We start from the raw sequence: 72,089 nt of genomic DNA, 5'->3' as shown, positions 1-72,089 counted from the left end.
GTCAAGCAGGGTTGTACTGCTGACTCAACCATGGAAGCAGAATACATTGCAGCCTCTGAGGCAGCAAAAGAAGCTGTTTGGTTGAGAAACTTTCTAATTGAACTGGAGGTTGTGGAGCATATAGATCGGCCTATGACGCTTCATTGTGATAATAGTGCAGCTATAGCCCAAACCAAGGACCCAAAATTTCATAAAGGAACAAGACACATTCAGAGGAAACATCATGTGGTCCGTGATATAGTAAAGCGAGGAGATATACTTATGGCCAAGATTGCATCGGAACATAACCTTGCTGATCCATTCACAAAGGCTTTACCGATCAAGATGTTTGATCGTCATATGGAAAACATGGGAGTTAGATGTGATTTGAATTGGCTATAAGTGCAAGTGGGAGCTGTTAGGATATGTGTGCCCTAGCATAGCAAATTCTAATTTTGGATTGTAGAAGTCATGGTTTCTTGTCTGGATATTATTATTAAAGCATTATACAATTGGTGAATGGAATGTATTATTTTTCGATTCTTTATGGAATTGATGGTGTCCGCTTGATTACAAAATATATTTATATATGTATGTAATGGCAATTAATACTATGATATAAATTAGTAATCATAAATGGTTTAAAGTCGGTAATTATGGATGGACATTTAATTAGTTAAGACTTAAACCGAGTCCACGATAGATTGAGATATATTGCGAGAGCTGTCGTATGCAATTGCTCTCTATCACAGTCATGGCTTTTGACTCTCAAGCATGAGAGAAGTATAGACTCTTTTATTAATTAATAATTACTTTGATTTGCTCGGCGGATACCTCGGGATCCTTAGATCGACACTTTGGGTAGTTATGTAATTAATAATTAGAGGTCTATATTCTCAATATTTGCATCAGTGCTATTTGTATTTATTTTGTTTTGATTATGGTTGATCACAAATTAAATTCGAAGGCCTTCGTATGTTTTAGACAAATGTTTTATATATATATTTATTTAATAAATTATTATTATTTTTTGTCAAATAAATATTTTATTGTGATCGAGCCGGAAATAATCAAAGGTAACAAAATAATTATATTAATTATGTTGTCGGATTGATGGCTTTAATTATCCGATAAATAATTAAGCATAGAGGGGTCAAAGTGCAACATTGACTTAGAGGTTATTTACTATTTAATTGGAGTGCAATTAATTTCTTTTAGTGGAGTAGAAATTAATTTATGAATTAATTGAATTGGGTCCATGGTTTAATGGACCGGACCAATTATTAATTTATAAGAGCCAAGAAAATAGTAAGCCCAAAAGGATTCTCACCAATAGCCCAAGTTGATATTGGAGTCATGTTAGGATTGAGAAAGTTGAATTAGAGATGGAGAATGATTTATTGTTTCCTTATTCTTATTTTATTTTGCCTATATATACATGAGTTCATGTATATTTTAGGTGTGACTTGGAGAACAAGAAAAAGGAATACACTTTCTCTCTCTAGATTTTAGGGTTTTGTTTCTCTTCTAAAGGAGGCTACCACCAGCCTAGATTCCAAGGTCATTCATCAAGGCATATTGGTGATTCCCAAAGGGAAGATAATAATCAAAAAGAAGGAGAAAGGATCTTGCTAAAGGGATCTACAATAAGTGAGAACATTCACTTTAGAGGAAAGTTCAAAAGGTTTACTCAGACCTTTGATGTGAGTATTCAATCTGTTTATTGAATTATGCATCATCTTTTATCTATCTTTGCATAAAACTTGTCTCCATGTAATGAATCAAGATCTATGATTGCAAATCCCTCAAAAAGTTTTAAAAATTTGCACGTTTCCCAACACTAGTGACATAATAAGTTCCTTGATTGAGGTATTTTCCATTCAATGATTCAATCTTTAATCATTAAAACACTATTCGGGACGTCGAAGGGAACTCGAAAAAGTTTAACTCAGAACTTTTGTTTTCTTCAAAGATTCAATCTTTATACATTAAAAAGGTTTAGTGACATGATAGGAACCTTTATTCAGTAATTTTCATTCAAAGATTCAATCTTTCATCTTTAAAACACGCTTCGTGACGTCAAAGGGATCTCGAATAAGTTTAGCTCAAAACTCTGATTTTCTTTCAAAGATTCAATCTTTATACACAAAAAAGGTCTACTGACATATTAGGTACATTATTGAGGTATTTTCATTCAAAGACTCAACCCTTACTCATTAAAACACTCTTTCATACGTTAAAATGGTCTAGTGACATGATAGGTACCTTGATTGAGGTAATTTCATTCAAATATTTAATCTTTACTTATTAAAATACTCTTCGTGACGTGAAAGGGATCTCGAATAAGTTTAACTCAAAACTCTCATTTTTTTTCAAAGATTTATCTTTATATATTAAAATGGTCTAGTGACATAATAGGTACCTAGATTGATGTATTTCTATTGAAAGATTCAATCTTTACTCATTAAAACACTCTTTGGGACGTCGAAGGGAACTCGAATAAGTTTAACTCGGAACTCTCATTTTCTTTCAAAGATTCAATCTTTACATATTAAAAAGGTTTAATGACATGATAGGTACCTTTATTGAGTTAGTTTCATTCAAAGATTCATTCTTTACTCTTCAAAACATTCTCCGTGACGTCAAAGGGATCTCGAATAAGTTTAACTCAAAACTTTTATTTCCTTTCAAAGATTTAATCCTTATACATTAAAGTGGTCTAGTGCCATAATAAGTACTTGATTCAGGTATTTCCATTCAATGATTCAATCTTTACTCTTTAAAACACTCTTCGAGGCGTCGAAGGGAGCTCGCATAAGTTTAACTCAGAACTTTCATATTCTTTTAAAGATTCAATCTTTACACATTAAAAAGGTTAAGTGACACGATAGGTACCTTTATTCAGTTATTTTCATTCAAAGATTCAATCTTTACACTTTAAAACACACTTCGTAACGTCAAAGAGATCTCGAATAAGTTTAACTCAAAACTCTCATTTTCTTTCAAAGATTTAATCTTTATACTTTAAAATGGTCTAGTGACATAATAAGTACCTTGATTGAGGTATTTTCCATTCAATGATTCAATCTTTAATCATTAAAACACCCTTCGGGACGTCGAAGGGAACTCGAATAAGTTTAATTCAGAACTTCCATTTTCTTCCAAAGATTCAATCTTTATGCATTAAAAAGGTTTAGTGACATGATAGGAACCTTTATTCAGTAATTTTCATTCAAAGATTCAATCTTTACTCTTTAAAACACGCTTCGTGACGTCAAAGGGATCTCGAATAAGTTTAGCTCAAAACTCTAATTTTCTTTCAAAGATTCAATCTTTATACATCAAAATGGTCTTGTTACATAATTGGTACCTTGATTGCTGTATTTCCATTCAAAGATTTCATACTTACTCATTAAAACACTCTTCGGGATGTCGAAGGGAACTCGAATAAGTTTAACTCAAAACACTCATTGTCTTTCAAAGATTCAATCTCTATAAATTAAAAAGGTTTAGTGACACGATAGGTACCTTTATTGAGTTATTTTCATTCAACGATTCAATCTTTACCCATTAAAACACTATGTGTGACGTAAAAGTGATCTCGAACAAATTTAACTCAAAACTCTCATTTTCTTTCAAAGATTCAATCTTTATACATTAAAATTGTTTAGTGACATAATCGGTACCTTTATTGAGTTATTTTCATTCGAAGATTCAATCTTTACTCATTAAAAGACTCTTCGTGACTTCATGGGTGACTCAAAACCGTTTAGCTCAAAACTCTAATTTTCTTTCAATGATTCAATCTTTATACTCTAAAAAGGTCTAGTGACATAATAGGTTTATTATTGAGGTATTCTCATTTAAAGATTAAATCTTTACTCAATAAAACACTCTTCGGGACGTAAAATGGAACTTGAATAAGTTTAACTCAGAACACTCAATTTCTTTCAGAGATTCAATCTTTATACGTTAAAATGGTCTAGTGACATAATAGATACCTTGATTGAGGTAATTTCATTCAAAGATTCGATCTTTACTCATTAAAGCACTCTTCGTGACGCCAAAGGGATCTCGAATAAGTTTAACTCAAAACTCTCATTTTCTTTCAAAGATTTAATCTTTATACATTAAAATGGTCTTGTGACAAAATAGGTACCTTGATTAAGGTATTTCCATTCAAAGCTTCAATCTTTACTCATTAAAACACTCTTTGGGAGGTCGATGGAATCCTGAATATGTTTAACTCAAAACTCTCATTTTCTTTCAAAGATTTTATCTTTATACATTAAAATGGTCTTGTGACATAATAGGTACCCTGATTGAGGCATTTCTGTTCGAAGATTTAATTTTTACTCATCAAAACACTCTTCGGGACATCGAAGGGAACTCGAATAAGTTTAACTCAAAACTCTCATTTTCTTTCAAAGATTCAATCTCTATACATTAAAATGGTTTAGTGACATAATAGGTACCTTTATTGAGTTATTTTCATGTGAAGATTCAATCTTTACTCATTAAAAGACTCTTCGTGACTTCATGGGTAACTCGAATAAGTTTAGCTCAAAACTCTGATTTTCTTTCAAAGATTCAATCTTTATACACTAAAAAGGTCTAATGACATATTAGGTACACTATTGAGGTATTTTCATTCAAAGATTCAACCCTTACTCATTAAAACACTCTTTTGTACGTTAAAATTGTCTAGTGACATGATAGGTACCTTGATTGAGGTAATTTCATTCAAAGATTTAATCTTTACTTATTAAAACACTCTTCGTGACGTGAAAGGGAACTCGAATAAGTTTAACTCAAAACTCTCATTTTTTTTCAAAGATTTAATCTTAACATATTAAAATGGTCTAGTGACATAATAGGTACCTAGATTGATGTATTTCTATTCAAAGATTCAATCTTTACTCATTAAAACACTCTTTGGGACGTCGAAGGGAACTCGAATAAGTTTAACTCGGAACTCTCATTTTCTTTCAAAGATTCAATCTTTATATGTTAAAAAGGTTTAATGACATAATAGGTAAATTTATTGAGCTAGTTTCATTCAAAGATTCAATCTTTACTCTTCAAAACACTCTCCGTGACGTCAAAGGGATCTCGAATAAGTTTAACCAAAAACTTTTATTTCCTTTCAAAGATTTCATCCTTATACATTAAAGTGGTCAAGTGACATAATAAGTACCTTGATTGAGGTATTTCCATTCAATGATTCAATCTTTACCCTTTAAAACACTCTTCGAGATGTCGAAGGAACTCGAATAAGTTTAACTCAGAACTTTCATATTCTTTTAAAGATTCAATCTTTACATATTAAAAAGGTTAAGTGATACGATAGGTACATTTTTTCAGTTATTTTCATTCAAAGATTCAATATTTACACTTTAAAACATACTTCGTGACGTCAAAGAGATCTCGAATAAGTTTAACTCAAAACTCCCATTTTCTTTCAAAGATTTAATCTTTATACATTCAAATGGTCTAGTGACATAATAAGTTCCTTGATTGAGGTATTTTCCATTCAATGATTCAATCTTTAATCATTAAAACACTATTCGGGACGTCGAAGGGAACTCGAAAAAGTTTAACTCAGAACTTTTGTTTTCTTCAAAGATTCAATCTTTATACATTAAAAAGGTTTAGTGACATGATAGGAACCTTTATTCAGTAATTTTCATTCAAAGATTCAATCTTTCATCTTTAAAACACGCTTCGTGACGTCAAAGGGATCTCGAATAAGTTTAGCTCAAAACTTTTATTTTCTTTCAAAGATTCAATCTTTATACATCAAAATGGTCTTGTTACATAATAGGTACCGTGATTGCGGTATTTCCATTCAAAGATTTCATACTTACTCATTAAAACACTCTTCGGGATGTCAAAGGGAACTCGAATAAGTTTAACTCAAAAGACTCATTTTCTTTCAAAGATTCAATCTCTATACATTAAAAAGGTTTAGTGACACGAAAGGTACCTTTATTGATTTCTTTTCATTCACAGATTCAATCTTTACTCATTAAAACACTCTGTGTGTCGTAAAAGTGATCTCGAATAAATTTAACTCAAAACTCTCATTTTCTTTCAAAGATTCAATCTTTATACATTAAAATTCTTTAGTGACATAATTGGTACCTTTATTGAGTTATTTTCATTCGAAGATTCAATCTTTACTCGTTAAAAGACTTTTCGTGACTTCATGGGTAATTCAAAACTGTTTAGCTCAAAACTCTGATTTTCTTTCAATAATTCAATCTTTATACTCTAAAAAGGTCTAGTGACATAATAGTTTATTATTGAGGTATTCTCATTCAACGATTAAATCTTTACTCATTAAAACACTATTCGGGACGTAAAAGGGAACTTGAATAAGTTTAACTCAGAACTCTCATTTTCTTTCAGAGATTCAATCTTTATACGTTAAAATGGTCTAGTGACATAATAGATACCTTGATTGAGGTAATTTCATTCAAAGATTCGATCTTTACTCACTAAAGCACTCTTCGTGACGCCAAAGGGATCTCGAATAAGTTTAACTCAAAACTCTCATTTTCTTTCAAAGATTTAATCTTTATACATTAAAATGGTCTTGTGACATAATAGGTACCTTGATTGAGGTATTTCTGTTCAAAGATTCAATCTTTACTCATTAAAACACTCTTCGGGACGTCGATGGGATCCTGAATATGTTTAACTCAAAACTCTCATTTTCTTTCAAAGATTTAATCTTTATACATTAAAATGGTCTTGTGACATAATAGGTACCTTGATTGAGGCATTTCTATTCAAAGATTCAATTTTTACACATTTAAACACTCTTCGGGACATCGAAGGGAACTCGAATAAGTTTAACTCAAAACTGTCAATTTCTTTCAAAGATTCAATCTTTATACATTAAAATGGTTTAGTGACATAATAGGTACCTTTATTGAGTTATTTTCATGTGAAGATTCAATCTTTACTCATTAAAAGACTCTTCGTGACTTCATGGGTAACTCGAATAAGTTTAGCTAAAAACTCTAATTTTCTTTCAAAGTTTCAATCTTTATACACTAAAAAGGTCTACTGACATATTAGGTACATTATTGAGGTATTTTCATTGAAAGGCACAACCCTTAATCATTAAAACACTCTTTTATACGTTAAAATGGTCTAGTGACATTATAGGCACCTTGAGGTAATTTCAATCAAAGATTTAATCTTTACATATTAAAACACTTTTCGTGACGTGAAAGGGATCTCGAATAAGTTTAACTCAAAACTCTCATTTTTTTTCAAAGATTTAATCTTTATATATTAAAATGGTCTAGTGACATAATAAGTACCTAGATTGATGTATTTCTATTCAAAGATTCAATCTTTACTCATTAAAACACTCTTTGGGACGTCGAAGGGAACTTGAATCAGTTTAACTCGGAACTCTTATTTTCTTTCAAAGATTCAATCTTTATGTATTAAAAAGGTTTTATGACGTGATAGGTACCTTTATTGAGTTTGTTTCATTCAAAGATTTAATCTTGACTCTTCAAAACACTCTTCGTGACGTCAAAGGGATCTCGAATAAGTTTAACTCAAAACTTTTATTTCCTTTCAAAGATTTAATCCTTATACATTAAAATGGTCTAGTGACATCATAAGTTCCCTGATTGAGGTATTTCCATTCAATGATTCAATCTTTACTCTTTAAAACACTCTTCGAGACGTCGAAGGGAACTCGAATAAGTTTAACTCAGAACTTTCATATTCTTTTAAAGATTCAATCTTTACACATTAAAAAGGTTAAGAGACATGATAGATATCTTTATTCTGTTATTTTCATTCAAAGATTCAATCTTTGCACTTTAAAACACTCTTCGTGACGTCAAAGAGATCTCGAATAAGTTTAACTCAAAACTCTCATTTTCTTTCAAAGATTTAATCTTTATACATTAAAATGGTCTAGTGACATAATAAGTACCTTAATTGAGGTATTTTCATTTCAATGATTCAATCTTTATACATTAAAAAGGTTTAGTGCCACGATAGATACCTTTATTGAGTTATTTTCATTCAGAGATTCAATCTTTACTAATAAAAACACTCGCTGTGACGTAAAAGTGATCTCAAATAAATTTAACTCAAAACTCTCATTTTCTTTCAAAGATTCAATCTTTATACATTAAAATTGTTTAGTGACATAATTGGTACCTTTATTGTGCTATTTTCATTCGAAGATTCAATCTTTACTCGTTAAAAGACTCTTCGTGACTTCATGGGTAACTCAAAACTGTTTAGCTCAAAACTCTGATTTTCTTTCAATGATTCAATCTTTATACACTAAAAAGGTCTAGTGACATAATAGGTTTATTATTGAGATATTCTCATTCAAAGATTAAATCTTTACTCATTAAAACACTCTTCGGGACGTAAAAGGGAACTTGAATAAGTTTAACTCAGAACTCTCATTTTCTTTCAGAGATTCAATCTTTGTACGTTAAAATGGTCTAGTGACATAATAGATACCTTGATCGAGGTAATTTCATTCAAAGATTCAATCTTTACTCATTAAAGCACTCTTCGTGACGCCAAAAGGATCTCGAATAAGTTTAACTCAAAACTCTGATTTTCTTTCAAAGATTTAATCTTTATACATTAAAATGGTCTTGTGACATAATAGGTACCTTGATTGAGGTATTTCCATTCAAAGATTCAATCTTTACTCATTAAAACACTCTTCGGGACGTCGATGGGATCCTGAATATGTTTAACTCAAAACTCTCATTTTCTTTCAAAGATTTAATCTTTATATATTAAAATGGTCTTGTAACATAATAGGTACCCTGATTGAGGCATTTCTGTTCAATGATTCAATTTTTAGTCATCAAAACACTCAACGGGACATCGAAGGGAACTCGAATAAAACACTCTTTTATACGTTAGGTACATTATTGAAATATTTTAATTCAAAGACACAACCCTTACTCATTAAAACACTCTTTTATACGTTAAAATGGTCTAATGACATGATAGGTACCTTGATTGAGGTAATTTCATTCAATGATTTAATCTTTACATATTAAAACACTCTTCGTGACGTGAAAGGGATCTCGAATAAGTTTCAGTCAAAACTCCCATTTTTTTTCAAAGATTTAATCTTTATATATTAAAATGGTCTAGTGACATAATAGGTACCCAGATTGATGTATTTCTATTCAAAGATTCAATCTTTACTCATTAAAACACTCTTTAGGACGTCGAAAGGAACTCGAATAAGTTTAACTCGGAACTCTCATTTTCTTTCAAAGATTCAATCTTTATATATTAAAAAGGTTTAATGACATGATATATTGAGTTAGTTTGATTCAAAGATTCAATCTTTACTCTTCAAAACACTCTCCGTGACGTCAAAGGGATCTCTAATAAATTTAACTATAAACTTTTACTTCCTTTCAAAGATTTAATCCTTATGCATTAAAATGGTCTTGTGACATAATAAGTACCTTGATTGAGGTATTTCCACTCAAATATTCAGTCTTTACTCTTTAAAACACTCTTCGAGATGTCGAAGGGAACTCGAATAAGTTTAACTCAGAACTTTCATATTCTTTTAAAGATTCAATCTTTACACATTAAAAAGGTTAACTGACATGATAGGTACCTTTATTCAGTTATTTTCGTTCAAAGATTCAATCTTTGCACTTTAAAACACTCTTCGTGACGTCAAAGAGATCTCGAATAAGTTTAACTCAAAACTCTCATTTTCTTTCAAAGATTTAATCTTTATACATTAAAATGGTCTAGTGACATAATTAGTACCTTGATTGAGGTATTTTCCATTCAATGATTAATTTTTAATCATTAAAACACTCTTCGGGACTTCGAAGGGAACTCGAATAAGTTTAACTCAGAACTTTTGTTTTCTTCAAAGATTCAATCTTTATACATTAAAAAGGTTTAGTGACATGATAGGAACCTTTATTCAGTAATTTTCATTCAAAGATTCAATCTTTACACTTTAAAACACGCTTCGTGATGTCAAAGGGATCTCGAATAAATTTAACTCAAAACTCTCATTTTCTTTCAAAGATTCAATCTTTATACATCAAAATTGTCTTGTTGCATAATAGGTACCTTAATTGCGGTATTTCCATTCAAAGATTTCATACTTACTCATTAAAACACTCTTCGGGATGTCGAAGGGAACTCGAATAAGTTTAACTCAAAACACTCATTTTCTTTCAAAGATTCAATCCATATACATTAAAAAGGTTTAGTGACACGATAGGTACCTTTATTGAGTTATTTTCATTCACAGATTCAATCTTTACTCATTAAAACACTCTGTGTGACGTAAAAGTGATCTCGAATAAATTTAGCTCAAAACTCTCATTTTCTTTCAAAGATTCAATCTTTATACATTAAAATTGTTTAGTGACATAATTAGTACCTTTATTGAGTTATTTTCATTCGAAGATACAATCTTTACTCGTTAAAAGACTCTTCGTGACTTCGTGGGTAACTCAAAACTGTTTAGCTCAAAACTCTGATTTTCTTTCAATGATTCAATCTTTATACTCTAAAAAGGTCTAGTGACATAATAGGTTTATTATTGTGGTATTCTCATTTAAAGATAAAATCTTTACTCATTAAAACATTCTTCGGGACGTGAAAGGGAACTTGAATAAGTTTAACTCAGAACTCTCATTTTCTTTCGGAGATTCAATCTTTATACGTTAAAATGGTCTAGTAACATAATAGATACCTTGATTGAGGTAATTTCATTCAAAGATTCGATCTTTACTCATTAAAGCACTCTTCGTGACGCCAAAGGGATCTCGAATAAGTTTAACTCAAAACTCTCATTTTCTTTCAAAGATTTAATCTTTATACATTAAAATGGTCTTGTGACAAAATAGATACCTTGATTAAGGTATTTCCATTCAAAGATTCAATCTTTACTCATTAAAACACTCTTCGGGACGTCGATGGGATCCTGAATATGTTTAACTCAAAACTCTCATTTTCTTTCAAAGATTTAATCTTTATACATTAAAATGGTCTTGTGACATAATCGGTACCTTGATTGAGGCATTTCTATTCAAAGATTCAATTTTTACTCATTAAAACACTCTTCGGGACAACGAAGGGAACTCGAATAAGTTTAACTCAAAACTCTCATTTTCTTTCAAAGATTCAATCTTTATACATTAAAATGGTTTAGTGACATAATAGGTACCTTTATTGAGTTATTTTCATGTGAAGATTCAATCTTTACTCATTAACAGACTCTTCGTGACTTCATGGGTAACTCGAATAAGTTTAGCTCAAAACTCTGATTTTCTTTCAAAGATTCAATCTTTATACACTAAAAAGATCTACTGAAATATTAAGTACATTATTGAGGTATTTTCATTCAAAGACACAACCCTTACTCATTAAAACACTATTTTATACTTTAAAATGGTCTAGTGACATGATAGGTACCTTGATTGAGGTAATTTCATTTAACGATTTAATCTTTACATATGAAAACATTCTTCATGATGTGAAAGAGATCTCGAATAAGTTTAACTCAAAACTCTCATTTTTTTTCAAAGATTTAATCTCTATATATTAAAATGGTCTAGTGACATAATAGGTACCTAGATTGATGTATTTCTATTCAACTATTCAATCTTTACTCATTAAAACACTTTTTGGGACGTCGAAAGGAACTCGAATAAGTTTAACTCGGAACTCTCATTTTTTTTCAAAGATTCAATCTTTATATATTAAAAAGGTTTAATGACATGATAGGTACCTTTATTGAGTTAGTTTCATTCAAAGATTCAATCTTCACTCTTCAAAACACTCTCCGTGACGTCAAAGGGATCTCGAATAAGTTTAACTCAAAACTTTTATTTCCCTTCAAAGATTTAATCCTTATACATTAAAATGGTCTAGTGACATAATAAGTACCTTGATTGAGGTATTTCCATTCAATGATTCAATCTTTACTCTTTAAAACACTCTTCGAGACGTCGAAGGGAACTCGAATAAGTTTAACTCAGAACTTTCATATTCTTTTAAAAATTCAATCTTTACACATTAAAAAGGTTAAGTGACACGATAGGTACCTTTTTTCAGTTATTTTCATTCAATGATTTGATCTTTACTCATTAAAGCACTCTTCGTGACGCCAAAGGGATCTCGAATAAGTTTAACTCAAAACTCTCATTTTCTTTCAAAGATTTAATCTTTATACATTAAAATGGTCTTCTGACAAAATTGGTACCTTGATTGTGGTATTTCTATTCAAAGATTCAATCTTTACTCATTAAAACACTTTTCGGGACGTCGATGGGATCCTGAATATGTTTAACTCAAAACTCTCATTTTCTTTCAAAGATTTTTTCTTTATACATTAAAATGGTCTTATGACATAATAGGTACCTTGATTGAGGCATTTCTATTCACAGATTCAATTTATACTCATTAAAACACACTTCGGGACATCGAAGGAATCTCGAATAAGTTTAACTCAAAACTCTCATTTTCTTTCAAAGATTCAATCTTTATACATTAAAATGGTTTAGTGACATAATAGGTACCTTTATTGAGTTATTTTCATGTGAAGATTCAATCTTTACTCATTAAAAGACTCTTTGTGACTTCATTGGTAACTTGAATAAGTTTAGCTCAAAACTCTAATTTTCTTTCAAAGATTCAATCTTTATACACTAAAAAAGTCTACTGACATATTAGGTACATTATTGAGGTATTTTCATTCAAAGGCACAACCCTTACTCATTAAAACACTCTTTTATACGTTAAAATGGTCTAGTGATATTATAGGTACCTTTAATTAGGTAATTTCATTCAAAGATTTAATCTTTACATATTAAAACACTCTTCGTGACGTGAAAGGGATCTCGAATAAGTTTAACTCAAAACTCTCTTTTTTTTTCAAATATTAAATCTTTATGTATGAAAATGGTCTAGTGACATAGTAGGTACCTAGATTGATGTATTTCTATTCAAAGATTCAATCTTTACTCATTAAAACACTCTTTGGGACGTCGAAGGGAACTCGAATAAGTTTAACCTGGAACTCTCATTTTTTTTCAAAGATTCAATCTTTATATATTAAAAAGGTTTAATGACATGATATATTGAGTTAGTTTCATTCAAAGATTCAATCTTTACTCTTCAAAACACTCTCCGTGACGTCAAGGGGATCTCGAATAAGTTTAACTCAAAACTTTTATTTCCTTTCAAAGATTTAATCCTTATACATTAAAATGGTCTAGTGACATAATAAGTACCTTGATTGAGGTATTTCCATTCAATGATTCAATCTTTACTCTTTAAAACATTCTTCGAGACGTCGAAGGGAACTCGAATAAGTTTAACTCAGAACTTTCATATTCTTTTAAAGATTCAATCTTTACACATTAAACAGGTTAAGTGACCTGATAGGTACCTTTATTCCGTTATTTTCATTCAAAGATTCAATCTTTGCACTTTAAAACACTCTTCATGACGTCAAAGAGATCGCGAATAAGTTTAACTCAAAACTCCCATTTTCTTTCAAAGATTTAACCTTTACACATTAAAATGGTCTAGTGACATAATAAGTTCCTGGATTGAGGTATTTTCCATTCAATGATTCAATCTTTAATCATTGAAACACTCTTCGGGACGTCGAAGGGAACTCGAATAAGTTTAACTCAGAACTTTCATTTTCTTCAAAGATTCAATCTTTATACAATAAAAAGGTTTAGTGACATAATAGGTACCTTTATTCAGTAATTTTCTTTCAAAGATTCAATCTTTACTCTTTAAAACACGCTTCGTGACGTCAAAGGGATCTCTAATAAGTTTAGCTCAAAACTCTCATTTTCTTTCAAAGATTCAATCCTTATACATCGAAATGGTCTTGTTACATAATAGGTACCTTGAATACGGTATTTCCATTCAAAGATTTCATACTTACTCATTAAAACACTCCTCGGGATGTCGAAGGGAACTCGAATAAGTCTAACTCAAAACACTCATTTTCTTTCAAAGATTTAACCTCTATACATTAACAAGGTTTAGTGACACGAAAGGTACCTTTATTGAGTTATTTTCATTCACAGATTCAATCTTTACTCATTAAAACACTCTATGTGACGTAAAAGTGAACTCGAATAAATTTAACTCAAAACTCTCATTTTCTTTCAAATATTCAATCTTTATACATTAAAATTGTTTAGTGACATAATTGGTACCTTTATTGAGTTATTTTCATTCGAAGATACAAACTTTACTCGTTAAAAGACTCTTCGTGACTTCATGGGTAACTCAAAACTGTTTAGCTCAAAACTCTGATTTTCTTTCAATGATTCAATCTTTATACTCTAAAAAGGTCTAGTGACATAATAGATTTATTCTTGAGGTATTCTCATTCAAAGATTAAATCTTCACTCATTAAAACACTCTTCGGGACGTAAAAGGGAACTTGAATAAGTTTAACTCAGAACTCTAATTTTCTTTCAGAGATTCAATCTTTATACGTTAAAATGGTCTAGTGACATAATAGATACCTTGATTGAGATAATTTCTCTTTACTCATTAAAACACTCTTCGTGACGCCAAAGGGATCTCGAATAAGTTTAACTCAAAACTCTCATTTCTTGCAAAGATTTAATCTTTATACATTCAAATGGTCTTGTGACATAATAGGTACCTTGATTGAAGTATTTCCATTCAAAGATTCAATCTTTACTCATTAAAACACTCTTCGGGACGTCGATGGGATCTTGAATATGTTTAACTCAAAACTCTCATTTTGTTTCAAAGATTTAATCTTTATACATTAAATGGTCTTGTGACATAATAGGTACCTTGATTGAGGCATTTCTATTCAAAGATTCAATTTTTACTCATTTAAACACTCTTCGGGACATCGAAGGGAACTCGAATAAGTTTAACTCAAAACTCCCAATTTTTTTCAAAGATTCAATCTTTATACATTAAAATGGTTTAGTGACATAATAGGTACCTTTATTGAGTTATTTTCATTTGAAGATTCAATCTTTACTCATTAAAAGACTCTTCGTGACTCCATGGGTAACTCGAATAAGTTTAGCTCAAAACTCTGATTTTCTTTCAAAGATTCAATCTTTATACACTAAAAGGTCTACTGAAATATTAGGTACATTATTGAGGTATTTTCATTCAAAGACTCAACCCTTACTCATTAAAACACTCTTTTATACGTTAAAATGGTCTAGTGACATGATTGGTACCTTGATTGAGGTAATTTCATTCAAAGATTTAATCTTTACTTATTAAAACACTCTTCGTGACGTGAATGGGATCTCGAATAAGTTTAACTCAAAACTCTCATTTTTTTACAAAGATTTAATCTTTATATATTAAAATGGTCTAGTGACATAATAGGTACCTAGATTGATGTATTTCTATTCAAAGATTCAATCTTTACTCATTAAAACACTCTCTGGGACGTCGAAGGGAACTTGAATAAGTTTAACTCGGAACTCTTATTTTCTTTCAAAGATTCAATCTTTATATATTAAAAAGGTTTAATGACATAATATATTGACTTCGTTTCATTCAAAGATTCAATCTTTACTCTTCAAAACACTCTCCGTGACGTCGAAGGGATCTCGAATAAGTTTAACTCAAAACTTTTATTTCCTTTCAAAGATTTAATCCTTATACATTAAAATGGTCTAGTGACATAATAAGTACCTTGATTGAGGTATTTCCATTCAATGATTCAATCTTTACTCTTTAAAACATTCTTCGAGACGTCGAAGGGAACTCGAATAAGTTTAACTCAGAACTTTCATATTCTTTTAAAGATTCAATCTTTACACATTAAACAGGTTAAGTGACCTGATAGGTACCTTTATTCAGTTATTTTCATTCAAAGATTCAATCTTTGCACTTTAAAACACTCTTCATGACGTCAAAGAGATCGCGAATAAGTTTAACTCAAAACTCTCATTTTCTTTCAAAGATTTAACCTTTACACATTAAAATGGTCTAGTGACATAATAAGTTCCTGGATTGAGGTATTTTCCATTCAATGATTCAATCTTTAATCATTGAAACACTCTTCGGGACGTCGAAGGGAACTCGAATAAGTTTAACTCAGAACTTTCATTTTCTTCAAAGATTCAATCTTTATACATTAAAAAGGTTTAGTGCCATAATAGGTACCTTTATTCAGTAATTTTCTTTCAAAGATTCAATCTTTACTCTTTAAAACACGCTTCGTGACGTCAAAGGGATCTCTAATAAGTTTAGCTCAAAACTCTCATTTTCTTTCAAAGATTCAATCTTTATACATCGAAATGGTCCTGTTACATAATAGGTACCTTGATTACGGTATTTCCATTCAAAGATTTCATACTTACTCATTAAAACACTCTTCGGGATGTCGAAGGGAACTCGAATAAGTTTAACTCAAAACACTCATTTTCTTTCAAAGATTTAACCTCTATACATTAAAAAGGTTTAGTGACACGAAAGGTACCTTTATTGAGTTATTTTCATTCACAGATTCAATCTTTACTCATTAAAACACTCTATGTGACGTAAAAGTGAACTCGAATAAATTTAACTCAAAACTCTCATTTTCTTTCAAATATTCAATCTTTATACATTAAAATTGTTTAGTGACATAATTGGTACCTTTATTGAGTTATTTTCATTCGAAGATACAAACTTTACTCGTTAAAAGACTCTTCGTGACTTCATGGGTAACTCAAAACTGTTTAGCTCAAAACTCTGATTTTCTTTCAATGATTCAATCTTTATACTCTAAAAAGGTCTAGTGACATAATAGATTTATTCTTGAGGTATTCTCATTCAAAGATTAAATCTTCACTCATTAAAACACTCTTCGGGACGTAAAAGGGAACTTGAATAAGTTTAACTCAGAACTCTAATTTTCTTTCAGAGATTCAATCTTTATACGTTAAAATGGTCTAGTGACATAATAGATACCTTGATTGAGATAATTTCTCTTTACTCATTAAAGCACTCTTCGTGACGCCCAAGGGATCTCGAATAAGTTTAACTCAAAACTCTCATTTCTTTGAAAGATTTAATCTTTATACATTAAAATGGTCTTGTGACATAATAGGTACCTTGATTGAAGTATTTCCATTCAAAGATTCAATCTTTACTCATTAAAACACTCTTCGGGACGTCGATGGGATCTTGAATATGTTTAACTCAAAACTCTCATTTTGTTTCAAAGATTTAATCTTTATACATTAAATGGTCTCGTGACATAATAGGTACCTTGATTGAGGCATTTCTATTCAAAGATTCAATTTTTACTCATTTAAACACTCTTCGGGACATCGAAGGGAACTCGAATAAGTTTAACTCAAAACTCCCAATTTTTTTCAAAGATTCAATCTTTATACATTAAAATGGTTTAGTGACATAATAGGTACCTTTATTGAGTTATTTTCATGTGAAGATTCAATCTTTACTCATTAAAAGACTCTTCGTGACTCCATGGGTAACTCGAATAAGTTTAGCTCAAAACTCTGATTTTCTTTCAAAGATTCAATCTTTATACACTAAAAGGTCTACTGAAATATTAGGTACATTATTGAGGTATTTTCATTCAAAGACTCAACCCTTACTCATTAAAACACTCTTTTATACGTTAAAATAGTCTAGTGACATGATTGGTACCTTGATTGAGGTAATTTCATTCAAAGATTTAATCTTTACTTATTAAAACACTCTTCGTGACGTGAATGGAATCTCGAATAAGTTTAACTCAAAACTCTCATTTTTTTACAAAGATTTAATCTTTATATATTAAAATGGTCTAGTGACATAATAGGTACCTAGATTGATGTATTTCTATTCAAAGATTCAATCTTTACTCATTAAAACACTCTCTGGGACGTCGAAGGGAACTTGAATAAGTTTAACTCGGAACTCTTATTTTCTTTCAAAGATTCAATCTTTATATATTAAAAAGGTTTAATGACATAATATATTGACTTCGTTTCATTCAAAGATTCAATCTTTACTCTTCAAAACACTCTCCGTGACGTCGAAGGGATCTCGAATAAGTTTAACTCAAAACTTTTATTTCCTTTCAAAGATTTAATCCTTATACATTAAAATGGTCTAGTGACATAATAAGTACCTTGATTGAGGTATTTCCATTCAATGATTCAATCTTTACTCTTTAAAACATTCTTCGAGACGTCGAAGGGAACTCGAATAAGTTTAACTCAGAACTTTCATATTCTTTTAAAGATTCAATCTTTACACATTAAACAGGTTAAGTGACCTGATAGGTACCTTTATTCAGTTATTTTCATTCAAAGATTCAATCTTTGCACTTTAAAACACTCTTCATGACGTCAAAGAGATCGCGAATAAGTTTAACTCAAAACTCCCATTTTTTTTCAAAGATTTAACCTTTACACATTAAAATGGTCTAGTGACATAATAAGTTCCTGGATTGAGGTACTTTCCATTCAATGATTCAATCTTTAATCATTGAAACACTCTTCGGGACGTCGAAGGGAACTCGAATAAGTTTAACTCAGAACTTTCATTTTCTTCAAAGATTCAATCTTTATACATTAAAAAAGTTTAGTGACATAATAGGTACCTTTATTCAATAATTTTCTTTCAAAGATTCAATCTTTACTCTATAAAACACGCTTCGTGACGTCAAAGGGATCTCTAATAAGTTTAGCTCAAAACTCTCATTTTCTTTCAAAGATTCAATCTTTATACATCGAAATGGTATTGTTACATAATAGGTACCTTGATTACGGTATTTCCATTCAAAGATTTCATACTTACTCATTAAAACACTCTTCGGGATGTCGAAGGGAACTCGAATAAGTTTAACTCAAAACACTCATTTTCTTTCAAAGATTTAACCTCTATACATTAAAAAGGTTTAGTGACACGAAAGGTACCTTTATTGAGTTATTTTCATTCACAGATTCAATCTTTACTCATTAAAACACTCTGTGTGACGTAAAAGTGAACTCGAATAAATTTAACTCAAAACTCTCATTTTCTTTCAAATATTCAATCTTTATACATTAAAATTGTTTAGTGACATAATTGGTACCTTTATTGAGTTATTTTCATTCGAAGATACAAACTTTACTCGTTAAAAGACTCTTCGTGACTTCATGGGTAACTCAAAACTGTTTAGCTCAAAACTCTGATTTTCTTTCAATGATTCAATCTTTATACTCTAAAAAGGTCTAGTGACATAATAGATTTATTCTTGAGGTATTCTCATTCAAAGATTAAATCTTCACTCATTAAAACACTCTTCGGGACGTAAAAGGGAACTTGAATAAGTTTAACTCAGAACTCTAATTTTCTTTCAGAGATTCAATCTTTATACGTTAAAATGGTCTAGTAACATAATAGATACCTTGATTGAGATAATTTCTCTTTACTCATTAAAGCACTCTTCGTGACGCCAAAGGGATCTCGAATAAGTTTAACTCAAAACTCTCATTTCTTTGAAAGATTTAATCTTTATACATTAAAATGGTCTTGTGACATAATAGGTACCTTGATTGAAGTATTTCCATTCAAAGATTCAATCTTTACTCATTAAAACACTCTTCGGGACGTCGATGGGATCTTGAATATGTTTAACTCAAAACTCTCATTTTGTTTCAAAGATTTAATCTTTATACATTAAATGGTCTTTTGACATAATAGGTACCTTGATTGAGGCATTTCTATTCAAAGATTCAATTTTTACTCATTTAAACACTCTTCGGGACATCGAAGGGAACTCGAATAAGTTTAACTCAAAACTCCCAATTTTTTTCAAAGATTCAATCTTTATACATTAAAATGGTTTAGTGACATAATAGGTACCTTTATTGAGTTATTTTCATGTGAAGATTCAATCTTTACTCATTAAAAGACTCTTCGTGACTCGATGGGTAACTCGAATAAGTTTAGCTCAAAACTCTGATTTTCTTTCAAAGATTCAATCTTTATACACTAAAAGGTCTACTGAAATATTAGGTACATTATTGAGGTATTTTCATTCAAAGACTCAACCCTTACTCATTAAAACACTCTTTTATACGTTAAAATGGTCTAGTGACATGATTGGTACCTTGATTGAGGTAATTTCATTCAAAGATTTAATCTTTACTTATTAAAACACTCTTCGTGACGTGAATGGGATCTCGAATAAGTTTAACTCAAAACTCTCATTTTTTTACAAAGATTTAATCTTTATATATTAAAATGGTCTAGTGACATAATAGGTACCTAGATTGATGTATTTCTATTCAAAGATTCAATCTTTACTCATTAAAACACTCTCTGGGACGTCGAAGGGAACTTGAATAAGTTTAACTCGAAACTCTTATTTTCTTTCAAAGATTCAATCTTTATATATTAAAAAGGTTTAATGACATAATATATTGACTTCGTTTCATTCAAAGATTCAATCTTTACTCTTCAAAACACTCTCCGTGACGTCGAAGGGATCTCGAATAAGTTTAACTCAAAACTTTTATTTCCTTTCAAAGATTTAATCCTTATACATTAAAATGGTCTAGTGACATAATAAGTACCTTGATTGAGGTATTTCCATTCAATGATTCAATCTTTACTCTTTAAAACATTCTTCGAGACGTCGAAGGGAACTCGAATAAGCTTAACTCAGAACTTTCATATTCTTTTAAAGATTCAATCTTTACACATTAAAAAGGTTAAGTGACATGAGAGGTACCTTTATCCAGTTATTTTCATTCAAAGATTCAATCTTTGCACTTTAAAACACTCTTCATGACGTCAAAGAGATCGCGAATAAGTTTAACTCAAAATTCTCATTTTCTTTCAAAGATTTAACCTTTATACATTAAAATGGTCTAGTGACATAATAAGTACCTTGATTGAGGTATTTTCCATTCAATGATTCAATCTTTAATCATTGAAACACTCTTCGGGACGTCAAAGGGAACTCGAATATGTTTAACTCAGAACTTTCATTTTCTTCAAAGATTCAATCTTTATACATTAAAAAGGTTTAGTGACACGATTGGTACCTTTATTGAGTTATTTTCATTCAAAGATTCAATCTTTACTCATTAAAACACTCTGTGTGACATAAAAGAGATCTCGAATAAATTTAACTCAAAACTCTCATTTGCTTTCAAATATTCAATCTTTATACATTAAAATTGTTTAGTGACATAATTGGTACCTTTATTGAGTTATTTTCATTCGAAGATATAATCTTTACTCGTTAAAAGACTCTACGTGACTTCATGGGTAACTAAAAACTGTTTAGCTCAAAACTCTGATTTTCTTTCAATGATTCAATCTTTATACTCTAAAAAGGTCTAGTGACATAATAGGTTTATTATTGAGGTATTCTCATTCAAAGATTAAATCTTTACTCATTAAAACACTCTTCGGGACGTCACAGGGAACTTGAATAAGTTTAACTCAGACCTCTCATTTTCTTTCAGAGATTCAATCTTTGTACGTTAAAATGGTCTAGTGACATAAAAGATACCTTGATTGAGGTAATTTCATTCAAAGATTCGATCCTTACTCAGTAAAGCACTATTCGAGACGCCAAAGCGATCTCGAATAAGTTTAACTCAAAACTCTCATTTTCTTTCAAAGATTTAATCTTTATACATTAAAATGGTCTTGTGACAAAATAGGTACCTTGATTGAGGTATTTCCATTCAAAGATTCAATCTTTACTCATTAAAACACTCTTCGGGACGTCGATGGGATCCTGAATATGTTTAACTCAAAACTCTCATTTTCTTTCAAAGATTTAATCTTTTTAAATTAAAATGGTCTTGTGACATAATAGGTACCCTGATTGAGGCATTTCTATTCAAAGATTCAATTTGTACTCTTTAAAACATTCTTCGGGACATCGAAGGAAACTCGAATAAATTTAACTCAAAACTCTCATTTTCTTTCAAAGATTCAATCGTTATACATTAAAATGGTTTAGTGACATAATAGGTACCTTTATTGAGTTATTTTCATGTGAAGATTCAATCTTTACTCATTAAAAGACTCTTCGTGACTTCATGGGTAACTTGAATAAGTTTAGCTCAAAACTCTGATTTTCTTTCAAAGATTCAATCTTTATACACTAAAAAGGTCTACTGACATTTGAGGTACATTATTGAGGTATTTTCATTCAAAGACTCAACCCTTACTCATTAAAATACTCTTTTATACGTTAAAATGGTCTAGTGACATGGTAGGTACCTTGATTGAGGTAATTTCTTTCAAACATTTAATCTTTACTTGTTAAAACACTCTTCGTGACGTGAATGGGATCTCGAATAAGTTTAACTCAAAACTCTCATTTTTTTTCAAAGATTTAATCTTTATATGTTAAAATGATCTAGTGACATAATAGGTACCAAGATTGATGTATTTCTATTCAAAGATTCAATCTTTACTCATTAAAACACTCTTTGGGACGTCGAAGGGAACTCGAATAAGTTTAACTCGGAACTCTCATTTTCTTCCAAAGATTCAATCTTTATATATTAAAAAGGTTTAATGACATGATAGGTACCTTTATTGAGTTAGTTTCATTCAAAGATTAAATCTTTACTCTTCAAAACACTCTCCGTGACGTCAAAGGGATCTCGAATAAGTTTAACTCAAAACTTTTATTTCCTTTCAAAGATTTAATCCTTATACATTAAAATGGTCTAGTGACATAATAAGTACCTTGATTGAGGTATTTCCATTCAATGATTCAATCTTTACTCTTTAAAACACTCTTCGAGACGTCGAAGGGAACTCGAATAAGTTTAACTCAGAAGTTTCATATTCTTTTAAAAATTCAATCTTTACACATTAAAAAGGTTAAGTGGCACGATAGTTACCTTTATTCAGTTATTTTCATTCAAAGATTCAATCTTTACACTTTAAAACACTCTTCGCGACGTCAAAGAAATCTCGAATAAGTTTAACTCAAAACTCTCATTTTCTTTCAAAGATTTAATCTTTATACATTAAAATGGTCTAGTGACATAATAAGTACCTTGATCGAGGTATTTTCCATTCAATGATTCAATCTTTAATCATTAAAACTTTGGGACGTCGAAGGGAACTCGAATAAGTTTAGCTTAAAACATTCATTTTCTTCCAAAGATTCAATCTTTATACATTAAAAAGGTTTAGTGACATGATAGGAACCTTTATTCAGTAATTTTCATTCAAAGATTCAATATTTACTCTTTAAAACACGCTTCGTGACGTCAAAGGGATCTCGAATTAGTTTAGCTCAGAACTCTCATTTTCTTTTAAAGTTTCTATCTTTATACATCAAAATGGTCTTGTTAAATAATAGGTACCTTGATTGCGGTATTTCCATTCCAAGATTTCATACTTACTTATTAAAACACTCTTCGGGATGTTGAAGGAAACTCGAATAAGTTTAACTCAAAACACTCATTTTCTTTCAAAGATTCAGTCTCTATACATTAAAAAGGTTTAGTGACACGAGAGGTACCTTGATTGAGTTATTTTCATTCACAGATTCAATCTGTACTCATTAAAACACTATGTGTGACGTAAAAGTGATCTCGAATAAATTTAACTCAAAACCCTCATTTTCTTTCAAAGATTCAATCTTTATACATTAAAATTGTTTAGTGACATAATTGGTAACTTTATTGAGTTATTTTCATTCGAAGATTCAATCTTTACTCGTTAAAAGACTTTTCGTGACTTCATAGGTAACTCAAAACTGTTTAGCTCAGAACTCTGATTTTCTTTTAATGATTCAATCTTTATACTCTAAAAAGGTCTAGTGACATAATAGGTTTATTATTGAGGTATTCTCATTCAAAGATTAAATCTTTACTCATTAAAACATTCTTCGGGACGTAAAAGGGAACTTGAATAAGTTTAACTCAGAACTCTCATTTTCTTTCAGAGATTCAATCTTTATCCGTTAAAATGGTCTAGTAACATAATAGATACCATGATTGAGGTAATTTCATTCAAAGATTCGATCTTTACTCATTAAAGCACTCTTCGTGACGCCAAAGGGATCTCGAATAAGTTTAACTCAAAACTCTCATTTTCTTTCAAAGATTTAATCTTTATACATTAAAATGGTCTTCTGACAAAATTGGTACCTTAATTGAGGTATTTCTATTCAAAGATTCAATCTTTACTCATTAAAACACTCTTCGGGACGTCGATGGGATCCTGAATATGTTTAACTTAAAACTCTCATTTTCTTTCAAAGATTTAATCTTTACTCATTAAAACACTCTTCGGGACGTCGATGGGATCCTGAATATGTTTAACTCAAAACTTTCATTTTCTTTCAAAGATTTTATCTTTATAAATTAAAATGTTCTTGTGACATAATAGGTACCCTGATTGAGGCATTTCTTTTCAAAGATTCAATTTTTACTCATCAAAACACTCTTCGGGACATCGAAGGGAACTCGAATAAGTTTAACTCAAAACCCTCATTTTCTTTCAAAGATTCAATCTCTATACATTAAAAAGGTTTAGTGACATAATAGGTACCTTTATTGAGTTATTTTCATGTGAAGATTCAATCTTTACTCATTAAAAGACTCTTCGTGACTTCATGGGTAACTCGAATAAGTTTAGCTCAAAACTCTAATTTTCTTTCAAAGATTCAATCTTTATACACTAAAAAGGTCTACTGACATATTAGGTACATTATTGAGGTATTTTCATTCAAAGACTCAACCCTTACTCATTAAAACACTCTTTCATACGTTAAAATGGTCTAGTGACATGATAGGTACCTTGATTGAGGTAATTTCATTCAAATATTTAATCTTTACTTATTAAAATACTCTTCGTGACGTGAAAGGGATCTCGAATAAGTTTAACTCAAAACTCTCATTTTTTTTCAAAGATTTATCTTTATATATTAAAATGGTCTGGTGACATAATAGGTACCTAGATTTATGTATTTCTATTCAAAGATTCAATCTTTACTCATTAAAACACTCTTTGGGACGTCGAAGGGAACTCGAATAAGTTTAACTCAGAACTCTCATTTTCTTTCAAAGATTCAATCTTTATATATTAAAAAGGTTTAATGACATGATAGGTACCTTTATTGAGTTAGTTTCATTCAAAGATTCATTCTTTACTCTTCAAAACATTCTCCGTGACGTCAAAGGGATCTCGAATAAGTTTAACTCAAAACTTTTATTTCCTTTCAAAGATTTAATCCTTATACATTAAAGTGGTCTAGTGACATAATAAGTACTTGATTCAGGTATTTCCATTCAATGATTCAATCTTTACTCTTTAAAACACTCTTCGAGACGTCGAAGGGAGCTCGCATAAGTTTAAATCAGAACTTTCATATTCTTTTAAAGATTCAATCTTTACACATTAAAAAGGTTCAGTGACACGATAGGTACCTTTATTCAGTTATTTTCATTCAAAGATTCAATCTTTACACTTTAAAACACACTTCGTGACGTCAAAGAGATCTCGAATAAGTTTAACTCAAAACTCTCATTTTCTTTCAAAGATTTAGTCTTTATAATTTAAAATGGTCTAGTGACATAATAAGTACCTTGATTGAGGTATTTTCCATTCAATGATTCAATCTTTAATCATTAAAACACCCTTCGGGATGTCGAAGGGAACTCAAATAAGTTTAACTCAGAACTTCCATTTTCTTCCAAAGATTCAATCATTATACATTAAAAAGGTTTAGTGACATGATAGGAACCTTTATTCAGTAATTTTCATTCAAAGATTCAATCTTTACTCTTTAAAACATGCTTCGTGACGTAAAAGGGATCACGAATAAGTTTAGCTCAAAACTCTAATTTTCTTTCAAAGATTCAATCTTTATGCATCAAAATGGTCTTGTTACATAATTGGTACCTTGATTGCTGTAGTTCCATTCAAAGATTTCATACTTACCCATTAAAACACTCTTCGGGATGTCGAAGGGAACTCGAATAAGTTTAACTCAAAACACTCATTGTCTTTCAAAGATTCAATCTCTATAAATTAAAAACGTTTAGTGACACGATAGGTACCTTTATTGAGTTATTTTCATTCAAAGATTCAATCTTTACTCATTAAAACACTCTGTGTGACGTAAAAGTGATCTCGAATAAATTTAACTCAAAACTCTCATTTTCTTTCAAAGATTCAATCTTTATACATTAAAATTGTTTAGTGACATAATTGGTACCTTTATTGAGTTATTTTCATTCGAAGATTCAATCTTTACTCGTTAAAAGACTCTTCGTGACTTCATGGGTGAGTCAAAACTGTTTAGCTCAAAACTCTAATTTTCTTTCAATGATTCAATCTTTATACTCTAAAAAGGTCTAGTGACATAATAGGTTTATTATTGAGGTATTCTCATTCAAAGATTAAATCTTTACTCAATAAAACACTCTTCGGGACGTAAAATGGAACTTGAATAAGTTTAACTCAGAACTCTCAATTTCTTTCAGAGATTCAATCTTTATACGTTAAAATGGTCTAGTGACATAATAGATACCTTGATTGAGGTAATTTTATTCAAAGATTCGATCTTTACTCATTAAAGCACTCTTCGTGACGCCAAAGGGATCTCGAATAAGTTTAACTCAAAACTCTCATTTTCTTTCAAAGATTTAATCTTTATACATTAAAATGGTCTTGTGACAAAATAGGTACCTTGATTAAGGTATTTCCATTCAAAGATTCAATCTTTACTCATTAAAACACTCTTCGGGACGTCGTTGGGATCCTGAATATGTTTAACTCAAAACTCTCATTTTCTTTCAAAGATTTTATCTTTATACATTAAAATGGTCTTGTGACATAATAGGTACCCTGATTGAGGCATTTCTGTTCAAAGATTTAATTTTTACTCATCAAAACACTCTTCGGGATATCGAAGGGAACTCGAATAAGTTTAACTCAAAACTCTCATTTTCTTTCAAAGATTCAATCTCTATACATTAAAATGGTTTAGTGATAGAATAGGTACCTTTATTGAGTAATTTTCATGTGAAGATTCAATCTTTACTCATTAAAAGACTCTTCGTGACTTCATGGGTAACTCGAATAAGTTTAGCTCAAAACTCGGATTTTCTTTCAAAGATTCAATCTTTATACACTAAAAAGGTCTAATGACATATTAGGTACACTATTGAGGTATTTTCATTCAAAGATTCAACCCTTACTCATTAAAACACTCTTTTATACGTTAAAATGGTCTAGTGACATGATAGGCACCTTGATTGAGGTAATTTCATTCAAAGATTTAATCTTTACTTATTAAAACACTCTTCGTGATGTGAAAGGGATCTCGAATAATTTTAATTCAAAACTCTCCTTTTTTTTCAAAGATTTAATCTTAACATATTAAAATGGTCTAGTGACATAATAGGTACCTAGATTGATGTATTTCTATTCAAAGATTCAATCTTTACTCATTAAAACACTCTTTGGGACATCGAAGGGAACTCGAATAAGTTTAACTCGGAACTCTCATTTTCTTTCAAAGATTCAATCTTTATATGTTAAAAAGGTTTAATGACATAATAGGTAAATTTATTGAGCTAGTTTCATTCAAAGATTCAATCTTTACTCTTCAAAACACTCTCGGTGACGTCAAAGGGATCTCGAATAAGTTTAACCTAAAACTTTTATTTCCTTTCAAAGATTTCATCCTTATACATTAAAGTGGTCAAGTGACATAATAAGTACCTTGATTGAGGTATTTCCATTCAATGATTCAATCTTTACCCTTTAAAACACTCATCGAGATGTCGAAGGAACTCGAATAAGTTTAACTCAGAACTTTCATATTCTTTTAAAGATTCAATCTTTACACATTAAAAAGGTTAAGTGACACGATAGGTACATTTTTTCAGTTATTTTCATTCAAAGATTCAATCTTTACACTTTAAAACACACTTCGTGACGTCAAAGAGATCTCGAATAAGTTTAACTCAAAACTCCCATTTTCTTTCAAAGATTTAATCTTTATACATTCAAATGGTCTAGTGACATAATAAGTTCCTTGATTGAGATATTTTCCATTCAATAATTCAATCTTTAATCATTAAAACACTCTTCGGGACGTCGAAGGGAACTCGAAAAAGTTTAACTCAGAACTTTCATTTTCTTCCAAAGATTCAATCTTTATACAATAAAAAGGTTTAGTGACATGATAGGAACCTTTATTCAGTAATTTTCATTCAAAGATTCAATCTTTCATCTTTAAAACACGCTTCATGACGTCAAAGGGATCTCGAATAAGTTTAGCTCAAAACTCTTATTTTCTTTCAAAGATTCAATCTTTATACATCAAAATGGTCTTGTTACATAATAGGTACCGTGATTGCGGTATTTCCATTCAAAGATTTCATACTTACTCATTAAAACACTCTTCGGGATGTCAAAGGGAACTCGAATAAGTTTAACTCAAAAGACTCATTTTCTTTCAAAGATTCAATCTCTATACATTAAAAAGGTTTAGTGACATGAAAGGTACCTTTATTGATTTATTTTCATTCACAGATTCAATCTTTACTCATTAAAACACTCTGTGTGTCGTAAAAGTGATCTCGAATAAATTTAACTCAAAACTCTCATTTTCTTTCAAAGATTCAATCTTTATACATTAAAATTCTTTAGTGACATAATTGGTACCTTTATTGAGTTATTTTCATTCGAAGATTCAATCTTTACTCGTTAAAAGACTTTTCGTGACTTCATGGGTAACTCAAAACTGTTTAGCTCAAAACTCTGATTTTCTTTCAATAATTCAATCTTTATACTCTAAAAAGGTCTAGTGACATAATAGGTTTATTATTGAGGTATTCTCATTCAACGATTAAATCTTTACTCATTAAAACACTCTTCGGGACGTAAAAGGGAACTTGAATAAGTTTAACTCAGAACTCTCATTTTCTTTCAGAGATTCAATCTTTATACGTTAAAATGGTCTAGTGACATAATAGATACCTTGATTGAGGTAATTTCATTCAAAGATTCGATCTTTACTCATTAAAGCACTCTTCGTGACGCCAAAGGGATCTCGAATAAGTTTAACTCAAAACTCTCATTTTCTTTCAAAGATTTAATCTTTATACATTAAAATGGTCTTGTGACATAATAGGTACCTTGATTAAGGTATTTCTGTTCAAAGATTCAATCTTTACTCATTAAAACACTCTTCGGGACGTCGATGGGATCCTGAATATGTTTAACTCAAAACTCTCATTTTCTTTCAAAGATTTAATCTTTATACATTAAAATGGTCTTGTGACATAATAGGTACCTTGATTTAGGCATTTCTATTCAAAGATTCAATTTTTACTCATTTAAACACTCTTCGGGACATCGAAGGGAACTCGAATAAGTTTAACTCAAAACTCTCAATTTCTTTCAAAGATTCAATCTTTATACATTAAAATGGTTTAGTGACATAATAGGTACCTTTATTGAGTTATTTTCATGTGAAGATTCAATCTTTACTCATTAAAAGACTCTTCGTGACTTCATGGGTAACTCGAATAAGTTTTGCTAAAAACTCTAATTTTCTTTCAAAGATTCAATCTTTATACACTAAAAAGGTCTACTGACATATTAGGTACATTATTGAGGTATTTTCATTGAAAGGCACAACCCTTAATCATTAAAACACTCTTTTATACGTTAAAATGGTCTAGTGACATTATAGGCACCTTGATTGAGGTAATTTTAATCAAAGATTTAATCTTTACATATTAAAACACTTTTCGTGACGTGAAAGGGATCTCGAATAAGTTTAACTCAAAACTCTCATTTTTTTTCAAAGATTTAATCTTTATATATTAAAATGGTCTAGTGACATAATAAGTACCGAGATTGATGTATTTCTATTCAAAGATTCATTCTTTACTCATTAAAACACTCTTTGGGACGTCGAAGGGAACTTGAATCAGTTTAACTCGGAACTCTTATTTTCTTTCAAAGATTCAATCTTTATATATTAAAAAGGTTTTATGACATGATAGGTACCTTTATTGAGTTTGTTTCATTCAAAGATTCAATCTTGACTCTTCAAAACACTCTTCGTGACGTCAAAGGGATCTCGAATAAGTTTAACTCAAAACTTTTATTTCCTTTCAAAGTTTAATCCTTATACATTAAAATGGTCTAGTAACATAATAAGTTCCCTGATTGAGGTATTTCCATTCAATGATTCAATCTTTACTCTTTAAAACACTCTTCGAGACGTCGAAGGGAACTCGAATAAGTTTAACTCAAAACTTTCATATTCTTTTAAAGATTCAATCTTTACACATTAAAAAGGTTAAGAGACATGATAGATATCTTTATTCTGTTATTTTCATTCAAAGATTCAATCTTTGCACTTTAAAACACTCTTCGTGACGTCAAAGAGATCTCGAATAAGTTTAACTCAAAACTCTCATTTTCTTTCAAAGATTTAATCTTTATACATTAAAATGGTCTAGTGACATAATAAGTACCTTGATTGAGGTATTTTCCATTCAATGATTCAATCTTTAATCATTAAAACACTCTTCGGTATGTCGAAGGAATCTAGAATAAGTTTAACTCAAAACACTCATTTTCTTTCAAAGATTCAATCTTTATAAATTAAAAAGGTTTAGTGCCACGATAGATACCTTTATTGAGTTATTTTCATTCACAGATTCAATCTTTACTAATGAAAACACTCGCTGTGACGTAAAAGTGATCTCAAATAAATTTAACTCAAAACTCTCATTTTCTTTCAAAGATTCAATCTTTATACATTAAAATTGTTTAGTGACATAATTGGTACCTTATTGTGCTATTTTCATTCGAAGATTCAATCTTTACTCGTTAAAAGACTCTTTGTGACTTCATGGGTAACTCAAAACTATTTAGCTCAAAACTCTGATTTTCTTTCAATGATTCAATCTTTATACACTAAAAAGGTCTAGTGATATAATAGGTTTATTATTGAGATATTCTCATTCAAAGATTAAATCTTTACTCATTAAAACACTCTTCGGGATGTAAAAGAGAACTTGAATAAGTTTAACTCAGAATTCTCATTTTCTTTCAGAGATTCAATCTTTGTACGATAAAATGGTCTAGTGACATAATAGATACCTTGATCGAGGTAATTTCATTCAAAGATTCAATCTTTACTCATTAAAGCACTCTTCGTGACGCCAAAAGGATCTCGAATAAGTTTAACTCAAAACTCTGATTTTCTTTCAAAGATTTAATCTTTATACATTAAAATGGTCTTGTGAGATAATAGGTACCTTGATTGAGGTATTTCCATTCAAAGATTCAATCTTTACTCATTAAAAGACTCTTCGGGACGTCGATGGGATCCTGAATATGTTTAACTCAAAACTCTCATTTTCTTTCAAAGATTTTATCTTTATACATTAAAATGGTCTTGTGACATAATAGGTACCCTGATTGAGGCATTTCTGTTCAAAGATTCAATTTTTACTCATCAAAACACTCTTCGGGACATCGAAGGGAACTCGAATAAGTTTAACTCAAAACTCTCATTTTCTTTCAAAGATTCAATCTATATACATTAAAATGGTTTAGTGACATAATAGGTACCTTTATTGAGTTATTTTCATGTGAAGATTCAATCTTTACTCATTAAAAGACTCTTCGTGACTTCATGGGTAACTCGAATAAGTTTAGCTCAAAACTTTGATTTTCTTTCAAAGATTCAATCTTTATACACTAAAAAGGTTTACTGACATATGAGGTACATTATTGAGGTATTTTCATTCAAAGACTCAACCCTTACTCATTAAAACACTCTTTTATAAGTTAAAATGGTCTAGTGACATGATAGGTACCTTGATTGAGGTAATTTCATTCAAAAATTTAATCTTTACTTATTAAAACACTCTTCGTGACGTGAAAGGGATCTCGAATAAGTTTAACTCAAAACTCTCATTTTTTTTCAAAGATTTAATCTTTATATATTAAAATGGTCTAGTGACATAATAGGTACCTAGATTGATCTATTTCTAATCAAAGATTCAATCTTTACTCATTAAAACACTCTTTGGGACGTCGAAGGGAACTCGAATAAGTTTAACTCGGAACTCTCATTTTCTTTCAAAGATTCAATCTTTATATATTAAAAAGGTTTAATGACATGATATATTGAGTTAGTTTCATTCAAAGATTCAATCTTTACTCTTCAAAACACTCTCCGTGATGACAAAGGGATCTCGAATAAGTTTAACTCAAAACTTTTATTTCTTTTCAAAGATTTAATCCTTATACATTAAGGTGGTCTAGTGACATAATAAGTACCTTGATTGAGGTATTTCCATTCAATGATTCAATCTTTACTCTTTAAAACACTCTTCGAGACGTCGAAAGGAGCTCGAATAAGTTTAACTCAGAACTTTCATATTCTTTTAAAGATTCAATCTTTACACATTAAAAAGGTTAAGTGACACGATAGGTACCTTTATTCAGTTATTTTCATTCAAAGATTCAATCTTTACACTTTAAAACACTCTTCGTGACGTTAAAGAGATCTCGAATAAGTTTAACTCAAAACTCTCATTTTCTTTCAAAGATTTAATCTTTATACATTAAAATGGTCTACTGACATAATAAGTACCTTGATTGAGGTATTTTCCATTCAATGATTCAATCTTTAATCATTAAAACACTCTTCGGGACGTCGAAGGGAACTCGAATAAGTTTAACTCAGAACTTTCATTTTCTTCCAAAGATTCAATCTTTATACATTAAAAGGGTTTAGTGACATGGTAGGAACCTTTATTCAGTAATTTTCATTCAAAGATTTAATCTTTACTCTTTAAAACACGCTTCGTGACGTCAAAGGGATCTCGAGTAAGTTTAGCTCAAAACTCTCATTTTCTTTCAAAGATTTAATCTTTATACATCAAAATGGTCTTGTTACATAATAGGTACCTTGATTGCGGTATTTCCATTCAAAGATTTCATACTTACTCATTAAAACACTCTTCGGGATATCGAAGGGAACTCGAATAAGTTTAACTCAAAACACTCATTTTATTTCAAAGATTCAATCTCTATACATTAAAAAGGTTTAGTGACACGATAGGTACCTTTATTGAGTTATTTTCATTCACAGATTCAATCTTTACTCATTAAAACACTTTGTGTAACGTAAAAGTGATCTCGAATAAATTTAACTCAAAACTCTCATTTTCTTTCAAAGATTCAATCTTTATACATTAAAATTGTTTAGTGACATAATTGGTACCTTTATTGAGTTATTTTCATTCAGAGATTCAATCTTTACTCGTTAAAAGACTCTTCGTGACTTCATGGGTAACTCAAAACTGTTTAGCTCAAAACTCTGATTTTCTTTCAATGATTCAATCTTTATACTCTAAAAAGCTCTAGTGACATAATACGTTTATTATTGAGGTATTCTCATTCAAAGATTAAATCTTTACTCATTAAAACACTCTTCGGGACATAAAAGGGAACTTGAATAAGTTTAACTCAGAACTCTCATTTTCTTCCAGAGATTCAATCTTTATACGTTAAAATGGTCTAGTGACATAATAGATACCTTGATTAAGGTAATTTCATTCAAAGATTCGATCTTTACTCATTAAAGCACTCTTCGTGACGCCAAAGGGATCTCGAATAAATTTAACTCAAAACTCTCATTTTCTTTCAAATATTTAATCTTTATACATTAAATTGGTCTTGTGACATAATAGGTACCTTGATTGAGGTATTTCCATTCGCAGATTCAATCTTTACTCCTTAAAACACTCTTCGGGACGTCGATGGGATCCTGAATATGTTTAACTCAAAACTCTCATTTTCTTTCAAAGATTTAATCTTTATACATTAAAATGGTCTTGTGACATAATAGGTACCTTGATTGAGGAATTTCTATTCGAAGATTTAATTTTTACTCATGAAAACACTCTTCGGGACATCGAAGGGAACTCGAATAAGTTTAACTCAAAACTTTCATTTTCTTTTAAAGATTCAATCTCTATACATTAAAATGGTTTAGTGACATAATAGGTACCTTTATTGAGTTATTTTCATGTGAAGATTCAATCTTTACTCATTAAAAGACTCTTCGTGACTTCATGGGTAACTCGAATAAGTTTAGCTCAAAACTCTGATTTTCTTTCAAAGATTCAATCTTTATACACTAAAAAGGTCTACTGACATATTAGGTACATTATTGAGGTATTTTCATTCAAAGACTCAAAACTTACTCATTAAAACACTCTTTTATACATTAAAATGGTCTAGTGACATGATAGGTACCTTGATTGAGGTAATTTCATTCAAAGATTTAATCTTTACTTATTAAAACACTCTTCGTGTCATATCCCGAATTTTTTTTTAGTCCGTTAGTTATTATTGTGAATTGATTTAATGATTATTTGAGCTTAAATTTACTTATTTAATTGATTTAAAAAAATTAAATCAAAGAAATAAACGAAATGAGAACTCAGGGAATACATTTTTCATTTGTAATGTCATGTGTGTGTATGTGTACCGAAGTGTAGTTGAATGGTGAGGTTTTGTATATGTATGTATATGAAGAAGAAAATATTATTAAAGTTTGGGTAACATATGTCACATAAGCTATGTGACAATTTACATTTCCTGGAGACTAGATTTACACCATCCATGTGACTATATACTTTTCAAGACTGAAGTTATTATGCTTTAAAATGGTGGCTGGTGGCTGCAATATATAGTTGTATATATATATAGGTTTCAATTATCATTTATATGGATAGAGATGAGTAAAGTCAGGTTGCTGGCAGCACAAGGCTAGACCGAACACACAGGACACGCAATTATGTAGATATACTCTATATATGTATAAGGTTAATTCTATCTTTTTAAACTTGTTTGGACCGCCTTTGAGAAAGCCATTGTTTTGGTTGAGACACACAAAATATATCAAAACAGTGAGCTATTTAGTGATAGTTCAAAGAGAGAAGAAAAATACGGAGGAGGAGGATAGAAAAGAAAAAAGGGGTTTTCTCTCTAAATTGTTGTTGAATTCAAGCAAAGGTGAGGGGTTTTATATTATAATTTCTATGTTGGAAGTTGATTATTTAGTTATTTGAATAATTAATCCAATTAATTGTTCCAGTATATGTATCATCTATTTTTTTATATGTCATTTATTTATTCAAAGGCTGTTTTGTGTAAGTGATACCATGGTTATGGTTATTTTCTTTGGGGTAATCAAGCTAGAAATTTATATAAAGACATGTGATTAGAATTTAGCCAAAAGGGTGTATAAAGTTTGAGAATTGTAATTGAGGTGATGATTGTGATTTAATTCGCTTTAGAAAATAAATATAACTTGGTTATATTCTTGTTCAGGCAAGGAGAATGAACTGATCACTTCAGCAATATCAAAGGATAAGTAGACAATTTGAAAAGTAGCCAAGGTGAGTGTACTCACTGGAAGTTTATACCTGGATGTGTTTAATTGAAGTATTGAAGTTGTTTATGTGAATGGAAGATGAATATATATAATTTGATTATATTTAAATAGGGTCCATACTCTGGCCTGGAAGGAGAGTAATATATTATATAAGGTCCATACTCTGGCCTAGAAAGAGAGTACTACACTAAATAAGGTCCATACTCTGGCCAAGAAAGAGAGTACTATATTTAAACAAGGTCCATACTCTGGCCTAGAAGGAGAGTACTATATTTTAATGCCTGTAATATATTAATGAAGTTTAATTGAAGTTATCAGATAATATTTGTTTATATTACTCTGAGGTAGTAGTGTTGCATTCACTGGGCTTAAAGCTCATTCCGTCCATATTTATATTTTTTTTCAAGTACAAGGTTGGGTCGCTACTGCCAGGTCTAGAATTTTTTAGTGGGAATGGGAAAAAGAACAATGGAACGTCTTTTGTTTAATATGTAAATATTGTAATAGAATTTAATAGTATAAGTTGCCGTTAATATTTTTTGTTTGTCAGAATTTGCATAACAGGCCTATAGGTAGTTTTTGAATTGTAAACTGTTAAACAGGTACTCTGATGTAGGATGACGTTATATTTGAAGGAGGTTAATGCAGATGGTTAGATGCATTCCAATTTGTTTAATAATGTAAATTGGGTTGGGGTGTGACAACTTTTGGTATCAGAGCCTAGGTTTTCTAGGTTCTGGAGGCCATAAGAGTCTAGACTAGCAGTGGCAGTAAGAAGTGTGTAGTAAAGTCATTTATTTGACTTAATTTTATACTAACAGATATAAGTGGTGATTATGTATCATATATATGTTGTTATATTTGAGATTCATTGCAGATAAAAAGAAATGGAAAGGGAAAGTGGTTATCATGGAACTGAGTGTGAAGCCACTTATGTTCCTGTTGAGGCTGAAGTGGAACAACCTATTCTGGGTGGTATGAGAAGAGAACAGGAGTGCTTAACTGGTATGCAAAAAATGGAAAAGGCTATAATAGACTTGGCAGAACAAAACAAACTATTTATGGCGAGTCAAATGATGATACAAGAAAGGCTGGAAAGACAATAGAAATGGAAGAAAGGCTCTGATTATGAGAGGTTTATCAAGTTAACACCCCCAGAATTTTCAGGTACTACCAAACCAAAAGAAGCAGAGGGGTGGGTAAGAAGAATGGAATCGATATTTGCAGTGATGGGTGCAGCAGAAGACCAGAAGGTAAACTTAGCTACATTTATGTTCAAAAATGAAGCTAGTTATTGGTGGGACACGATAAAACATTTGTTGCTCACTCTAGGAGAGAAAGAGGTGATATTCTGGAATCCATTTGTTAAAGCTTTTTATGAGAAATATTTCCCTCCAATTTACAGAAAAGAGAAGGAACGGGAGTTTATTCTCCTAAAACAAGATAGAATGTCTGTGGTTGATTATGAAGTTAAGTTTACAGCTTTATCGAGGTTCGCACCCAAGTTTGTACAGAATGAAGAAGATAAATGTACAAAATTCCAGGATGGTTTAGAGGCGGCTATTAAGTCTAGAGTTTCAGTGTTTGAGGAAACAGATTACAACAGACTTGTGAATAAAGCCATGATTGCCGAAAGGGATGTGAAAGAATTGCAAGAAAGAAGGGAACAATACAAAAGAAATAGATCTGAGCCATCACAGTCAAAAGGAGCTGAAGGAATTGCAAGTCAGAAAAGTCAAAGGTCGCGGTATGGAAGGGGAAGGGGTGGTGAATCTCAAGGCCAGACATCAAATATTGGAAGAGGTCAAGGGTTTTTCGAACAACAATCTGTATAACAAGGTAGTTTTGGAGGACGTGGTACTGGCAGGGGGTGTTTTCAGTGCGGAAAGGAAGGTCACCAGAAGAAGGATTGTCCTATCTTGAAAGCAGAAGAGTGCTATCATTGCCATTAGCCGGGTCATCGGAAGAGACATTGTCCTATGTTGACAGGAATGACCTCAGTGGGCAGTGTTGCTGGTTCTGGTAGAGGTTTTGCACAGGGGAACTCGTCAAGAGGAGGTAAGGGTGTTACAAGTGGTTCGCAAGCCCAGGGAAGAGTGTTTGCTATGACACTTCAGGATGCTCAAGCAACACCAGAAGTGGTGACAGGTACACTTTCTATTTTGGATAAAAATGTTACTGTGCTTATTGATCCTGGCTCAACCCATTCATTTGTTGCATCATCTATTGCTATGCATTTGGGTAGACCACTTTCATCATTAGATAGTAAATTGTTTATTTCTACACCAATGGGAGAAGTGGTAGTGGTTGCAAATGAATACCGGGATTGTGTGTTACAATTGGGAGATAGACAGTTAAAGGTAAATTTGATACCGTTGGGTATACCAGATTTTGATATCATTTTGGGTATGAATTGGCTATCTGCGTATCATGCTTCAATAGACTGTTTTCGGAAAGAAGTTGTATTTCAGATACCAGGGGAGCCAGAATTTAGATTTACAGGAGAAAGAAATGTTATTCCAAACTGTCTCATTTCAGCTATACAAACCAGGAAGTTGTTGAAGAAAGGGTGTCAGGGTTACTTGGCTTATGTGGTTGATACTAAAAATAAAGATATGACACTTGAAAATGTACCAGTGGTAAGGGAATTCACAGATGTGTTTCCAGAAGAATTACCAGGGTTGCCAGTGGACAGGGAGGTAAATTTTACCATTGAGTTGGTACCAGGAACAACTCCAATTTCTATTGCTCCGTATCGAATGGCACCGACAGAATTGAAAGAGTTGAAGATACAGTTGCAAGATTTACTAGATAAAGGCTTCATTCGACCTAGTATTTCACCATGGGGTGCACCGGTGTTATTTGTTAAGAAGAAGGATGGTACTATGCGGTTGTGTATTGACTACAGACAGTTAAATAAAGTGACCATCAGAAACAAGTATCCATTGCCATGAATTGATGATCTGTTTGATCAGTTGCAAGAGGCAAAGGTGTTTTCTAAGATTGATTTGAGGTCAGGATATCACCAGTTGAAGGTAAAGGATAGTGATATTTCAAAAACTGCTTTTTGAACTCGATATGGTCATTATGAGTGTTTGGTAATGCCTTTTGGGTTAACCAATGCTCCAGCGGTGTTTATGGATTTAATGAATCGAGTATTTCATCTGTATGTTGATTCTTTTGTTATTATCTTCATCGATGATATTTTGATATATTCTCGGAGTGTGGATAAACATGAAAAGCATTTAAGAATTGTGTTACAGATGTTACGGGAAAACAACTCTTTGCTAAGTTTAGCATATGTGAGTTTTGGCTTGATAAAGTTGTCTTTTTGGGGCATGTAGTATCTGGGGATGGTATTTATGTTGACCCATCAAAAGTGGAAGCAGTGGTGAAATGGGAAAGGCCTACCAATGTGAAGAAGTCAGAAGTTTTTTGGGATTAGCAGGTTATTATCGGAGGTTCATCCAAGGGTTTTCTAGTATCACATTGCCATTGACAAAGTTGACCCGGAAAGAAGTAAAGTTTGTGTGGGGTGAGGAATGCCAAAGAAGTTTTGAAGAATTGAAGAAAAAGTTAACGTCAGCCCCAATGTTAACTATTCCGTGTGGTGGTGAAGGTTTTGTGATTTACACTGATGCTTCACATCAGGGTCTGGGATGTGTTTTGATGCAAAATGGTAAAGTAATTGCATATGCTTCTAGACAATTGAAGAATCATGAATTGAATTATCCTACACATGACTTGGAGTTAGCTACTATTGTTTTTGCTTTAAAATTGTGGAGGCATTATCTGTATGGTGAACTTTGTGAAATATTTACAGATCATCAGAGTTTGAAGTATTTGTTTACACAGAAGGATTTAAATTTGAGACAGAGGCGTTGGATGGAGTTAATCAAAGATTATGATTGTAATATCCACCATCATCCTGGAAAAGCCAATGTAATAGCAGATGCCTTGAGTAGGAAGTCTTCAGGGAGACTATCTTGTGTACAGTGTGCACGGGTGGCAAATATTATGGAATTGAGACTGATGGGAGTTGAATTGACAGTTATTAACAAAGGAGCATTGTTTGCACATGTTACGGTGAGACCTTTGTTGCTGGATAGAATTAAAGAGCTACAAATACACGACGTATTCCTGGATAAGAAAAGAAAAGAAGCTCAAGAGGGTATGCAAACTGAATTTATAGTTAGGGATGATGGGATTTTGTATTTTAAAAGTCGAATTTGTGTTCCAAATGATGTTTCCTTGAAGAAAGATATTTTAGATGAAGCCCACAGTTCTATATATGCTATACATCCGGGGAGTACTAAAATGTACAGGGATTTGAAAGAATACTATTGGTGGAACAATATGAAGCGTGAAATTGCAGAATTTGTAGCAAAGTGTTTGATATGTCAACGAGTGAAAGCTGAACATCAGAAACCAGCGGGGTTGTTGCAGCCATTACCAGTTCCACAGTGGAAATGGGAGCATGTAACCATGGATTTTGTGACGGGACTTCCAAGATCAAAACGAGGAAATGACTCTATTTGGGTGATAGTTGATCGATTGACAAAATCAGCTCACTTTCTGGCAGTAAAAACTACTTATTCTACAAAGGAATATGCTCGTTTGTATGTTGATGTGATCATATGTTTGCATGGGGCTCCAGTTTCTATTGTTTGTGACAGGGATCCGAAGTTCACTTCAAGATTTTGGTATAGTTTGCATGAAGCCATGAAAACTTCTTTGAAGTTCAGTACAGCTTTTCACCCGCAGACAGATGGGCAGTCAGAACGAACTATTCAGATTTTGGAAGATATGTTGAGAGCTTGTGTGTTGGATTTCAAAGGTAATTGGGATGATTATTTACCGTTGATTGAATTTGCCTATAATAATAGTTATCAGTCTAATATTGGAATGGCACCGTATGAAGCTTTGTATAGGAGAAAATGTAGAACTCCATTATTTAGGATAAGGTGGGGGAAAGAAAGTTATTGGGTCCAGAATTGATTGAACTTACAACAGAAAAAGTGAAGATAATTCAGCAGCGTATGAAAGTGGCACAGGATAGACAGAAAAGTTATGTAGATGTGCGAAAAAGAAGAGATTTGGAATTTGAAGTTGGTGATTTTGTTTTTCTTCGTATTTCTCCTTGGAAAGGGATTATGAGGTTTGGAAAGAAAGGTAAGTTAAGTCCCAGATACATTGGACCTTACAAGATTCTAGAACGAATAGGAGCAATGGCATATCGGTTGGAATTACCAAAAGAATTATCAAGATTGCATGATGTTTTCCATGTGGCTATGCTTCGGAAGTATATATCGGAACCATCTCATGTTTTAGTTGCAGAACCGATAAAGGTGAAGGAAGATTTGACTTATGTAGAGGAACTGGTACAGATTTTGGATCGCCGGGAGCAAGTGCTACAGAATAAAACTATATCACTGGTAAAGGTATTGTGGAGGGGTCATACGATTGAAGAAGCGACTTGGGAAAGTGAAGAAGTTATGCGAATGCAATATCCTCACTTATTTGGTATGTTTCTTGCATTTAAATTTCAAGGACGAAATTATTTTAAGGGAGGTAGATTGTCATATCCCGAATTTTTTTTTAGTCCGTTAGTTATTATTGTGAATTGATTTAATGGTTATTTGAGCTTAAATTTACCTATTTAATTGATTCAAAAAAATTAAATCAAAGAAATAAAAGAAATGAGAACTCAGGGAATACACTTTTCATTTGTTATGTCATGTGTGTGTATGTGTACCGAAGTGTAGTTGAATGGTGAGGTTTTGTATATGTATGTATATGAAGAAGAAAATATTATTAAACTTTGGGTAACACATGCCACATAAGCTATGTGACAATTTACATTTCCTGGAGACTAGATTTACACCATCCATGTGACTATATACTTTTCAAGACTAAAGTTATTATGCTTTAAAGTGGTGGCTGGTGGCTGCAATATATAGTTGTATATATATATAGGTTTCAATTATCATTTATATGGATAGAGATGAGTAAAGTCAGGTTGCTGGCAGCACCAGGCTGGACCGAACACACAGGACACGCAATTATGTAAATATACTCTATATATGTATAAGGTTAATTCTATCTTTTTAAACCTGTTTGGACCGCCTTTAAGAAAGCCATTGTTTTGGTTGAGACACACAAAATATATCAAAACAGTGAGCTATTTAGTGATAGTTCAAAGAGAGAAGAAAAATACGGAGGAGGAGGATAGAAAAGAAAAAAGGGGTTTTCTCTCTAAATTGTTGTTGAATTCAAGTAAAGGTGAGGGGTTTTATATTATAATTTCTATGTTGGAAGTTGATTATTTAGTTATTTGAATAATTAATCCAATTAATTGTTCCAGTATATGTATCATCTATTTTTTTTATATGTTATTTATTTATTCAAAGGCTGTTTTGTGTAAGTGATACCATGGTTATGGTTATTTTCTTTGGGGTCATCAAGCTGGAAATTTATATAAAGACATGTGATTAGAATTTAGCCAAAAGGGTGTATAAAGTTTGAGAATTGTAATTGAGGTGATGATTGTGATTTAATTCGCTTTAGAAAATAAATATAACTTGGTTATATTCTTGTTCAGGCAAGGAGAATGAACTGATCACTTCAGCAATATCAAAGGATAAGTAGACAATTTGAAAAGTAGCCAAGGTGAGTGTACTCACTGGAAGTTTATACCTGGATGTGTTTAATTGAAGTATTGAAGTTGTTTATGTGAATGGAAGATGAATATATATAATTTGATTATATTTAAATATGGTCCATACTCTGGCCTGGAAGGAGAGTAATATATTATATAAGGTCCATACTCTGGCCTGGAAAGAGAGTACTACACTAAATAAGGTCCATACTCTGGCCAAGAAAGAGAGTACTATATTTAAACAAGGTCCATACTCTGGCGTAGAAGGAGAGTACTATATTTTAATGCCTGTAATATATTAATGAAGTTTAATTGAAGTTATCAGATAATATTTGTTTATATTACTCTGAGGTAGTAGTGTTGCATTCACTGGGCTTAAAGCTCATTCCGTCCATATTTATATTTTTTTTCAGGTACAAGGATGGGTCGCTACTGCCAGGTCTAGAATTTTTGAGTGGGAATGGGAAAAAGAACAATGGAACGTCTTTTGTTTAATATATAAATATTGTAATAGAATTTAATAGTATAAGTTGCCGTTAATATTTTTTGTTTGTCAGAATTTGCATAACAGGCCTATAGGTTGTTTTTGAATTGTAAACTGTTAAACAGGTGCTCTGATGTAGGATGACGTTATATTTGAAGGAGGTTAATACAGATGGTTAGATGCATTCCAATTTGGTTAATAATGTAAATTGGGTTGGGGTGTGACACTTCGTGACGTGAAAGGGATCTCGAATAAGTTTAACTCGAAACTCTCATTTTTTTTCAAAGATTTAATCTTTATATATTAAAATGGTCTAGTGACATAATAGGCACCTAGATTGATGTATTTCTATTCAAAGATTCAATCTTTACTCATTAAAACACTCTTTGGGACGTCGAATGGAACTCGAATAAGTTTAACTCGGAACTCTTATTTTCTTTCAAAGATTGAATTTTTATATATTAAAAAGGTTTAATGACATGATAGGTACCTTTATTGAGTTAGTTTCATTCAAAGATTCAATCTTTACTCTTCAAAACATTCTCCGTGACGTCAAAGGGATCTCGAATAAGTTTAACTCAAAACTTTTATTTCCTTTCAAAGATTTAATCCTTATACATTAAAGTGGTCTAGTGACATAATAAGTACCTTGATTGAAGTATTTTCCATTCAATGACTCAATCTTTAATCATTAAAACACTCTTCGGGACGTCGAAGGGAACTCGAATAAGTTTAACTCAGAACTTTCATTTTCTTCCAAAGATTCAATCTTAATACATTAAAAAGGTTTAGGGACATGATAGGAACCTTTATTCAGAAATTTTCATTCAAAGATTTAATCTTTACTCTTTAAAACACGCTTCGTGACGTCAAAGGTTCAATCTTCATACATCAAAATGGTCTTATTACATAATAGGTACCTTGATTGCGGTATTTCCATTCAAAGATTTCATACTTACTAATTAAAACACTCTTCGAGATGTCGAAGGGAACTCGAATAAGTTTAACTCAAAACACTCATTTTCTTTCAAAGATTCAATCTCTATACATTAAAAAGGTTTAGTGACACGATAGGTACCTTTATTGAGTTAGTTTCATTCACAAATTCATTCTTTACTCATTAAAACACTCTGTGTGACGTAAAAGTGATCTCGAATAAAATTAACTCAAAACTCTCATTTTCTTTCAAAGATTCAATCTTTATACATTAGAATTGTTTAGTGACATAATTGATACCTTTATTGAGTTATTTTCATTCAAAGATTCAATCTTTACTCGTTAAAAGACTCTTCGTGACTTCATGGGTAACTCAAAACTGTTTAGCTCAAAATTCTGATTTTCTTTCAATGATTCAATCTTTATACTCTAAAAATGTCTAGTGACATAATAGGTTTATTATTGAGGTATTCTCATTCAAAGATTAAATCTTTACTCATTAAAAAACTCTTCGGGGCGTCAAAAGGAACTTGAATAAGTTTAACTCAAAACTCCCATTTTCTTTCAGAGATTCAATCTTTATACGTTAAAATGGTCTAGTGACATAATAGATACCTTGATTGAGTTAATTTCATTCAAAGATTCAATCTTTACTCATTAAAGCACTCTTCGTGACGCCAAAGGGATCTTGAATAAGTTTAACTCAAAACTCTCATTTTCTTTCAAAGATTTAATTTTTATACATTAAAATGGTCTTGTGACATAATAGGTACCTTGATTGAGGTATTTCCATTCAAAGATTCAATCTTTACTCTTTAAAACACTCTTCGGGACGTCGATTGGATCCTGAATATGTTTAACTCAAAACTCCCATTTTCTTTCAAAGATTTAATCTTTATACATTAAAATGGTCTTGTGACATAATAGGTACCTTGATTAAGGCATTTCTATTCAAAGATTCAATTTTTACTCATTAAAACACTCTTCGGGACATCGAAGGGAACTCGAATAAGTTTAACTCAAAACTCTCATTTTCTTTCAAAGATTCAATCTTTATATATTAAAAAGGTTTAGTGACACGATAGATACCTTTATTGAGTTATTTTCATTCACAGATTCAATCTTTACTCATTAAAACACTCTGTGTGACGTAAAAGTCATCTCGAATAAATTTAACTCAAAACTCTCATTTTCTTTCAAAGATTCAGTCTTTATACATTAAAATTGTTTAGTGACATAATTGGTACCTTTATTGAGTTATTTCCGTTCAAAGATTCAATCTTCACTCGTTAAAAGACTCTTCGTGACTTCATGGGTAACTCAAAACTGTTTAGCTCAAAACTCTGATTTTCTTTCAATGATTCAATCTTTAAACTCTAAAAAGGTCTAGTGACATAATAGGTTTATTATTGGGGTATTCTTATTCAAAGATTAAATCTTTACTCATTAAAACACTCTTCGGGACGTAAAAGGGAACTTGAATAAGTTTAACTCAGAACTCACATTTTCTTTCAGAGATTCAATCTTTATACGTTAAAATGGTCTAGTCGCATAATAGATACCTTGATTGAGGTAATTTCATTCAAAGATTCGATCTTTACTCATTAAAACACTCTTCGGGACGTCGATGGGATCCTGAATATGTTTAATTCAAAACTCTCATTTCTTTCAAAGATTTAATCTTTATACATTAAAATGGTCTTGTGACATAATAGGTACCTTGATTGAGGCATTTCTAATCAAAGATTCAATTTTTACTCATTAAAACACTCTTCGGAACATCGAAGGAAACTCGAATAAGTTTAACTCAAAACTCTAATTTTCTTTCAAAGATTCAATCTTTATACATTAAAATGGTTTAGCGACATAATAGGTACCTTTATTGAATTATTTTCATGTGTAGATTCAATCTTTACTCATTAAAAGACTCTTCGTGACTTCCTAGGTAACTTGAATAAGTTTAGCTCAAAACTCTGATTTTCTTTCAAAGATTCAAGCTTTGTACACTCAAAAGGTCTACTGACATATTAGGTTCATTATTGAGGTATTTTCATTCAAAGACTCAACCCTTACTCATTAAAACACTCTTTTATACGTTAAAATGGTCTAGTGACATGATAGGTGCCTTGATTGAGGTAATTTCATTCAAAGATTTAATCTTTACTTATTGAAACACTCTTCGTGACGTAAATGGGATCTCGAATAAGTTTAACTCAAAACTCTCATTTTTTTTCAAAGATTTAATCTTTACACATTGAAAAGGTTTAATGACATGATAGGTACCTTCATTGAGTTAGTTTCATTCAAAGATTCAATCTTTACTCCTCAAAACAATCTCCGTGACGTCAAAGGGATCTCGAATAAGTTTAACTCAAAACTTTTATTTCCTTCCAAAGATTTAATCCTTATACATTAAAATGGTCTAGTGACATAATAAGTACCTTGATTGAGGTATTTCCATTCAATGATTCAATCTTTACTCTTTAAAACACTCTTCGAGACGTCGAAGGGAATTCGAATAAGTTTAACTCAGAACTTTCATATTCTTTTAAAGATTCCATCTTTACACATTAAAAAGGTTAAGTGACACGATAGGTACCTTTATTCTGTTATTTTCATTCAAAGATTCAATCTTTACACTTTAAAACACTCTTCGAGACGTCAAAGAGATCTCGAATAAGTTTAACTCAAAACTCTCATTTTCTTTCAAAGATTTAATCTTTATACATTAAAATGGTCTAGTGACATAGTAAGTACCTTGATTGAGGTATTTTCCATTCAATGATTCAATCTTTAATCATTAAAACACTCTTCGGGACGTCGAAGGGAACTCGAATAAGTTTAATTCAGAACATTCATTTTCTTCCAAAGATTCAATCTTTATACATTAAAATGGTTTAGTGACATGATATGAACCTTTATTAAGCAATTTTTATTCAAAGATTCAATATTTACTCTTTAACACACGCTTCGTGACGCCAAAGGGATCTCGAATAAGTTTAACTCAAAACTCTCATTTCTTTCAAAAGATTTAATCTTTATACATTAAAATGGTCTTGTGACATAATAGGTACCTTGATTGAGCTATTTCCATTCAAAGATTCAATCTTTACTCATTAAAACACTCTTCGGGACGTCGACGGGATCCTGAATATGTTTAATTCAAAACTCTCATTTTCTTTCAAAGATTTAATCTTTATACATTAAAATGGTCTTGTGACATAATAGGTACCTTGTTTGAGGCATTTCTAATCAAAGATTCAATTTTTACTCATTAAAACACTCTTCGGGACATCGAAGGAAACTCGAATAAGTTTAACTCAAAACTCTAATTTTCTTTCAAAGATTCAATCTTTATACATTAAAAAGATTTAGTGACATAATAGGTACCTTTATTGAGTTATTTTCATGTGTAGATTCAATCTTTACTCATTAAAAGACTCTTCGTGACTTCATGGGTAACTTGAATAAGTTTAGCTCAAAATTCTGATTTTCTTTCAAAGATTCAAGCTTTATACACTCAAAAGGTCTACTGACATATTAGGTACATTATTGAGGTATTTTCATTCAAAGACTCAACCCTTACTCATTAAAACACTCTTTTATACGTTAAAATGGTCTAGTGACATGATAGGTACCTTGATTGAGGTAATTTCATTCAAAGATTTAATCTTTACTTATTGAAACACTCTTCGTGACGTGAATGGGATCTCGAATAAGTTTAACTCAAAACTCTCATTTTTTTTCAAAGATTTAATCTTTATATATTAAAAAGGTTTAATGACATGATAGGTACCTTCATTGTGTTAGTTTCATTCGAAGATTCAATCTTTACTCTTCAAAACAATCTCCGTGACGTCAAAGGGATCTCGAATAAGTTTAACTCAAAACTTTTATTTCCTTCCAAAGATTTAATCCTTATACATTAAAATGGTCTAGTGACATAATAAGTACCTTGATTGAGGTATTTCCATTCAATGATTCAATCTTTACTCTTTAAAACACTCTTCGAGACGTCGAAGGGAATTCGAATAAGTTTAACTCAGAACTTTCATATTCTTTTAAAGATTCCATCTTTACACATTAAAAAGGTTAAGTGACACGATAGGTACCTTTATTCAGTTATTTTCATTCAAAGATTCAATCTTTACACTTTAAAACACTCTTCGTGACGTCAAAGAGATCTCGAATAAGTTTAACTCAAAACTCTCAATTTCTTTCAAAGATTTAATCTTTATACATTAAAATGGTCTAGTGACATAGTAAGTACCTTGATTGAGGTATTTTCCATTCAATGATTCAATCTTTAATCATTAAAACACTCTTCGGGACGTCGAAGGGAACTCGAATAAATTTAATTCAGAACATTCATTTTCTTCCAAAGATTCAATCTTTATACATTAAAAAGGTTTAGTGACATGATATGAACCTTTATTCAGCAATTTTTATTCAAAGATTCAATATTTACTCTTTAAAACACGCTTCATGACGTCAAAGGGATCTCGTATAAGTTTAGCTCAAAACTCTCATTTTCTTTCAAAGATTCAATCTTTATACATCAAAATGGTCTTGTTAAATAATAGGTACCTTGATTGCGGTATTTCCATTCAAAGATTTCATACTTACTCATTAAAACACTCTTCGGAATGTCGAAGGGAACTCGAATAAGTTTAACTCAAAACACTCATTTTCTTTCAAAGATTCAATCTCTATACATTAAAAAGGTTTAGTGACACGATAGGTACCTTTATTGAGTGAGTTTCATTCACAGATTCAATATTTACTCATTAAAACACTCTGTGTGACGTAAAGGTGATCTCGAATAAATTTAACTCAAAACTCTCATTTTCTTTCCAAGATTCAATCTTCATATATTAAAATTGTTTAGTGACATAATTGGTACTTTTATTGAGTTATTTTCATTCGAAGATTCAATCTTTACCCGTTAAAAGACTCTTCGTGACTTCATGGGTAACTCAAAACTGTTTAGTTCAAAACTCTGATTTTCTTTCAATGATTCAATCTTTATATTCTAAAAAGGTCTAGTGACATAATAGGTTTATTATTGAGGTATTCTCATTCAAAGATTAAATCTTTACTCATTAAAACACTCTTCGGGACGTAAAAGGGAACTTGAATAAGTTTAACTCAGAACTCACATTTTCTTTTAGAGATTCAATCTTTATACGTTAAAATGGTCTAGTGACATAATAGATACCTTGATTGAGGTAATTTCATTCAAAGATTCGATCTTTACTCATTAAAGCACACTTCGTGACGCCAAAGGGATCTCGAATAAGTTTAACTCAAAACTCTCATTTTCTTTTAAAGATTTAATCTTTATACATTAAAATGGTCTTGTGACATAATAGGTACCTTGATTGAGGTATTTCCATTCAAAGATTCAATCTTTACACATTAAAACCCTCTTCGGGACGTCGATGGGATCCTAAATATGTTTAACTCAAAACTCTCATTTTCTTTCAAAGATTTAATCTTTATACATTAAAATGGTCTTGTGGCATAATAGGTACCCTGATTGAGGCATTTCTGTTCAAAGATTCAATTTTTACTCATCAAAACACTCTTCGGGACATCGAAGGGAACTCGAATAAGTTTAACTCAAAACTCTCATTTTATTTCAAAGATTCAATCTCTATACATTAAAATGGTTTAGTGACATAATAGGTACCTTTATTGAGTTATTTTCATGTGAAGATTCAATCTTTACCCATTAGAAGACTCTTCGTGACTTCATGGGTAACTCGAATAAGTTTAGCTCAAAACTCTGATTTTTTTTCGAAGATTCAATCTTTATACACTAAAAAGGTCTACTGACATATTAGGTACGTTATTGAGGTATTTTCATTCAAAGACTCAACCCTTACTCATTAAAACACACTTTTATACGTTAAAATGGTCTAGTGACATGATAGGTACCTTGATTGAGGTAATTTCATTCAAAGATTTAATCTTTACTTATTAAAACACTCTTTGTGACGTGAAAGGGATCTCGAATAAGTTTAACTCAAAACTCTCATTTTTTTTCAAATATTTAATCTTTATATATGAAAATGGTCTAGTGACATAATAGGTACCTAGATTGATGTATTTCTATTCAAAGATTCAATCTTTAGTCATTAAAACACTCTTTGGGACTTCGAAGGGAACTCGAATAAGTTTAACTCAAAACTCTCATTTTCTTCCAAAGATTCAATCTTTATATATTAAAAAGGTTTAATGACATGATAGGTACCGTTATTGAGTTAGTTTCATTCAAAGATTCAATCTTTACTCTTCAAAACACTCTCCGTGACGTCGAAGGGATCTCGAATAAGTTTAACTCAAAACTTTTATTTCCTTTTAAAGATTTAATCCTTATACATTAAAGTGGTCTAGTGACATAATAAGTACCTTGATTGAGATATTTCCATTCAATGATTCAATCTTTACTTTTTAAAACACTCTTCGAGACGTCGAAGGGAACTCGAATAAGTTTAACTCAGAAGTTTCATATTCTTTTAAAGATTCAATCTTTACACGTTAAAAAGGTTAAGTGACACGATAGTTACCTTTATTCAGTTATTTTCATTCAAAGATTCAATCTTTACACTGTAAAACACTCTTCGTGACGTCACAGAGATCTCGAATAAGTTTAACTCAAAACTCTCATTTTCTTTCAAAGATTTAATCTTTATACATTAAAATGGTCTAGTGACATAATAAGTACCTTGATTGAGGTATTTTCCATTCAATGATTCAATCTTTAATCATTAAAACACTCTTCGGGACGTCGAAGGGAACTCGAAAAAGTTTAACTCAGAACTTTCATTTTTTTCCAAACATTCAAACTTAATACATTAAAAATGTTTAGTGACATGATAGGAACCTATATTCAGAAATTTTTATTCAAAAATTCAATCTTTACTCTTTAAAACACGCTTCGTGACGTCAAAGGGATCTCGAATAAGTTTAGCTCAAAACTCTCATTTTCTTTCAAAGATTCAATCTTTATACATCAAACTGGTCTTATTACATAATAGGTACCCTGATTGCGGTATTTCCATTCAAAGATTTCATACTTACTAATTAAAACACTCTTCGAGATGTCGAAGGGAACTCGAATAAGTTTAACTCAAAGCACTCATTTTCTTTCAAAGATTCAATCTCTATACATTAAAAAGGTTTAGTGACACGATAGGTTCCTTTATTGAGTTAGTTTCACTCACAGATTCAATCTTCACTCATTAAAACACTCTGTGTGTCGTAAAAGTGATCTCGAATAAATTTAACTCAAAACTCTCATTTTCTTTCAAAGATTCAATCTTTATACATTAAAATTGTTTAGTGACATAATTGGTACCTTTATTGAGTTATTTTCATTCAAAGATTCAATCTTTACTCATTAAAAGACTCTTCGTGACTTCATGGGTAACTCAAAACTGTTTAGCTCAAAACTCTGATTTTCTTTCAATGATTCAATCTTTATACTCTAAAAATGTCTAGCGACATAATAGGTTTATTATTGAGGTATTCTCATTCAAAGATTAAATCTTTACTCATTAAAACACTCTTCGGGGCGTAAAAGGGAACTTGAATAAGTTTAACTCAGAACTCTCATTTTCTTTCAGAGATTCAATCTTTATACGTTAAAATGGTCTAGTGACATAATAGAAACCTTGATTGAGTTAATTTCATTCAAAGATTCAATTTTTACTCATTAAAGCACTCTTCGTGACGCCAAAGGGATCTCGAATAAGTTCAACTCAAAAATCTCATTTTCTTTCAAAGATTTAATCTTTATACATTAAAATTGTCTTGTGACATAATAGGTACCTTGATTGAGGTATTTCCATTCGAAGATTCAATCTTTACTCATTAAAACACTCTTCGGGACATCGATGGGATTCTGAATATGTTTAACTCAAAACTCTCATTTTCTTTCAAAGATTTAATCTTTACACAATAAAATGGTCTTGTGACAAAATAGGTACCCTGATTGAGCCATTTCTGTTCAAAGATTCAATTTTTACTCATTAAAACACTCTTCGGGACATCGGAGGGAACTCGAATAAGTTTAACTCAAAACTCTCATTTTCTTTCAAAGATTCAATCTCTATACATTAAAATAGTTTAGTGACATAATAGGTACCTTTATTGAGTTATTTGATTGTGAAGATTCAATCTTTACTCCTTAAAAGACTCTTCGTGACTTCATGGGTAACTCGAATAAGTTTAGCTCAAAACTCTGATTTTCTTTCAAAGATTCAATCTTTATACACTAAAATGGTCTATTGACATATTAGGTACAGTATTGAGGTATTTTCATTCAAAGACTCAACCCTTACTCATTAAAGCACTCTTTTGTACGTTAAAATGGTCTAGTGACATGATAGGTACCTTGATTGAGGTAATTTCATTCAAAGATTTAATCTTTACTTATTAAAACACTCTTCGTGACGTGAAAGGGATCTCGAATAAGTTTAACTCAAAACTCTCATTTTTTTTCAAAGATTTAATCATTATATATTAAAATGGTCTAGTGACATAAAACGTACCTTGATTGATATATTTCTATTCAAAGATTCAATCTTTACTCATTAAAACACTCTTTGGGACTTCGAAGGGAACTCGAATAAGTTTAACTCGGAATTCTCATTTTCTTTCAAAGATTCAATCTTTATATATTAAAATGGTTTAATGACATGATAGGTACCTTTATTGAGTTAGTTTCATTCAAAGATTCAATCTTTACTCTTCAAAACACTCTCCGTGACGTCAAAGGGATCTCGAATAAGTTTAACTCAAAACTTTTATTTCCTTTCAAAGATTTAATCCTTATACATTAAAGTGGTCTAGTGACATAATAAGTACCTTGATTGATGTATTTCCATTCAATGATTCAATCTTTACTCTTTAAAACACTCTTCGAGACGTCAAAGGGAACTCGAATAAGTTTAACTCAGAACTTTCATATTCTTTTAAAGATTCAATCTTTACACGTTAAAAAGGTTAAGTGACACGATAGGTACCTTTATTCAGTTATTTTCATTCAAAGATTCAATCTTTACATTTTAAAACACTCTTCGTGACGTCAAAGAGATCCCGAATAAGTTTAACTCAAAACTCTCATTTTCTTTCAAAGATTTAATCTTTATACATTAAAATGGTCTAGTGACATAATAAGTACCTTGATTGAGGTATTTTCAATTCAATGATACAATCTTTAATCATTAAAACACTCTTCGGGAAGTCGAAGGGAACTCGAATAAGTTGAACTCAAAACTTTCATTTTCTTCCAAAGATTCAATCTTTATACATTAAAAAGGTTTAGTGACATGATAGGAACCTTTATTTAGTAATTTTCATTCAAAGATTCAATCTTTACTCTTTAAAACACGCTTCGTGACGTCAAAGGGATCTCGAATAAGTTTAGCTCAAAACTCTTATTTTCTTTCAAAGATTCGATCTTTATACATCAAAATGGTCTTGTTACATAATAGGTACCTTGATTGCGATATTTCCATTCAAAGATTTCATACTTACTCATTAAAACACTCTTCGGGATGTAGAAGGGAACACGAATAAGTTTAACTAAAAACACTCATTTTCTTTCAAAGATTCAATCTCTGTACATTAAAAAGGTTTAGTGACACGATAGGTACCTTTATTGAGTTATTTTCATACACAGATTCAATCTTTACTCATTAAAACACTCTGTGTGACGTAAAAGTGATCTCGAATAAATTTAACTCAAAAGTCTCATTTTCTTTCAAAGATTCAATCTTTATACATTAAAATTGTTTACTGACATAATTGGTACCTTTATTGTGTTATTTTCATTCGAAGATTCAATCTTCACTCGTTAAAAGACTCTTCGTGACTTCATGGGTAACTCAAAACTGTTTAGCTCAAAACTCTGATTTTCTTTCAATGATTCAATCTCTATACTCTAAAAAGGTCTAGTGACATAATAGGTTTATTATTGAGGTATTCTCATTCAAAGATTAAATCTTTACTCATTAAAACACTATTCGGGACGTAAAAGGGAGCTTGAATAAGTTTAACTCAGAACTCTCATTTTCTATCAGAGATTCAATCTTTATACGTTAAAATGGTCTAGTGACATAATAGATACCTTGATTGAGGTAATTTCATTCAAAGATTCGATCTTTACTCATTAAAGCACTCTTCGTGACGCCAAAGGGATCTCGAATAAATTTAACTCAAAACTCTCATTTTCTTGCAAAGATTTAATCATTATACATTAAAATGGTCTTGTGACATATTAGGTACCTTGATTGAGGTATTTCCATTCGAAGATTCAATCTTTAATCATTAAAACACTCTTCGGGACGTCGAAGGGAACTCGAATAAGTTTAACTCAGAACTTTCATTTTCTTCCAAAGATTCAATCTTAATACATTAAAAAGGTTTAGTGACATGATAGGAACCTTTATTCAGAAATTTTTATTCAAAGATTCAATCTTTACTCTTTAAAACACGTTTCGTGACGTCAAAGGGATCTCGAATAAGTTTAGCTCAAAACACTCATTTTCTTTCAAAGATTCAATCTTTATACATCAAAATGGTCTTGTTACATAATAGGTACCTTGATTGCGGTATTTCCATTCAAAGATTTCATACTTACTCATTAAATCACCCTTCGAGATGTCGAAGGGAACTCGAATAAGTTTAACTCAAAACAGTCATTTTCTTTCAAAGATTCAATCTCTATACATTAAAAAGGTTTAGTGACACGATAATTACTTTTATTGAGTTAGTTTCATTTACAGATTCAATCTTTACTCAATAAAAAACTGTGTGACGTAAAAGTGATCTCGAATAAATTTAACTCAAAACTCTCATTTTTTTTCAAAGATTCAATCTTTATACATTAAAATTGTTTAGTGACATAATTGGTACCTTTATTGAGTTATTTTCATTCAAAGATTCAATCTTTACTCGTTAAATGACTCTTCGTGACTTCATGGGTAACTCAAAACTGTTTAGCTCAAAACTCTGATTTTCTTTCAATGATTCAATCTTTATACTCTAAAAAGGTCTAGTGATATAATAGGTTTATTATTGAGGTATTCTCATTCAAAGATTAAATCTTTACTCATTAAAACACTCTTCGGGGCATAAAAGGGAACTTGAATAAGTTTAGCTCAGAACTCTCATTTTCTTTCAGAGATTCAATCTTTATACGTTAAAATGGTCTAGTGACATAATAGAGACCTTGATTGAGTTAATTTCATTCAAAGATTCAATCTTTACTCATTAAAGCACTCTTCGTGACGCCAAAGGGATCTCGAATAAGTTTAACTCAAAAATCTCATTTTCTTTCAAAGATTTAATCTTTATACATTAAAATTGTCTTGTGACATAATAGGTACCTTGATTGAGGTATTTCCATTCAAAGATTCAATCTTTACTCATTAAAACACTCTTCAGGACGTCGATGGGATCCTGAATATGTTTAACTCAAAACTCTCATTTTCTTTCAAAGATTTAATCTTTATGCATTAAAATTGTCTTGTGACAAAATAGGTACCCTGATTGAGGCATTTCTGTTCAAAGATTCAATTTATTCTCATTAAAACACTCTTCGGGACATCGAAGGGAACTCGAATAAGTTTGACTCAAAACTATCATTTTCTTTCAAAGATTCAATTTCTATATATTAAAATGGTTTAGTGACATAATAGGTACCTTTATTGAGTTATTTTCATGAGACGTTTCAATCTTTACTCATTAAAAAACTATTCGTGACTTCATGGGTAACTCGAATAAGTTTAGCTCAAAAATCTGATTTTCTTTCAAAGATTCAATCTTTATACACTAAAATGGTCTACTGACATATTAGGTACATTACTGAGGTATTTTCATTCAAAGACTCAAGCCTTACTCTTTAAAACACTCTTTTATACGTTAAAATGGTCTAGTGACATGATAAGTACCTTGATTGAGGTAATTTCATTCAAAGATTTAATCTTTACTTATTGAAACACTCTTCGTGACGTGAATAGGATCTCGAATAAGTTTAACTCAAAACTCTCATTTTTTTTCAAAGATTTAATCTTTATATATTAAAAAGGTTTAATGACATGATAGGTACCTTCATTGAGTTAGTTTCATTCAAAGATTCAATCTTTACTCTTTAAAACAATCTCCGTGACGTCAAAGGGATCTCGAATAAGTTTAACGCAAAACTTTTATTTCCTTTCAAAGATTTAATCCTTATACATTAAAGTGGTCTAGTGACATAATATGTACCTTGATTGAGGTATTTCCATTCAATGATTCAATCTTTACTCTTTAGAACACTCTTCAAGACGTCAAAGGGAACTCGAATAAGTTTAACTCAGAACTTTCATACTCTTTTAAAGATTCAATCATTACACGTTAAAAAGGTTAAGTGACACGATAGGTACCTTTATTCAGTTATTTTCATTCAAATATTCAATCTTTACACTTTAAAACACTCTTCGTGACGTCAAAGAGATCTCGAATAAGTTTAACTCAAAACTCTCTTTTTCTTTCAAAAATTTAATCTTTATACATTAAAATGGTCTAGTGACATAATAAGTACCTTGATTGAGGTATTTTCCATTCAATGATTCAATCTTTAATCATTAAAACACTCTTCGGGACGTCGAAGGGAACTCGAATAAGTTTAACTCAGAACTTTCATTTTCTTCCAAAGATTCAATCTTTATACATTAAAAAGGTTAAGTAACATGATAGGAACCTTTATTCAGTAATTTTCATTCAAAGATTCAATCTTTACTCTTTAAAACACGCTTCGTGACGTCAAAGGGATCTCGAATAAGTTTAGCTCAAAACTCTCATTTTCTTTCAAAGATTCAATCTTTATACATCAAAATGGTCTTGTTACAAAATAGGTACCTTGATTGCGGTATTTCCATTCAATGATTTCATACTTACTCATTAAAACACTCTTCGGGATGTCGAAGGGAACTCGAATAAGTTTAACTCAAAACACTCATTTTCTTTCAAAGATTCAATCTCTGTACATTAAAAAGGTTTAGTGACGCGATGGTACCTTTATTGAGTTATTTTCATTCACAGATTCAATCTTTACTCATTAAAACACTCTGTGTGACGTAAAAGTGATCTCGAATAAATTTAACTCAAAACTCTCATTTTCTTTCAAAGATTCAATCTTTATACATTAAAATTGTTTAGTGACATAATTGGTACCTTTATTGAGTTATTTTCATTCGAAGATTCAATCTTTACTCGTTAAAAGACTCTTCGTGACTTCATGGGTAACTCAAAACTGTTTAGCTCAAAACTCTGATTTTCTTTCAATGATTCAATCTCTATACTCTAAAAAGGTCTAGTGACATAATAGGTTTATTATTGAGGTGTTCTCATTCAAAGATTAAATCTTTACTCATTAAAACACTCTTCGGGACGTAAAAGGGAACTTGAATAAGTTTAACTCAGAACTCTCATTTTCTTTCAGAGATCCAATCTTTATACGTTAAAATGGTCTAGTGACATAATAGATACCTTGATTGAGGTAATTTCATTCAAAGATTCGATCTTTACTCATTAAAGCACTCTTTGTGACGCCAAAGGGATCTCGAATAAATTTAACTCAAAACTCTCATTTTCTTGCAAAGATTTAATCTTTATACATTAAAATGGTCTTGTGACATATTAGGTACCTTAATTGAGGTATTTCCATTCGAAGATTCAATCTTTAATCATTAAAACACTCTTCGGGACGTCGAAGGGAACTCGAATAAGTTTAACTCAGAACTTTCATTTTCTTCCAAGATTCAATCTTAATACATTAAAAAGGTTTAGTGACATTATAGGAACCTTTATTCAGAAATTTTTATTCAAAGATTCAATCTTTACTCTTTAAAACACGTTTCGTGACGTCAAAGGGATCTCGAATAAGTTTAGCTCAAAACTCTCATTTTCTTTCAAAGATTCAATCTTTATACATCAAAATGGTCTTGTTACATAATAGGTACCTTGATTGCGGTATTTCCATTCGAAGATTTCATACTTACTCATTAAATCACCCTTCGAGATGTCGAAGGGAACTCGAATAAGTTTAACTCAAAACAGTCATTTTCTTTCAAAGATTCAATCTCTATACATTAAAAAGGTTTAGTGACACGATAATTACTTTTATTGAGTTAGTTTCATTTACAGATTCAATCTTTACTCAATAAAAAACTGTGTGACGTAAAAGTGATCTCGAATAAATTTAACTCAAAACTCTCAATTTTTTTTCAAAGATTCAATCTTTATACATTAAAATTGTTTAGTGACATAATTGGTACCTTTATTGAGTTATTTTCATTCAAAGATTCAATCTTTACTCGTTAAATGACTCTTCGTGACTTCATGGGTAACTCAAAACTGTTTAGCTCAAAACTCTGATTTTCTTTCAATGATTCAATCTTTATACTCTAAAAAGGTCTAGTGATATAATAGGTTTATTATTGAGGTATTCTCATTCAAAGATTAAATCTTTACTCATTAAAACACTCTTCGGGGCATAAAAGGGAACTTGAATAAGTTTAGCTCAGAACTCTCATTTTCTTTCAGAGATTCAATCTTTATACGTTAAAATGGTCTAGTGACATAATAGAGACCTTGATTGAGTTAATTTCATTCAAAGATTCAATCTTTACTCATTAAAGCACTCTTCGTGACGCCAAAGGGATCTCGAATAAGTTTAACTCAAAAATCTCATTTTCTTTCAAAGATTTAATCTTTATACATTAAAATTGTCTTGTGACATAATAGGTACTTTGATTGAGGTATTTCCATTCAAAGATTCAATCTTTACTCATTAAAACACTCTTTGGGACGTCGATGGGATCCTGAATATGTTTAACTCAAAACTCTCATTTTCTTTCAAAGATTTAATCTTTATGCATTAAAATTGTCTTGTGACAAAATAGGTACCCTGATTGAGGCATTTCTGTTCAAAGATTCAATTTATTCTCATTAAAACACTCTTCGGGACATCGAAGGGAACTCGAATAAGTTTGACTCAAAACTCTCATTTTCTTTCGAAGATTCAATTTCTATATATTAAAACGGTTTAGTGACATATTAGGTACCTTTATTGAGTTATTTTCATGAGACGTTTCAATCTTTACTCATTAAAAAACTCTTCGTGACTTCATGGGTAACTCGAATAAGTTTAGCTCAAAAATCTGATTTTCTTTCAAAGATTCAATCTTTATACACTAAAATGGTCTACTGACATATTAGGTACATTATTGAGGTATTTTCATTCAAAGACTCAAGCCTTACTCTTTAAAACACTCTTTTATGCGTTAAAATGGTCTAGTGACATGATAGGTACCTTGATTGAGGTAATTTCATTCAAAGATTTAATCTTTACTTGTTGAAACACTCTTCGTGACGTGAATGGGATCTCGAATAAGTTTAACTCAAAACTCTCATTTTTTTTCAAAGATTTAATCTTTATATATTAAAAAGGTTTAATGACATGATAGGTACCTTCATTGAGTTAGTTTCATTCAAAGATTCAATCTCTACTCTTTAAAACAATCTCCGTGACGTCAAAGGGATCTCGAATAAGTTTAACGCAAAACTTTTATTTCGTTTCAAAGATTTAATCCTTATACATTAAAGTGGTCTAGTGACATAATATGTACCTTGATTGAGGTATTTCCATTCAATGATTCAATCTTTACTCTTTAAAACACTCTTCAAGACGTCAAAGGGAACTCGAATAAGTTTAACTCAGAACTTTCATACTCTTTTAAAGATTCAATCTTTACACGTTAAAAAGGTTAAATGACACGATAGGTACCTTTATTCAGTTATTTTCATTCAAATATTCAATCTTTACACATTAAAACACTCTTCGTGACGTCAAAGAGATCTCGAATAAGTTTAACTCAAAACTCTCATTTTCTTTCAAAGATTTAATCTTTATACATTAAAATGGTCTAGTGACATAATAAGTACCTTGATTGAGGTATTTTCCATTCAATGATTCAATCTTTAATCATTAAAACACTCTTCGGGACGTCGAAGGGAACTCGAATAAATTTAACTCAGAACTTTCATTTTCTTCCAAAGATTCAATCTTTATACATTAAAAAGGTTTAGTAACATGATAGGAACCTTTATTCAGTAATTTTCATTCAAAGATTCAATCTTTACTCTTTAAAACACGCTTCGTGACGTCAAAGGGATCTCGAATAAGTTTAGCTCAAAACTCTCATTTTCTTTCAAAGATTCAATCTTTATACATCAAAATGGTCTTGTTACAAAATAGGTACCTTGATTGCGGTATTTCCATTCAACGATTTCATACTTACTCATTAAAACACTCTTCGGGATGTCGAAGGGAACTCGAATAAGTTTAACTCAAAACACTCATTTTCTTTCAAAGATTCAATTCTGTACATTAAAAAGGTTTAGTGACGCGATGGTACCTTTATTGAGTTATTTTCAATCACAGATTCAATCTTTACTCATTAAAACACTCTGTGTGACGTAAAAGTGATCTCGAATAAATTTAACTCAAAACTCTCATTTTCTTTCAAAGATTCAATCTTTATACATTAAAATTGTTTAGTGACATAATTGGTACCTTTATTGAGTTATTTTCATTCGAAGATTCAATCTTTACTCGTTAAAAGACTCTTCGTGACTTCATGGGTAACTCAAAACTGTTTAGCTCAAAACTCTGATTTTCTTTCAATGATTCAATCTCTATACTCTAAAAAGGTCTAGTGACATAATAGGTTTATTATTGAGGTATTCTCATTCAAAGATTAAATCTTTACTCATTAAAACACTCTTCGGGACGTAAAAGGGAACTTGAATAAGTTTAACTCAGAACTCTCATTTTCTTTCAGAGATCCAATCTTTATACGTTAAAATGGTCTAGTGACATAATAGATACCTTGATTGAGGTAATTTCATTCAAAGATTCGATCTTTACTCATTAAAGCACTCTTCGTGACGCCAAAGGGATCTCGAATAAGTTTAACTCAAAACTCTCATTTTCTTTCAAAGATTTAATCTTTATACATTAAAATGGTCTTGTGACATAATAGGTACCTTGATTGAGGTATTTCCATTCGAAGATTCAATCTTTACTCATTAAAACACTCTTTGGGTCGTCGATGGGATCCTGAATATTTTAACTCAAAGCTCTCTTTTTCTTTCAAAGATTTAATCTTTATACATTAAAATGGTCTTGTGACATAACAGGTACCTTGATTGAGGCATTTCTATTCAAAGATTCAATTTTTACTCATTAAAACACTCTTCGGGACATCGAAGGGAACTCGAATAAGTTTAACTCAAAACTCTCATTTTCTTTCAAAGATTCAATCTTTATACATTAAAATGGTTTAGTGACATAATAGGTACCTTTATTGAGTTATTTTCATGTGAAGATTTAATCTTTACTCATTAAAAGACTCTTCGTGACTTCATGGGTAACTCGAATAAGTTTAGCTCAAAACTCTGATTTTCTTTCAAAGATTCAATCTTTATACACTAAAAAGGTCTACTGACATATTGGGTACATTATTGAGGTATTTTCAATCAAAGACTCAACCCTTACTCAGTAAAACACTCTTTTATACTTTAAAATGTTCTAGTGACATGATAGGTACCTTGATTGAGGTAATTTCATTCAAAGATTTATTCTTTACTTATTAAAACACTCTTCGTGACGTGAAAGGGATCTCGAATAAGTTTAACTCAAAACTCTCATTTTCTTTCAAAGATTTAATCTTTATATATTAAAATGGTCTTGTGACATAATAGGTACCTAGATTGATATATTTCTATTCAAAGATTCAATCTTTACTCATTAAAACACTCTTTGGGACGTCGAAGGGAACTCGAATAAGTTTAACTCGGAAATCTGATTTTCTTTCAAAGATTCAATCTTTATATATTAAAAAGGTTTAATGACATGATAGGTACCTTTATTGAGTTAGTTTCATTCAAAGATTCAATCTTTACTCTTCAAAACACTCTCCGTGACGTCAAAGGGATCTCGAATAAGTTTAACTCAAAACTTTTATTTCCTTTCAAAGATTTAATCCATATACATTAAAATGGTCTAGTGACATAATAAGTACCTTGATTGAGGTATTTCCATTCAATGATTCAATCTTTACTCTTTAAAACACTCTTCGGGACGTCGAAGGGAACTCGAATAAGTTTAACTCAGAACTTTCATTTTCTTCCAAAGATTCAATCTTTATACATTAAAAAGGTTTAGTGACATGATAGGAACCGTTATTCAGTAATTTTCATTCAAAGATTCAAACTTTAATCTTTAAAACACGCTTCGTGACTTCAAAGGGATCTCGAATAAGTTTAGCTCAAAACTCTCATTTTCTTTCAAAGATTTAATCTTTATACATCAAAATGGTCTTGTTACATAATAGGTACCTTGATTGCGGTATTTCCATTCAATGATTTCATATTTACTCAATAAAACACTCTTCGGGATGTCGAAGGGAACTCGAATAAGTTTAACTCAAAACACTCATTTTCTTTAAAAGATTCAATCTCTGTACATTAAAAAGGTTTAGTGACACGATAGGTACCTTTATTGAATTATTTTCATTCACAGATTCAATTTTTACTCATTAAAACACTCTGTGTGACGTAAAAGTGATCTCGAATAAATTTAACTCAAAACTCTCATTTTCTTTCAAAGATTCAATCTTTATACATTAAAATTGTTTAGTGACATAATTGGTACCTTTATTGAGTTATTTTCATTCGAAGATTCAATCTTCACTCGTTAAAAGACTCTTCGTGACTTCATGGGTAACTCAAAACTGTTTAGCTCAAAACTCTGATTTTCTTTCAATGATTCAATCTCTATACTCTAAAAAGGTCTAGTGACATAATAGGTTTATTATTGAGGTATTCTCATTCAAAGATTAAATCTTTACTCATTAAAACACTATTCGGGACGTAAAAGGGAACTTGAATAAGTTTAACTCAGAAGTCTCATTTTCTTTGAGAGATTCAATCTTTATACGTTAAAATGGTCTAGTGACATAATAGATACCTTGGTTTAGGTAATTTCATTCAAAGATTCGATCTTTACTCGTTAAAGCACTCTCCGTGACGCAAAAGGGATCTCGAATAAATTTAACTCAAAACTCTCATTTTCTTGCAAAGATTTAATCTTTATACATTAAAATGGTCTTGTGACATATTAGGTACCTTGATTGAGGTATTTCCATTCGAAGATTCAATCTTTACTCATTAAAGCACTCTTCGAGACGTCGATGGGATCCTGAATATGTTTAACTCAAACTCTTATTTTCTTTCAAAGATTTAATCTTTATACATTAAAATGGTCTAGTGACATAATAAGTATCTTGATTGAGGTATTTTCCATTCAATTATTCAATTTTTAATCATTAAAACACTCTTCGGGACGTCGAAGGGAACTCGAATAAGTTTAACTCAGAACTTTCATTTTCTTCCAAAGATTCAATCTTAATACATTAAAAAGGTTTAGTGACATGATAGGAAGCTTTATTCAAAAAATTTTATTCGAAGATTCAATCTTTACTCTTTAAAACACGCTTCGTGACGTCAAAGGGATCTCAAATAAGTTTAGCTCAAAACTCTCATTTTCTTTCAAAGATTCAATCTTTATACATCAAAATGGTTTTGTTACATAATAGGTACCTTGATTGCGGTATTTTCATTCAAAGATTTCTTACTTACTCTTTAAAACACTCTTCGAGATGTCGAGGGGAACTCAAATATGTTTAACTCGAAACACTCATTTTCTTTCAAAGATTCAATCTCTATACATTAAAAAGGTTTAGTGACACAATAGGTTCCTTTATTGTGTTAGTTTCATTCCCAGATTCAATCTTTACTCATTAAAACACTTTGTGTGAAGTAAAAGTGATCTCGAATAAATTTAACTCAAAACTCTCATTTTCTTTCAAAGATTCAATCTTTATACATTAAAATTGTTTAGTGACATAATTGGTACCTTTATTGAGTTATTTTCATTCAACGATTCAATCTTTACTCGTTAAAAGACTCTTCGTGACTTCATGGGTAACTCAAAACTGTTTAGCTCAAAACTCTGATTTTCTTTCAATGATTCAATCTTTATACTCTAAAAAGATCTAGGGATATAATAGGTTTATTATTGAGGTATTCTCATTCAAAGATTAAATCTTTACTCATTAAAACACTCTTCGGGGCGTAAAAGGGAACTTGAATAAGTTTAGCTCAGAACTCTCATTTTCTTTCAGAGATTCAATCTTTATACGTTAAAATGGTCTAGCGACATAATAGATACCTTGATTGCGTTAATTTCATTCAAAGATTCAATCTTTACTCATTAAAGCACACTTCGTGACGCCAAAGGGATCTCGAATAAGTTTAACTCAAAAATCTCATTTTCTTTCAAAGATTTAATCTTTATACATTAAAATTGTCTTGTGGCATAATAGGTACCTTGATTGAGGTATTTCCATTCAAAGATTCAATCTTTACTCATTAAAACACTCTTCGGGACGTCGATGGGATCCTGAATATATTTAACTCAAAACTCTCATTTTCTTTCAAAGATTTAATCTTTATACATTAAAATGGTCTTGTGACATAATAGCTACCTTGATTGAGATATTTCCATTCGAAGATTCAATCTTTACTCATTAAAGCACTCTTGGGGACGTCGATGGGATCCTGAATATGTTTAGCTCAAAACTCTCATTTTCTTTGAAATATTTAATATTTATACATTAAAATGGTCTAGTGACATAATAAGTACCTTCATTGAGGTATTTTCCATTCAATGATTCAATCTTTAATCATTAAAACACTCTTCGGGACGTCGAAGGGAACTCGAATAAGTTTAACTCAGAACTTTCATTTTCATCCAAAGATTCAATCTTAATACATTAAAAAGGTTTAGTGACAGGATAGGAACCTTTATTCAGAAATTTTTATTCAAAGATTCAATCTTTACTCTTAAAAACACGCTTCGTGACGTCAAAGGGATCTCGAATAAGTTTAGCTCAAAACTCTCATTTTCTTTCAAAGATTCAATCTTTATACATCAAAATGGTCTTGTTACATAATAGGTACCTTGATTGCGGTATTTCCATTCAAAGATTTCATACTTACTCATTAAAACACTCTTCGGGATGTCGAAGGGAACTCGAATAAGTTTAACTCAAAACACTCATTTTCTTTCAAAGATTCAATCTTTGTACATTAAAAAGGTTTAGTGACACGATAGGTACCTTTATTGAGTTATTTTCATTCACAGATTCAATCTTTACTCATTAAAACACTCTGTGTGACGTAAAAGTGATCTCGAATAAATTTAACTCAAAACTCCCAGTTTCTTTCAAAGATTCAATCTTTATACATTAAAATTGTTTAGTGACATAATTGGTACCTTTATTGAGTTATTTTCATTCGAAGATTCAATCTTTACTCGTTAAAAGACTCTTCGTGACTTCATGGGTAACTCAAAACTGTTTAGCTCAAAACTCTGATTTTCTTTCAATGATTCAATCTTTATACTCTAGAAAGGTCTAGTGACATAATAGGTTTATTATTGAGGTATTCTCATTCAAAGATTAAATCTTTACTCATTACAACAGTCTTCGGGACGTAAAAGGGAACTTGAATAAGTTTAACTCAGAACTCTCATTTTCTTTCAGAGATTCAATCTTTATACGTTAAAATGGTCTAGTGACATAATAGATACCTTGATTGAGGTAATTTCATTCAAAGATTCGATCTTTACTCATTAAAGCACTCTTCGTGACGCCAAAGGGATCCCAAAATAAGTTTAACTCAAAACTCTCATTTTCTTTCAAAGATTTAATCTTTATACATTAAAATTGTCTTGTGACATAATAGGTACCTTGATTGAGGTATTTCCATTCGAAGATTCAATCTTTACTCATTAAAACACTCTTCGGGACGTCGACGGGATTCTGAATATGTTTAACTCAAAACTCTCAATTTCTTTCAAAGATTTAATCTTTATACATTAAAATGGTCTTGTGACAAAATAGGTACCCTGATTGAGGCATTTCTGTTCAAAGATTCAATTTTTACTCATTAAAACACTCTTCGGGACATCGGAGGGGACTCGAATAAGTTTAACTCAAAATTCTCATTTTTTTTCAAAGATTCAATCTCTATACATTAAAATGGTTTAGTGACATAATAGGTACCTTTATTGAGTTATTTTCATGTGAAGATTCAATCTTTACTCATTAAAAGACTCTTCGTGACTTCATGGGTAACTCGAATAAGTTTAGATCAAAACTCTGATTTTCTTTCAAAGATTCAATCTTTATACACTAAAATGGTCTACTGACATATTAGATACATTATTGAGGTAATTTCATTCAAAGACTCAACCCTTACTCATTAAAACACTCTTTTATAAGTTAAAATGGTCTAGTGACATGATAGGTACCTTGATTGAGGTAATTTCATTCAAAGATTTAATCTTTACTTATTAAAACACTCTTCGTGAAGTGAAAGGGATCTCGAATAAGTTTAACTCAAAACTCTCATTTTTTTTCAAAGATTTAATCTTTATATATTAAAATGGTCTAGTGACATAATAGGTACCTAGATTGATATATTTCTATTCAAAGATTCAATCTTTACTCATTAAAACACTCTTTGGGACTTCGAAGGGAACTCGAATAAGTTTAACTCGGAACTCTCATTTTCTTTCAAAGATTCAATCTTTATATATTAAAAAGGTTTAATGACATGATAGGTACCTTTATTGAGTTAGTTTCATTCAAAGATTCAATCTTTACTCTTCAAAACACTTTCCGTGACGTCAAAGGTATCTCGAATAAGTTTAACTCAAAACTTTTATTTCCTTTCAAAGATTTAATCCTTATACATTAAAGTAGTCTAGTGACAAAATAAGTACCTTGATTGAGGTATTTCCATTCAATGATTCAATCTTTACTCTTTAAAACACTCTTCGAGACGTCAAAGGGAACTCGAATATGTTTAACTCAGAACTTTCATATTCTTTTAAAGATTCAATCTTTACACGTTAAAAAGGTTAAGTGACACGATAGGTACCTTTATTCAGTTATTTTCATTCAAAGATTCAATCTTTACACTTTAAAACAATCTTCGTGACGTCAAAGAGATCTCGAATAAGTTTAACTCAAAACTCTCATTTTCTTTCAAAGATTTAATCTTTATACATTAAAATGGTCTAGTGACATATTAAGTACCTTGATTGAGGTATTTTCAATTCAATGATTCAATCTTTAATCATTAAAACATTCTTCGGGACGTCGAAGGGAACTCGAATAAGTTTAACTCAGAACTTTCATTTTCTTCCAAAGATTCAATCTTTATACATTAAAAAGGTTTAGTGACATGAGAGGAACCTTTATTCAGTAATTTTCATTCAAAGATTCAATCTTTACTCTTTAAAACACGCTTCGTGACGTCAAAGGGATCTCGAATAACTTTAGTTCAAGACTCTCATTTTCTTTCAAAGATTCAATCTTTATACATCAAAATGGTCTTGTTACATAATAGGTACCTTGATTGCGGTATTTCCATTCAAAGATTTCATACTTACTCATTAAAACACTCTTCGGGATGTCGAAGGGAACTCGAATAAGTTTAACTCAAAACACTCATTTTCTTTCAAAGATTCAATCTCTATACATTAAAAAGGTTTAGTGACACGATACGTACCTTTATTGAGTTATTTTCATTCACAGATTCAGTCTTTACTCATTAAAGCACTCTATGTGACGTAAAAGTGATCTCGAATAAATTTAACTCAAAACTCTCGTTTTCTTTCAAAGATTCAATCTTTATACATTAAAATTGTTTAGTGACAAAATTGGTACCTTTATTGAGTTATTTTCATTCGAAGATTCAATCTTCACTCGTTAAAAGACTCTTCGTAACTTCATGGGTAACTCAAAACTGTTTAGCTCAAAATTCTGATTTTCTTTTAATGATTCAATATTTATACTCTAAAAAGGTCTAGTGACATAATAGGTTTATAATTGAGGTATTCTCATTCAAAGATTAAATCTTTACTCTTTAAAACACTCTTCGGGACGTAAAAGGGAACTTGAATAAGTTTAACTCAGAACTCTCATTTTCTTTCAGAGATTCAATCTTTATACGTTAAAATGGTCTAGTGACATAATAGATACCTTAATTGAGGTAATTTCATTCAAAGATTCGATCTTTAGTCATTAAAGCACTATTCATGACGCCAAAGGGATCTTGAATAAGTTTAACTCGAAACTCTCATTTTCTTTCAAAGATTTAATCTTTATACATTAAAATGGTCTTGCGACATAATAGGTACCTTGATTGAGGTATTTCCATTCGAAGATTCAATCTTTACTCATTAAAACACTCTTCGGGACGTCGATGGGATCCTGAATATGTTTAACTCAAAATTCTCATTTTCTTTCAAAGATTTAATCTTTATGCATTAAAATGGTCTTGTGACATAATTGGTTCCTTGATTGATGCATTTCTATTCAAAGATTCAATTTTTACTCATTAAAACACACTTCGGGACATCGAAGGGAACTCGAATAAGTTTAACTCAAAACTCTCATTTTCTTTCAAAGATTCAATCTCTATACATTAAAATGGTTTAGTGACATAATAGGTACCTTTATTGTGTTATTTTCATGTTAAGATTCAATCTTTACCTATTAAAAGACTTTTCGTGACTTCATGGGTAACTCGAATAAGTTTAGCTCAAAACTCTGATTTTCTCTCAAAGATTCAATCTTTATACACTAAAAACGTCTACTGACATATTAGGTACATTATTGTGGTATTTTCATTCAAGACTCAACCCTTACTCATTAAAACACTCTTTTATACGTTAAAATGGTCTAGTGACATGATAGGTACCTTGATTGAGGTAATTTCATTCAAAGATTTAATCTTTACTTATTAAAACACTCTTTATGACGTGAAAGGGATCTCAAATAAGTTTAGCTCAAAACTCTCATTTTTTTTTTCAAAGATTTAATCTTTATATATTAAAATGGTCTAGTGACATAATAGGTACCTAGATTGATGTATTTCTATTCAAAGATTCAATTTTTACTCATTAAAACACTCTTCGGGACATCGAAGGGAACTCGAATAAGTTTAACTCAAAACTCTCATTTTCTTTCAAAGATTCAATCTCTATACATTAAAATGGTTTTGTGACATAATAGGTACCTTTATTGACTTATTTTAATGTGATGATTCAATCTTTACTCATTAAAAGACTCTTCGTGACTTCATGGGTAATTCGAATAAGTGTAGCTCAAAACTCTGATTTTCTTTCAAAGATTCAATCTTTATACACTAAAAAGGTCTACTGACATATTAAGTACATTATTGAGGTATTTTCATTCAAAGACTCAACCCTTACTAATTAAAACACTCTTTTATATGTTAAAATGGTCTAGTGACATGATAGGTACCTTGATTGAGGTAATTTCATTCAAAGATTTAATCTTAACTTATTAAAACACGCTTCGTGACGTGAAAGGGATCTCGAATAAATTTAACTCAAAACTCTTATTTTTTTTGCAAAGATTTAATCTTTATTTATTAAAATGGTCTAGTGACATAATTGGTACCTAGATTGATGTATTTCTATTCAAAGATTCAATCTTTATTCATTAAAACACACTTTGGGACGTCGATGGGAACTCGAATAAGTTTAACTCGGAACTCTCATTTTCTTTCAAAGATTCAATCTTTATATGTTAAAAAGGTTTAATGACATGATAGGTACCTTTATTGAGTTAGTTTCATTTAAATATTCAATCTTTACTCTTCAAAACACTCTCCGTGAAGTCAAAGGGATCTCGAATAAGTTTAAATCAAAACTTTTATTTCCTTTCAAAGATTTAATCCTTATACATTAAAGTGGTCTAGTGACAAAATAAGTCCCTTGATTGAGGTATTTCCATTCAATGATTCAATCTTTACTCTTTAAAACACTCTTCGAGACGTCGAAGCGAGCTCGCATAAGTTTAACTCAGAACTTTCATATTCTTTTAAAGATTCAATCTTTACACATTAAAAAGGTTAAATGACACGATAGGTACCTTTATTCAGTTATTTTCATTCAAAGATACAATCTTTACACTTTAAAACACTCTTCGTGACGTCAAAGAGATATCGTAAGTACCTTGATTGAGGTATTTTCCACTCAATGATTCAATCTTTAATCATTAAAACACTCTTCGGGACGTCGAAGAGAACTCGAATAAGTTTAACTCAGAACTTTCATTTTCTTCCAAAGATTCAATCTTTATACAATAAAAAGGTTTAGTGACATGATAGGAACCTTTATTCAGTAATTTTCATTCAAAGATTCAATCTTTACTCTTTAAAATACGCTTCATGACGTCAAAGGGATCTCGAATAAGTTTAGCTCAAAACTCTCATTTTCTTTCAAAGATTCAATCTTTATACATCAAAATGGTCTTGTTACATAATAGGTACCTTGATTGCGGTATTTCCATTCAAAGATTTCATAGTTACTCATTAAAACACTCTTCGGGATGTCGAAGGGAACTCGAATAAGTTTAACTCAAAACACTCATTTTCTTTCAAAGATTCAATCTCCATACCTTAAAAAAGTTTAGTGACATGATAGGTACCTTCATTGAGTTATTTTCATTCACTGATTCAATCTTTACTCATTAAAACACTCTGTGTGACGTAAAAGTGATCTCGAATAAATTTAACTCAAAACTCTCATTTTCTTTCAAAGATTCAATCTTTATACATTAAAATTGTTTAGTGAGATAAATGGTACCTTTATTGAGTTATTTTCAATCGAAGATTCAATCTTTACTCGTTAAAAGACTCTTCGTGACTTCATGGGTAACTCAAAACTGTTTAGCTCAAAACTCTGATTTTATTTCAATGATTCAATCTTTATACTCTAAAAAGGTCTAGTGACATAATAGGTTTATTATTGAGGTATTCTCATTCAAAGATTAAATCCTTACTCGTTAAAACACTCTTCGGGACGTAAAAGGGAACTTGAATAAGTTTAACTCAGAACTCTCATTTTCTTCAGAGATTCAATCTTTATACGTTAAAATGGTCTAGTGACATAATAGATACCTTGATTGAGGTAATTTCATTCAAAGATTCGATCTTTACTCATTAAAGTACTCTTCGTGACGCCAAAGGGATCTCGAATAAGTTTAACTCAAAACTCTCATTTTCTTTCAAAGATTTAATCTTTATAAATTAAAATGGTCTTGTGACATAATAGGTACCTTGATTGAGGTATTTCCATTTGAAGATTCAATCTTTACTCATTAAAACACACTTCGGGACGTCGATGGGATCCTGAATATGTTTAACTCAAAACTCTCATTTTCTTTCAAAGATTTAATCTTTATACATTAAAATGGTCTTGTGACATAATAGGGACCTTGATTAAGGCATTTCTATTCAAAGATTCAGTTTTTACTCATTAAAACACTCTTCGGGACATCGAAGGAAACTCGAATAAGTTTAACTCAAAACTCTCATTTTCTTTCAAAGATTCGATCTCTATACATTAAAATGGTTTAGTGACATAATAGGTACCTTTATTGAGTTATTTTCATGTGAAGATTCAATATTTACTCATTAAAAGACTCTTTATGACTTCATGGGTAACTCGAATAAGTTTAGCTCAAAACTCTGATTTTCTTTCAAAGATTCAATCTTTATACCCTAAAAAGGTCTACTGACATATTAGGTACATTATTGAGGTATTTTCATTCAAAGACTCAACCCTTACTCATTAAAACACTCTTTTATACGTTAAAATGGTCTAGTGACATGATAGGTACCTTGATTGAGGTAATTTCATTCAAAGATTTAATCTATACTTATTAAAACACTCTTTGTGACGTGAAAGGGATCTCGAATAAGTTTAACTCAAAACTCTAATTTTTTTTCAAAGATTTAATCTTTATTTATTAAAATAGTCTAGTGACATAATAGGTACTTAGATTGATGTATTTCTATTCAAAGATTCAATCTTTACTCATTAAAACACTCTTTGGGACGTCGAAGGGAACTTGAATAAGTTTAACTCGGAAGTCTTATTTTCTTTCAAAGATTCAATCTTTATATATTAAAAAGGTTTAATGACATGATAGGTACCTTTATTGAGTTAGTTTCATTCAAAGATTCAATCTTTACTCTTCAAAACACTCTCCGTGACGTCAAAGGGATCTCGAATAAGTTTAACTCAAAACTTTTTTTTCTTTTCAAAGATTTAATCCTTATACATTAAAGTGGTCTAGTGACGTAATAAGTACCTTGATTGAGGTATTTCCATTCAATGATTAAATCTTTACTCTTTAAAACACTCTTCGGGACGTAAAAGGGAACTTGAATAAGTTTAACTCAGAACTCTCATTTTCTTTCAAAAATTCAATCTTTATACGTTAAAATGGTCTAGTGACATAATAGATACCTTAATTGAGGTAATTTCATTCAAAGATTCGATC

At 30.8% G+C, this 72,089-nt stretch overlaps 2 protein-coding genes across 2 annotated transcripts; both read left to right on the top strand.

The window, feature by feature from the left end:
* The first annotated feature begins 36,327 nt into the window (after positions 1–36,327).
* Positions 36,328–37,275, top strand: LOC132306043 (uncharacterized). Its single transcript, XM_059803239.1, has 2 exons — positions 36,328–36,445; positions 36,608–37,275. Exons 1-2 carry the CDS (start codon positions 36,328–36,330, stop codon positions 37,273–37,275), a joined length of 786 nt encoding a protein of 261 aa, XP_059659222.1.
* Positions 37,276–40,479: 3,204 nt separating this feature from the next.
* Positions 40,480–42,088, top strand: LOC132306041 (uncharacterized). Its single transcript, XM_059803238.1, has 2 exons — positions 40,480–40,963; positions 42,042–42,088. The coding sequence occupies exons 1-2, from the start codon at positions 40,480–40,482 to the stop codon at positions 42,086–42,088; spliced, it is 531 nt and encodes a 176-aa protein (XP_059659221.1).
* Positions 42,089–72,089: the final 30,001 nt, after the last annotated feature.

Source organism: Cornus florida, unplaced genomic scaffold, assembly GCF_030987335.1.
Source record: "Cornus florida cultivar Cherokee Brave unplaced genomic scaffold, ASM3098733v1 CherokeeBrave_3.0.0_Hap2_Chr05, whole genome shotgun sequence".
Lineage (NCBI taxonomy): Eukaryota > Viridiplantae > Streptophyta > Magnoliopsida > Cornales > Cornaceae > Cornus > Cornus florida.
This window is presented reverse-complemented; position numbering and strand designations above follow the sequence as displayed.

Coding starts and splice junctions, on each gene's coding strand:
- LOC132306043 (XM_059803239.1), top strand. CDS start 36,328: ATGGAAAGGGAAAGTGGTTATCATGGAACTGAGTGTGAAGCCACTTAT. Junction 36,446..36,607: donor AGAACAGGAGTGCTTAACTG/GTATGCAAAAAA, acceptor CAGAATTTTCAG/GTACTACCAAACCAAAAGAA.
- LOC132306041 (XM_059803238.1), top strand. CDS start 40,480: ATGAAAGTGGCACAGGATAGACAGAAAAGTTATGTAGATGTGCGAAAA. Junction 40,964..42,041: donor GCAATATCCTCACTTATTTG/GTATGTTTCTTG, acceptor ATTCTTGTTCAG/GCAAGGAGAATGAACTGATC.